Source organism: Aegilops tauschii, chromosome 2 (assembly GCF_002575655.3).
Source record: "Aegilops tauschii subsp. strangulata cultivar AL8/78 chromosome 2, Aet v6.0, whole genome shotgun sequence".
NCBI lineage: Eukaryota > Viridiplantae > Streptophyta > Magnoliopsida > Poales > Poaceae > Aegilops > Aegilops tauschii.
In genome coordinates, this window is record NC_053036.3 from 413,314,597 (window position 1) to 413,386,685 (window position 72,089).

Genomic DNA, 72,089 nt, shown 5'->3' on the forward strand with positions numbered 1-72,089 from the left:
GACTAGTGGGGCCATGCTGGACTGTGTCATCCGTTCGAGCTGACAAGTGGGGCCGCGTTGGGTGGTGTCGTTGTTCGACCGTTGGGCCATGGTTTCGTTGGGCCGTACCTTGCATTAAACGTCTGCGCGCGCCGCCAAGACAGAAGCCTGCTATGCATGCACCCAGCAAACCCTGCCTGCATGCGTCGATCAAGCCTGCATGCGCCGATGCCATGATCCCACGATGCGCCGACCGAGCCTGCATGTGTCGACTGAGCCTGCATGCGCCGATGCGTCCGCCATGATGCACTGACCGAGAAGCTTTCTTGCACGCCAGCCGCCACGGATGCAGCGACGGTCACTGCCGCCGGTTCCTCTCTTCTAGATAGGTGGCTACATATTTGTGGCTTGTGTAAAAAAAGAGCCACTCCCTTGCTTAGTTGTACTCATTCATCCCTACTAACAAAGCTTGCTTGCATGCACTAGGTAGTTACTAACAAGGGAACCCTACTAACAAGCTGAGCTCTCTATGAAAATAATCAACAAATATGTAGTCCCAATATGTAGATAGGGCCAACAAGCCCATAGCACGATCACATAGCTCAAACTAGAAAGAACTTAGTAATAGAATAGATAGAAAACTTAATAATAGAATTTAAGAAAAGGGCCAACAAGCCCAAAGCAACTCCAACATAGTTCAATTACAACTTAACATAAAATACACTAAAAAAGATAGAGGGTTTAGAACCCTAGCCGCCGCCTTCTCCACCTCGCTCCTCCTCCGGGCGCCCTTTTCACTGCTCCTCTGGGGCGTTGTCGATGGGGTACGGAAGAGTGTGCATGCGCATCGTGGTGGGGAAGATGTTGTTGTACTCCGTGAACTTGTTGTGGGTGGTGAAAGCGATGAACTCAGAGCCACACCAAAACACCCGGCCGAGGAGGTAGAAGGCGTCGAATGTGTTGGTGAAGTGGGCAAGGAGAGAAACCACCACCCAGTTTTGGATGACCTCCTTGATGCGGAACATCGTTGGAGATCCCCTCGGGAGGTGGTGGTAGCCGGATGCGAGGAAGAGCTTGGTGAAGTTCCTTGCGGTCCTCAGCCTTGATATCGCCCACACACGTAGTGTGCGATCAACGTACACGCCGGTAGGGTAGAGCCTCTCCGGCACGGTGGGTTGGAAGCGGTAGGTTGGTCCGGTGTACTGCATGGCTGAGGGATGTGCAGAAGACAGAGAAGGGGTCAAAGAGCAAGAAGGGCAGATGGATGAGGGATGGCAGAGGTAGAGGGTGGCTTAAATAGCCGTAGTGCTACGTGTTATTTGGTCGTGGCAATAACGGGGTCAAATGTGAAGTAACCCGTTTTCAAACCCACCGCAACATCGGGAGTGTACATGCGTGAGAAATGGTGGTTTGAAAAAGAAGAAGAAAAATAAGCTAATTGCATGCGTGAGAATCCATGGTCATATATATTATATGAACAAAAAGAGACAATTTTTGAATAGTTTGTGGCCATTTTGCATGATAAAAATAAAATTGGCCCTTAAAAATTGGTCATTTGCTACGCAATGTCAATTGATTTCAAACGATGCAAAAATACAGAGCCAGGACGTTCACAAAAAACAGAGCAAACGATGCAAAAATACAGAGCCAGCACGTTCACAAAAAACAAAGCAAACGATGCAAAAAAATGACGCAATTCGACGGCCCAACCAGAGCTTGGATTCCTTTTGGGCCCAATAACATTTTTTTTCACGGAGTCAGTGGTGGGCGAGCAGCCGAGCACAACGAATAGGATCGCCTCTCGCGGATCGCCCCATGATCCAACGATGTGGAGTCGTCCTTGTGATCCAATGGCGCGGAGCCTGCACACAGCCAGCCCACCTAGTTCCTTCTAGAAGGCCAGATCTAAGGGTTGTTGCTTGGCGCGAGGGTATGATTGGACAACTGACGTTGGGAGCTAGGGTTAGGCAAAACCCCACGGGGTTTAGAGGGGTTTTGAGCTGGTCAACGAGGTTTCGAAGGCTTTGACTGAGCATAACTAATTTTAAAAAAATCAAAAAATATGAAACCTTCGCTGTTCGTCATTTTATAAGACACAGTAACGAGGAAAAATACTAAACTTGGTCTATGGTCATTTTCATGAAAAAAACCTAGCTGGCACAATCGAGGTCAAATGAGCACCATTAATTTAAAAAAAACAAAAATATATAAAACCTGCGCACAATGTTGTCTTATGTGACATGTTACCAACCAAAAATCATAAACTTGGTCTATGGTCATTTTCATGAGAAAACCTTCACACATATGAGCTATCACCTACATGATTTCATAGAGTTCAAGGAGAGGAGATGGTGTTTCCATCTGTTTTTGAAAAATTAAAAAAAATCAAAAAAATCGCTAAACCTTTATTTTAAAGTGAATAAGAAGGATCTGAAGTTAGTTTTCCATTTTCATATTTCAAAACGTGTTTTTAATAGTTTTTATATTAAAGAATATGTTTTCAAAAGAAAATGTAAAAATATGAAGATTAATTCAAAAATAATAAACTTGGCCTATAGTTTTTATATTAATGTTGTCTTATGTGACATGTTACCAACCAAAAATCATAAACTTGTCCTATGGTCATTTTCATGAGAAAACCTAGGAGCTTATTTGGAGCACATTTGGGCTATTTACCCTAGCCTGGGAGCTTATTTGGAGCACATTTCTCAAATTCAAATTTCTTTGACCTCCTCTAAATCACCTCAAATTTTGCACACATGATCTCCTACACAAACATAGATAGTTGATAATACATCTTCATTAAAATGTTGTTTTTTGCTCTGTTATTGGAATATTTGATAAAAGGGAACCCTTGATAAAATGATGGATTGCAGCATATGTGTGATCATTGCAGCACCTGAACTTTCAAAACACTGAAACAAATCATAGCAGATAAATTTAAAAACACAAAAATACCCAACATAGATAGCCACTTGCATATAAAATTCATCCAACCACCAAAAGGTAACCCACATCCTGTTCACAAACATAGTTCACCCACATAGTTCAGCAAACAACCTAAAGTACTTAAAACACATCATAACATCAGGGAAGGGGAGACAGGACTTTGGCTAGGGCAGCATGCTGCCCCATGATCTTGTAGTCCTCACCGTGGATGGCCACATCTTCTGCATGAGCTAGAAGGTGAATGAAGCGGCCAGACTTTGGATTTGGCTTGGTGGTGCAGTAGGGGCAGTGCCAAGTTTTGGTCATGCTCTTGTAGTAGTAATCCACGCCCTTGATCCTGATCTTCTCCTCTTCCTTCTCTTTGAAGGAGGTGAAGTCGCCGCGGTCCACATCCACATCTTCCCCAGAGACATACTGCACACACGAATGAATTACATTAGTACATTATAGATTCATGGGAATACACCATGTCAAACGAACTAAATGAACAATCTAAATTTCAAGTAGGCTTACCTCATACTCTTCGTCGTCACCATACACTGGATCGTACGGATCGTCGAAAGTATAGTCTATCTTCCTCCTCTTCCCCCTACCATCATCCTCCTGAATATACAATTACATTCATCACTAGTAAATACATAAGCCAATTGAAAATTTAGATATGCACAGATGACACATTGATCATAGGCCTAATATACTATGATCCTATTTGCATTTTCCATTGTCATGCACACACATTGAACAACAGAGCTAATATAACTACATATTGAAATTTAGATATGCACACTTGATCATAGGGCTAATATACTACGATCCTATTTGCATTTTCCATTGTCATGCACACACATTGAACAACAGAGCTAATATAACTACATATTGTGGACATATTGTGAAACACGGAGCTAATATAACTTGAATCAAATAACTTGAGTAGCATTAAAAACCCCAATCTGTGAGCACTAAAAACAAATCTAATAAGCATCATAGCATTAAAAACCCCAATCTGTTCACAACATCTAGCATTTTTGCAACGAATTTATCCAAATCTAAAAACCCCAATCATTGCAGCACCTAAAATCATAGTTCACAACATCTAGCTAGCATTTTTGCAACGAATTTATCCAACAAACCCTAGTCCAAAAACCCCCACCCCCAACCCATACAAAAAACCCCCAGCCCATACGTCAAAACAACTACTCTAACCATCTGAACTACTGTATGAATCACAATCGAACTAACTCTACAAGCTAAGCAAGTGCAAATACCTGCTCCTCCACGGCAGGCGGCGCAACGGGGGCATCGGGATGGACTGCGCCGCTCGATGCCGTCACCTTCTGCAGCGATGAGGCGAAGCCCGCCACATCCGCAGCGGTTGCAAGTTTCCTCGCACCGCCGTGGACGCTGCCGACAGCCGCGGTCACCGCGCCCTGACCCTGCAGCTCCACCACATCTCCGGCCGCTCCGCCGGCGTCGCGACGAGCGTCGGCCATCTGACAGATGGAGGCGATGAAGGTGAGGAAGAGGATGCGGTGGGGGAGAGCGAGACGGTGCGGTGGAGGCAGTGGAGGAGAGCGAGACGACGCCGGTGGGGGAGAGGAAGACGATGCGGCAGCGAGGGGATTTGGGGGAAAATGGTAGGGCGATGGAGGTGGTTGCCCTCTTTTTATGATGGGACGTTTCGGGCGTCCATGGACACGTGCTACCCCACGACCGCGGTCTTGCATGCGCCCACGTATACGCGGCCCCACTCGTCAGCTAACGATCAAAGCAATTGACCCGATGGCAACGTCCGTTATAACCAGTTATGAGGGTTTCGGGCAGGGGAGTGGGGAAAAGTGAGCAAAAGTTAACAGAGTGGGGATGAATAAGTAGAGCTAAGGAACCAGGGGCACAGAAATAAAAATCCCTTTTTTTAAACTAGGCACAATAACCATGGGCTACATATTTACTGTAGTTACCATGGGCCTCCTACGGGCCGTAGAAACAATGGGCCTTCTAAGGGCCGTAGAAACAATGGGCCTTCTACGGGCCGTATCATCAATGGGCCTTCTACGGGCCGTATCATCAATGGGCCTTCTACGGGTCGTATGATCGATCGGCCAAACATGGGCCAATAACAGACCGCATTATGGGCCTTAAACATGCTAGAGTTGGAATCATCCATTCATGGGCCGACAATAACGGGCCGTCATTAATCGGCCGTATTTGATGACGCTATGAAAACAGCCCAACAGATTAACGGGCCACAAACGGGCCGATTGTAACCACGGGCTGAATTTGGCCCACAAGCTGAAAAGGCCAGTAACGGGTCATAAGTAACCGAATGCTGGAAATGAGCCCAAGAATAAATGGGCCCTGAGAAGGCCGAAAGATAACACGGGTTGGAAACGGCCCAATGGAATAATGGGCCATTAATGGGTATAAAGCGGTACACTACTCATTGCGGGCCAGATTCACCACTGGCCGTTAATGGGCCAAGAGTTACAAATGGCCTCGTATGGGCCGAAAGACATCATGGGCCATACATGGGCCGAAGTTACAACGGGTTGGAATCATATTGGACGGCCCAGATGAAGCTACTGGGCTTAATTTCGATAGGCCGTAACGGGCTGTGAGTTAGCGGGCCGTAAATGGGCTATATATGAACAGGTCGTTAACAGGCTTTTCGTGGCCGGCCCGTTACCTTTTGACTAAGTCAAACGGGCCGGCCTTTTCACCAGAATGGGCCTCTGTTGGGCCGTGCCACGTGTCGACGTATCATAGGCACCTCCTGTCCAATGAATGGACGACATCTGTCCCAACGGTGAGCCAACACGTGTTTCCTCCGGCCAATGAGAATTTTATGATGGGACGTTTCGGGCGTCCATGGACACGTGCTACCCCACGACCGCGGTCTTGCATGCGCCCACGTATACGCGGCCCCACTCGTCAGCTAACGATCAAAGCAATTGACCTGACGGCAACGTCCGTTATAACCAGTTATGAGGGTTTCGGGCAGGGGAGTGGGGAAAAGTGAGCAAAAGTTAACAGAGTGGGGATGAATAAGTAGAGCTAAGGAACCAGGGGCACAGAAATAAAAATCCCTTTTTTTAAACTAGGCACAATAACCATGGGCTACATATTTACTGTAGTTACCATGGGCCTCCTACGGGCCGTAGAAACAATGAGCCTTCTAAGGGCCGTAGAAACAATGGGCCTTCTACGGGCCATATCATCAATGGGCCTTCTACGGGCCGTATCATCAATGGGCCTTCTACGGGTCGTATGATCGATCGGCCAAACATGGGCCAATAACAGACTGCATTATGGGCCTTAAACATGCTAGAGTTGGAATCATCCGTTCATGGGCCGACAATAACGGGCCGTCATTAATCGGCCGTATTTGATGACGCTATGAAAACAGCCCAACAGATTAACGGGCCACAAACGGGCTGATTGTAACCACGGGCTGAATTTGGCCCACAAGCTGAAAAGGCCAGTAACGGGTCATAAGTAACCGAATGCTGGAAATGAGCCCAAGAATAAATGGGCCCTGAGAAGGCCGAAAGATAACACGGGTTGGAAACGGCCCAATGGAATAATGGGCCATTAATGGGTATAAAGCGGTACACTACTCATTGCGGGCCAGATTCACCACTGGCCGTTAATGGGCCAAGAGTTACAAATGGCCTCGTATGGGCCGAAAGACATCATGGGCCATACATGGGCCGAAGTTACAACGGGTTGGAATCATATTGGACGGCCCAGATGAAGCTACTGGGCTTAATTTCGATAGGCCGTAACGGGCTGTGAGTTAGCGGGCCGTAAATGGGCTATATATGAACAGGTCGTTAACAGGCTTTTCGTGGCCGGCCCGTTACCTTTTGACTAAGTCAAACGGGCCGGCCTTTTCACCAGAATGGGCCTCTGTTGGGCCGTGCCACGTGTCGACGTATCATAGGCACCTCCTGTCCAATGAATGGACGACATCTGTCCCAACGGTGAGCCAACACGTGTTTCCTCCGGCCAATGAGAATTTTACACGTGGAAAATCCTCATTGGTCCGGGCTGTTAGTGGGTTATTGGATCCAAAACCGGACCCGATAGCTTAATGGCGACCCGTTACGGTGGATGCCACGTGTCGGTCACCCTTGACGAAAGCACTTCTATGACGCGCGATTTATCGTCATGGAAGTGGACACTTCCGTGATGATAATTTTTGTAATGTCATGGAACACTTCTACGATAGCACAGGTATGACTATCTTGATTCTGTCATAAAATCGTCATGGATGTACATGCATGACAGAAAACGTGACCTACTGTGACAAACACATATCATCACAGAAGTGTATTTTTTTGTAGTGTATCTAGGAGATGCATAGCAACGAGAGGGGGAGAGTGTGTCCACGTACCCTCGTAGACTGAAAGCGGAAGCGTTTGACAACGCGGTTGATGTAGTCGAACTTCTTCTCGTTCCGACCGATCAAGCACCGAACGTATGGCACCTCTGAGTTCTGCACACGTTCAGCTTGATGACGTCCCTCGAACTCTTGATACAGCAAAGTGTCGAGGGAGAGTTTCGTCAGCACGATGGCGTGGTGACGGTGATGGTGATGTAATCCGCGCAGGGCTTCGCCTAAGTACTACGTGAATATGACCGGAGGCGTAAACTGTGGAGAGGGGCGCCGCACACGGCTAGGAATCAATGGTGTGTCTTCTAGCGGTGCCCCCTCATATATATAGGTTGGGGGAGGAGAGGCAGCCAAGGGGGCGCCCCAAGTAGGAGGAATCCTACTTGGGCGCCTCCCAATTCAGCCTCCCCCCTTCCATATTCATCCGGAGGGGGAAGGAAGGAGGAGGGAGGAGAGAAGGAAGGGGGAGGCCGAATCCCTCCCCTTCCTTTCCCTCTTCTCCTCTTTCCTTCCCCCTTATTTTGGCCTACATGGGGTGCACCAGCCCCCAAGGGGCTGGTCTGTCCCCTTCTTGGCCCATTAGGCCCATGTAGTTGCCGGGGGGATGCCCGGAACACCTTCCGGTGACCCGATATTTACCCGGTACTCCCAGAACACTTCCGGTGTCCGAATATCATCGTCCTATATATGAATATTTACCTCTCGACCATTTTGAGACTCCTCATCATGTCCGTGATCTCATCTGGGACTCTGAACAACATTCGGTCACCAAATCACATAACTCGTATAATACAAAATCGTCATCGAACGTTAAGCGTGCGGACCCTACGGGTTCGAGAACTATGTAGACATGACCGAGACACCTCTCCGGTCAATAACCAACAACGGAACCTGGATGCTCATATTGGTTCCCACATATTCTACGAAGATCTTTATCGGTCATACCGTAATGACGACATACGTTATTCCCTTTGTCATCGGTATGTTACTTGCCCGAGATTCGATCATGGTATCTTCATACCTAGTTCAATCTCGTTACCGGCAAGTCTCTTTACTCGTTTTGTAATGCATCATCCCGCAACTAACTCATTAGTCACATTGCTTGCAAGGCTTATTATGATGTGCATTACCGAGAGGGCCCAGAGATACCTCTCCGATACTCGGAGTGACAAATCCTAATCTCGATCTATGCCAACCCAGCAAACACCTTCGGAGATACCTGTAGAGCATCTTTATAATCACCCAGTTACGTTGTGATGTTTGATAGCACACAAGGTATTCCTCCGGTATCCGGGAGTTGCATAATCTCATAGTCGAATGAATATGTATATGACATGAAGAAAGCAATAGCAATAAAACTTAACGATCATTATGCTAAGTTAACGGATGGGTCATTTCCATCACATCATTCTCCTAATGGTGTGATCCCGTTCATCAAATGACAACACATGTCTATGGTTAGGAAACTTAACCATCTTTGATTAACGAGCTAGTCTAGTAGAGGCTTACTAGGGACACTGTGTTTTGTCTGTGTATCCACACATGTATCAAGTTTCCGGTTAATACAATTCTAGCATGAATAATAAACATTTATCATGATATAAGGAAATATAAATAACAACTTTATTATTGCCTCTAGGGCATATTTCCTTCATGCTTTTCCCTGGTCAAAAAGATCCTATGATATGAAGCTAAAATTTAGTATGAAGGGGCGTCCATAAGTTTGAAATCTCAAGTAGAAGCTCAAATATTATGTATGGTTTTTACCTTGTTCCGAAATTTGGTCAAATTGCTATATTTATGTTGTTGAGCACTTTTCTGCACAATACCAATGCAAAATTCTTCGCAAATTCATTCCTTAAGTCAATATCGAGTTGTCCCTGAAGAAACCATGTGTCCGTGAATGTTCGACATATGCGGTGCACAGTTTAATGAATGTGTTATGGTGGATTGCATTATAGAGATGCATTTTAAATCAGTAAAGAAAATTTACCGTGTAAATAGTTGGGGTCATCCTATTATTTTTTGCAAATAAATATGAAGGCACATATTCATCCATCTCAATACCGTAGACATCAGATGTCTCTCTGAATCCTTATGTAACTCGTCATCTATTGCGCACCACACTGCAAAAAAGAATGTGCTATACAGGTGAAATTTGATGGACGAATGTTACCAGCACAATGTTTCTTCATGTGTGCAAATATTCGAGTAGCATTGTCCTTCATGATTTCTGCCAGTACCTGCTCGTATACTTGTGTTGATTTCACTACTAGCGAAACCCTACTAGTAGCGACCCACGCTACTGCTAGGGCACTACAGCTAACTTTTAGCAGTAGCGCTTGCCTGTCCCCACGCTACTGCTAATTCAATTAGCAGTAGCGTGGGTCTAGATAGGCACTTCTGCTAAGTACTGGTAGCGTGTGTTGTGTTGTAACCCCACGCTACTAATATTCATTTGTATTTCATTTCTTTTGCTTTATACTATATTTGTACACCCGTTATACAAATTTTGATACAGTAGCAATTAAGAGATTGTTATATCATTATGATCATGATGAGTTATTATATTAGTGGGTGAAATAATTCTACTAGTCCAACTTGGTCACTTTGTATCCATCCACTTGAATCTAATCCATTTTCTTCCACCCAATGATATAATAATAATAATAATAATAATAATAATAATAATAATAATAATAACTCATCATCGTCATCATGATAGTCATATAAGAACTCATCATCATAATAACAACTCATCATCATCTATGAGTCATGCATACAACAACTCATCATTCTAACACATTCTAGCACATAAGTCGTCATCATCACAATAACAACTCCTCATCATCATCATAGTCATAACCAACACTAGCTAATTGTTCTCAGCACATGATGAGTAGGACCTACTCCTCTCTCTTAGGTAAAATAGCATAAAACAGGTAAACCGGTCTATCTCCAAAATGGAGAATGGAGATCCACGCGTCTCCAACTTGTGGCTTGTGCACACATTCATGTTGTCTTCAATTGGTTTCCTGCGCGCATTCATTACTTTGCTCCATTATTTGATATTGAGCCTTTCATCTTTTAAAGAAAAGAGTACGCACTGTTGTAAGCCATCGGCGGAGTTGGTTGTAAGCTAACCATATGCATATGACCTTCGGGAGCCTCTGTTGAACAACATAATAGTAACATATATAGTTAGCAATGTAGTTTACTTAAGAAGAATGTATGCAACCACAGTTAACAAAATCATACCACGTTTTTTGCAATGAAGTTACCATCATGCAACTAGTGGACTAGTGGCACGTATCCACTAAAATTTGGGCCGATTTGATAATTGGTCTTAAAAGTCTCAACATCATTTATAAATGAGACAAGAGATCCTTTCTCCTCACAAGTTAGCTCAGAGCCATAAGTGTAGTACGTCTTGTCTACAGCCTTCCGCGTATTGTTTGGAGAAAAGAAATAAGCCGTCAATCATAAATAAACAAGTTTAGTAGGGATGAACACCAACTATTTTTGAATAAAAAATATAAATTACTTAAGAAATTTGTTTGACAAACTCACATAGAGGTAGAACTAGAAGCATATCCACATCCACCCAAATGTCGATATGATCTTCACTATCATCTTCAGGACGAATATCGAAGGTTCTTTGCATATCCTCCTGAAATCCATAGGCCTTGCATGGAGCTCCCCAATTTGAGCAACCAAAATGTGAGTGATTAATTGCATTGTAGAGCTTAACCCGAAAAGCGTAACCATGTTTAGTCCTAAGGTGAGCTCTCCTCATCTCCATATTCTCACTCCCTTGGAAACCGAGCTTCTCCAAGACATGCGGTCTTGCATGGCAGGGGATGCACTAGTCAAATTGAAAAAAACGAAAATTACACATTGAAGCAAAGAAGCACAAGTCATGATTAATTACAAAAAAATACGTGTCGTCGTTGCGTGCGGTAAAAACATCGAAGGTCTCGTCTAGCTTGACGGTGAAGAACCTACCATTTTGTAGGTGAGGCCTGTCGCACATACCCTGGTCGTCACCGCAGTAATCGCACTCGGGGTCCTATCATCGTCTGATATTTCATGTGTTCAAAATTCAAAGATTATAAATCGATGACAATTACCACGAACTCAACACACAGATCACTATTCAGCACGGGTTGACTTTCGGTGTATATGGTGGGCACTCCCTCTCTGATACATTCAACCATCAGTGATGGTCACTCCTCCCTTCGTTCCCGGGTGCATTACACCAAAATGTCTAGCACGCGGGAACGAAGGAGAAGGGACCCCCACGATAATAGTCGGGATTCTTCCTCTCTGATATTTGCGACCGTCGGTGATTGCCGCTCCTCCTTTCATTCGAAAGTGCATTACACCAAAATGTCTAGCACCTGCAAATGAAGAAGAATCGACCCCCATGACAACAGTCGGGATTCTACCTCTCTGATATTTCGACCATATATGGTGGACACTCCCTCACTGATTTTTCGACCGTCGGTGATGGTCGCTCCTCTCTTCCTTCCCGTGCATTACCAAAAAGGTCTATCACGAGAAAGAAGAGGAAAAGCGACCCCCATGACAACAGTCGGCATTCTTATTCTCTCATATATGGTGGACACTCTCACTCGCTGATGTTTTTACCGTCATGTATATGGAGCCCCGACAGACTTAAAGTCAACCTAAAATGTCGTTTAATTATATTTCCGGCAAATCCAGGGCACTCGATATTTCCTTTATATTCTAGCACAAGTCATGTTAAAATTCACGAAAAATTCCGGCATGATCTTTTCTAAAATAGGACATATCAAGCGCCTGAAATTTGTTGGAACGGAAGTGAATCAACACTCCGGCAAAACATAGCCCACTCGGAGGTGTTCCTACAAACATAGGCCACTAGGGTAAGCACATATCCTTCATTTTCGTATTTAAGCAACCACATAGACCATGTTTACTCACTATAGACGCTGGCTGTCGACAATGCGGGTGTCATCAGTGATCTTTTGGGCATCGTCGACCAGCTCGTAGGTGATGTACCCTGCGCTATGCATGAGCATTCACACATGAGCATTTATATAGAAAATTTCAAACTTGGTGCTCATTGCATTTCAATGATTCAATATTGACAAAAACATTTCAATATATCTTATAACTCTAACATTTCATTTGGACAAGCATAACTAAATACCCTAGTTCTTCAAGAAAGTAGGTCTCTCTCTCTCTCTAAATTTGGCAATCTGAGTATGACATAAAAATAATTCGCGATACAATTGGCAACAACATTTTTATATTTTATTTGATGCCTAAAATACTTCAACATGTTTGGTTCAAAAGACCTACATTTAGTGAAAATTTTCTATTCCATTCAAATAATCTACATTCTATTGTATTCAAAAAACATTGCTAAACCTACATCTAGAAGAACGGAGGGAGGAGGTCAGGATGGAGGGACGGAGGAGGGCATCTAGAGGAGGACGACGGACGACGAGAGGAGGGACGAGAGAGGAGGGAGGCGAGAGAGGAGGAGGGAGGAGGGCGGCGAGATGAGGAGGAAGGGAGGTATCTCAGGAGCGACAACGGACGACAGCTCTCTCCGACGTCGTGGTAGTCGATGGTGGTGTGCTCTGCCATCGGTGTTGGTCCTTATGGCGACCACGCCGGCCTGCGGCGACGTACTCATTATTGATTGCGGTGGCCATCGAAAGGTTTTCATGGGGGACCTGGTAGTTGACTACGGTGGGGAGATGCAAACTATATGGTCATTGATATAGTTTGTCGATCGCAGATCTGGTCGCTTTGGATTTTTCTTTTACCTCACCTACGCATGTGTTTGGTCTTATATGACTTTGTTATTTGCCGGCGTGTTTTTTATGTGTGTGTTGGTGTTGGTTGTGTGCACTCTAACTATGCAGAGGCCGGGTGTGTGGTCTTTGTGTTTGTATCCTCTAGATGCTTAATTTTGAGCCAATAAAATCCACCCTCTATCGAAAAAAAATCTTTGCGCCACCCCTTTCCTCCGTATCTTTGTCGGTGAAATATAATTCAAATGTAACATTCAGGAAACTATGTGACGTCCGGTCGGGGCTATACATACTACTTCGACCCGCATGTTTACATACTACATCTATGATGCTCCGTTTGTTTACATAGTGCATGTTTACATACGCGTACGTTTGGTCTTATATAACTTTATTATTTGCCGGCGTGTTTTCTATATGTGTTGGTGTTGGTTGTGTGCACGCTAACTATGCAGAGGCCGGGTGTGTGGTCTTTGTGTTTGTATCCTCTAGATGCTTAATTTTGAGCCAATAAAATCCACCCTTTATCGAAAAAATCTTTGTGCCACCCCTTTCCTCCATACCCTTCGGCGAAATATAATTCAAATGTACATTCAGGAAACTATGTGACGTCCGGTCGGGGCTATACATCTTCGACCCGCATGTTTACATAGTGCATCCTATGATGAACCAATTGTCTGCAAGCCTACGAGCACGAATCTACCTAAACAAGTGCTCTGAGGGACGAGTTAATTGCACAGAAGTACCACAATTGGGGCATCACATGCAGATTGGTATCACGATTCTTAGCTTTTACTCCCTCCGTTCCTAAATACTTGTCTTTCTAGGCATTTCAATAAGTGACTACATACGGAGTAAAATGAGTGAATCTACACTCTAAAATATGTCTACATACATCCGTATGTGATAGTCATTTGAAATGCCTAGAAAGGCAAGTATTTAGGAACGGAGGGAGTACGTGTCAGTACCAACATTGTTTCAGACTTTTGCAAATAAGGCTAAAACTCTGTTTTATACGTATTGACGGTGTATCTGACCAATGGGGCCCGCCCGTCAGGTGCCGACATGGCATGTTTTTTACAAAAACCCCCTTAAGTTGTATGTAATCATAAAAATGCCCAAATATTTTGCGGGAAAAAGGCTTTTTTTTGTTCGCAATTTCCACCACCGAATTTGGACTGGTTTGAAATTTTCCGCCACTTGAACAAATAAGTAAAGTGAAAGAAAAATCAGGCGCCGGCGGGGATCGATCCTGCGACGTGCAGTCCACAGGCGCCACGCGCTAACCAAAACGCCACAACGCAGCACACGTTGCAGTACAGGCGTTCCTTTTCTTATACTATGTCTGAAGCGCTGGGCCGGCCCACCGAGGCCTGCATTTTTTTTTCGTTTCGCACTTAACAGGCGCGCGTGTTGGGCTCGTTCGTTGCCCCAGTTACTATTCGTTTCATTTCTCTTATGCTTTCAGAATGCGCGGTGAACATTTTTTTTAATATACGCTGAACACTTTTTCTGCTTATAGTGAACATTTTTCAATGCACGATGAACTTTTCTTTACAAACGGTGAACATTTTCTTAATATAATAAACTTTGGTAATATCCGTTGAACATATTTGAAATGCAAATTGAACATTTTTGTACTATAGGTTGTTCAATTTTCTTATGGCAAGGAACATTTTACTTAATTCGTGGTAATTTTTTTAATTTATGGTGACATTTTATTAATACACGGTGAGTTTCAAGATTATTATGGTGAATATTTTCTTAATACATGGTGAAATTTTTGTATTTCACAAAATGTTCAGTATATATTAAAACTTATTGTGTAAAATCAATTTGCATTTCCAAAAACACTTGATTATTTTAATAAAAGTTGAAAAGTTTTAATGCATTTCTAAAATTTATTATGATTACACAATTACTTTTAATACATGTTCTACGCCATGTTTCTAAAATTATATGTTCAACTTTTAACGCATTGATTGCAAGAATGATTAAGAAACCGGGGCAAAAAGTTCTTGAAACTCATCGTGTATCAAGAAAATGTTCACCATAAATTACAAAAAGTTCACCACGCATTATGTAAAATGTTCATCATATCTTAAGAAAAAGTTCAAGATATATTACAAAAATTATCGATTTGCATTTAAAATATGTTCAACGTTTATTATAATGGAGAAAATATTAATCGTTTGTAAAGAAAAAGTTGACAACCTGTATTAAAAATAATTGCGTAATCTTAATAAATTTTAGAAATGCATTAAAATTGTTCAACTTTTATAAGAAAAAATCGACGTGTTTCTGGAAACGCAAGAATGATTTTTACACAATAAAGTTTTTAATACATGCTGAACATTTTTTGAAATGCAAAAAATTCACCATGTATTAAGAAAATATTCACTATAAATAAAAAAAATTGTGTAATCATAATATTCTTGAAACTCATCATGTATTAAGAAAATGTTCACCATAAATTACAAAAAGTTCACCGCGCATTCTAGAAGCATAAGAGAAATGAAACGAATAGTTACCGGGGCAACGAACGAGCCCAACAACGCGCGCCAGTTAAGTGCGAACCAAAAAAAAATGCAGGCCTCGGTGGGCCGGCCCAGCGCTTCAGGCATGGTATAAGAAAGGAAACGCCTGTATTTGACCGCTAGCTGCGCTGTGGCGTGGTCGTCAGCGCGTGGCGCCTCTGGACTACAGGTCGCAGGTTCGATTCCCACTGCCGCCTGAATTTTGTTTCCTTTCATTTATTTGTTTAAGTGGCGGAAAATTTCAAACCACTCCAGATTCGGTGGTGGAAATTGCGATAAAAAAAGGCCTCTCACGGAGCCTTTTTTTCGTAAAATTTTTGGGCATTTTTGTGATTACATACAATGTAAGGGGGTTTTCTGCAAAAAATATGTCATGTCGGCACCTGAAAAAAAGGCCTCTCACGGAGCCTTTTTTTCGTAAAATTTTTGGGCATTTTTGTGATTACATACAATGTAAGGGGGTTTTCTGCAAAAAAATATGTCATGTCGGCACCTGACAGGCGGGCCCGTTGGTCAGATACACCGTCAATACGTATAAAACAAAGTTTTAACCTTATTTGTAAAAGTCTGGAACAATGTTGGTACTGACACCAAAAATTAAGAATCGTGGTACCAATCTGCATGTGATGCCCCAATTGTGGTACTTCTGTGCAATTAACTCCTGAGGGACACATCCCTGCCACTCACCGGTCACCACCCCTATACAATACCACACCGATCGGGATTAGCTACCACGCGGTGCCCTGTGTAGTTGTTATAGCTAGTGATCAAGTCCGCGCGTGCGTGCAAGTGAGACTAACCCGGTGGCAGGCTTGCGATGGCTGGTGGAGGGTTCGCCGTGGCCGATGCCCCGTCGGGCGACTACGGCGGCGGCATAACCTTCTCCGTCGTGGTCACCTGCCTCATGGCAGCCTCCGGTGGCCTCATCTTCGGCTATGACATCGGCATCTCAGGTACCGGCCTCACGCGTGTATGCAATTCTGCCGAGATGTGTGTTTCTCTAATCTCTATGCATGTACGTACATCGGTGATAATGTTTGGTCGACCAGGCGGCGTGACGGCGATGGAGTCATTCCTGGAGGAATTCTTCCCGGGCGTGCTCAGACGGATGGCGGCGGCGCGGCGGGACCAGTACTGCGTCTACGACAGCCACGTGCTCACGGCGTTCACGTCGTCGCTGTACCTGGCGGAAAATTATGTTTCCTTTCATTTATTTGTTTAAGTGGCGGAAAATTTCAAACCACTCCAGATTCGGTGGTGGAAATTGCGATAAAAAAAGGCCTCTCACGGAGCCTTTTTTTCGTAAAATTTTTGGGCATTTTTGTGATTACATACAATGTAAGGGGGTTTTCTGCAAAAAATATGTCATGTCGGCACCTGACAGGCGGGCCCGTTGGTCAGATACACCGTCAATACGTATAAAACAAAGTTTTAACCTTATTTGTAAAAGTCTGGAACAATGTTGGTACTGACACCAAAAATTAAGAATCGTGGTACCAATCTGCATGTGATGCCCCAATTGTGGTACTTCTGTGCAATTAACTCCTGAGGGACACATCCCTGCCACTCACCGGTCACCACCCCTATACAATACCACACCGATCGGGATTAGCTACCACGCGGTGCCCTGTGTAGTTGTTATAGCTAGTGATCAAGTCCGCGCGTGCGTGCAAGTGAGACTAACCCGGTGGCAGGCTTGCGATGGCTGGTGGAGGGTTCGCCGTGGCCGATGCCCCGTCGGGCGACTACGGCGGCGGCATAACCTTCTCCGTCGTGGTCACCTGCCTCATGGCAGCCTCCGGTGGCCTCATCTTCGGCTATGACATCGGCATCTCAGGTACCGGCCTCACGCGTGTATGCAATTCTGCCGAGATGTGTGTTTCTCTAATCTCTATGCATGTACGTACATCGGTGATAATGTTTGGTCGACCAGGCGGCGTGACGGCGATGGAGTCATTCCTGGAGGAATTCTTCCCGGGCGTGCTCAGACGGATGGCGGCGGCGCGGCGGGACCAGTACTGCGTCTACGACAGCCACGTGCTCACGGCGTTCACGTCGTCGCTGTACCTGGCGGGGCTGGTCGCGTCGCTCGCGGCTGGCCGGGTCACCAGGGCGGTCGGGAGACAGGCAGTCATGCTAGCTGGCGGCGCGTTCTTCTTCGCCGGCGCCGCCGTGAACGCCGCAGCAGTGAACATTGCCATGCTCATCGTCGGCCGTATGCTGCTCGGCTTCGGCATCGGCTTCACCAACCAGGTATGTTTGGTATTCATGACAGCTGATCTGTATCTGGAACCACCGCTGAATTTTTGAAACTGTACAAGTAGAAACAAGGAGCTGGTTACTGAGTTTCAAGAATTTCACAATCTGTTCGGCCCTTTAAACTGTATAAACTCGACCAAATTGTTTACTCTATTGAAGATTTGGTCTAATTTAAATGTTTTTTTGAACAAGCAACAGTTTATTAGGTGGCTAACTCGGTGCCTAAGTATAGTGTTTCTACTCCATTCGATCCAAATTAATTGTCGCATCTTTAGTAAACTTAACAGTTTGTCTAATTCACATCTAGATGTTTTTTAAGGATGTCACATCTAACCTCCCACAAATAAGGCAGCAACAAAGAACAAAAAAGAAGTTGGGACAAAAAAAATAGACCACAAACATAGTGAAGATCAGGTTAGATGTGACATAACTATCTCACATCTAGATGTGTCCTAGACAAACCCTAAACTTATTTTGATGTGTGGCGAGTGAGACACCCAATAAACTGAAAGAAAACATGGACCTGAAAAACCTGAATGTGACAACAATCTACGCAACGGAAGTGATACATCTCTATATATCGCCGTGGCTCCTGATTTTGATGTGTGGCGAATGATCTACATAGAGTGATAAATAAAGCTTACTCACCCACCTATCAGATAATAAAGCTCCCAATGAGACAATAATAGTTCTCCGTGTATTAATTGCCCTCACTTTCAATGTAATTTCACTGAAGTTTCAGTAATTTCAACAATATTTCAGTCCAAATATTTCAACAGTTTCAGCAGTACACATAATTTCTGAAACTGAAATTCAGAACATACTACGTCCCTAAACAAGCATCCACAATTGCATAGAAAAAAAGGTTTCATAAAGGGGGTGACTATGGTCCCTCAAAAAGAGAAGGGTGGGTTGGCTATGGCTTGGTGGGAATTATCTTGGTAGGAGGCATGATTCCACACGTCATCTATATCTATATCTATATCTATACTTTTATATCTATATCTCTATCTATCTATACTCCCGGTGTATCTCATTAGGTACATCATAAGATGTATTTTTATATTGTACACATACTTGGTATGGTAGGTATAAATAGTTTTTCCTCTAAACTTTATCAATGTTTGTAAAGTTTGACTTAAAAAAAAAGATGCACCACATTATGGAACGAAAGGAGTACTTGCAATTTACTTCTACCACCCTTACATAGAATCGCTGCCTAACAATCCCGGATGGAGGGAGTAATACTGTAATAGTCCGTCATTTCATCTATATAAACTCGAAGCAAATACAAAAGGTTGACTGAAATTCACTCGGATCCTCTAGCAACTACCGCCGGATTGTATTCTTTTTGTGTTGAACTCAGACCTTGTCGAGATGAATGAATAAAACACAGCCCATTCTAAGACAAAACGAAAAAGATTGAAATTCAAGGAATTTTCTGGATGATTGTGCTGTAGCTATGCAGGCATTTAAAGTTGTAAACCCCTTAAATTAAGAGGTCAACATTTTGGATGGTCCAAGGAGAAACCACGTACCATCAAGTCCTACAGCCGTTCACATGTCATGCAGATTAGAAAGGTGGTAGCTGGCTTGGGCCCTTGCTTCGTTTGTCCGCTGCCTCCCCTGGTTAGCTAGGGCGAGTGGCTAGTTTTGACTCAACCCATCGCTCTCGTGTTACTCAAATTGAATAGTGGATAGGGTGTCGCGTTTCATCTTTTGTTCAGTGGTTAGCTGCAACATGCTGCTCGTGCGGGCACGCATGAGTGAGTCAAGCATCTCACTTTCCTTCGTTGGGCGGGCGTTGTGGTAGGTTGGTGATAGCTCCTCCTATGTTCTTGTCGTCCGTGCAGCGCTACCTATGACCTATCCATCGCACGAATGGTCGATCCAATCGTCAACTAGTCGATTACCATCAGGACGCATTGATTAATCATCACGTACCGATCGCCTCTTGTTTAGGTCATGATTAATACTTCCTCCGTACGAAAATACTTGTCATTAAAATGGATAAAAGGGGATGTATCTAGATGTATTTTAGTTATAGATACATCTCTTTTTATTCATTTTAATGACAAGTATTTTTAGACGGAGGGAGTAACTACGTGTACTACCTCCGTCTTTGTTTATTAGTTCTTTTTTAATCTATGCCAAATTTTAACCAAAAAATTTAGCTAACAAAATATTAATGCATGTCAACAAAGATTATATTGTTAGATTCGTATTTGAATATAATTTTTAATGATATAATTTTTTGTGACATACGTGAACATTTTGTTAGTTAAATTTATGATTAAAATTTGACACGAAATACAATACTAAAGACCAATAAACCAGGACGGAGTACTAGCTCCGTTCTGAAATAGATGACTAACTTTAAGTTTAAGTTAGTATAAAGTTGAGTTATCTATTTTTGGACGGAGGGAGTACGTAAGAAATGCACCATGTGATGGCTCTGAGTCTTGTGACCCACCGTGCCGACTGATGACAGGCGGCGCCGGTGTACCTGGCGGAGACGGCGCCGGCCAAGTGGAGGGGCGCCTTCACGACGGGGTTCCAGCTCTTCCTTGGCATCGGCAACCTCGCGGCCAACCTGACGAACTACGGCGCCGCGCGCATACCGCGGTGGGGCTGGCGGCTCTCCCTCGGCCTGGCGGCGGTGCCGGCGGCCGTCATCTTCGTGGGCGCCCTGCTCATCCCGGACACTCCCAGCAGCCTCATCGTGCGCGGGCGGGTGGAGCAGGCGCGCGCCGCGCTCCGGCGTGTCCGCGGCCCCAAGGCCGACGTGGACGCCGAGCTGGAGGACGTGGCCCGCGCGGTCGGGGTGGCGCGGTCCAACGAGCAGGGCGCGTTCCGGAGGATCCTCGGGAGGGAGTACCGCCCGCACCTGGTGATGGCCGTGGCGGTGCCGCTCTTCCAGCAGCTCACCGGGGTCATCGTCATCGCCTTCTTCTCGCCGGTGCTGTTCCAGACGGCCGGGTTCGGGAGCAACGCCGCGCTGATGGGCGCCGTCATTCTCGGCGCCGTCAACCTGGGCTCCGCCCTCGTGTCCGTCGCCACCGTGGACCGCTACGGTCGCAGGCCGCTGTTCTTGGCTGGTGGGCTCGTCATGATCATGTGCCAGGTACAACAAACACGGAAAGGGAACGCATGCTTTCGGTTTCCACGTCGTGATTCTGACAGCTCGTTCGCTGCTTTCATTAGGTTGCGGTTGCGTGGATCATGGGGTCGCAGATCGGCCGTGACGGCGAGTCCGCGATGGCGAGAAAGTACTCCGTCGCGGTGCTGGCTCTGACGTGCGTGTTCTCGGCGTCGTTCGGGTGGTCGTGGGGTCCCCTGACGTGGGTGATCCCCGGCGAGATATTCCCGGTGGAGGTCCGGTCGGCCGGGCAGGGCATCAGCGTGGCCGTCAACCTCGGCGCCACCTTCGTGCTCACGCAGACCTTCCTCTCCATGCTGTGCAGCTTCAAGTACGCCACGTTCATCTACTACGCGGCCTGGGTCGCCGTCATGACGGCCTTCGTGGTGGCATTCCTGCCGGAGACCAAGGGGGTGCCCCTCGAGGCCATGGGCGCGGTCTGGGCGCGGCACTGGTACTGGGGACGCTTCGTCAAGGTGCAGCAGCCAGCCAAGAACACCGACGCGCTCATAAACTGACGACGTTTAGCGCCTTTGTCATCGTGGCAAAGATGGGTATGGGTGTGGCTTTGATCTCCGTACCCGTACGTGTTTGTGTCTGTGTGTTCGTGTGTGGGTATATGGAGCCGCAGTGCTGCTTGTGGAAAGATTCGTGTTTCTTTTTTCTTTTCGTTTTCTTTTCTTTTGTGGAAAAATGATTGTTGTTTCGTGCTGTTGTAGTACGTCCATTCGTCATTCCGGATTGAATCACATTCGTTGTCTGCGCTAGCAAGAAGAAAATGACACATAAGAATTCGCAAGAAAATGGACTCATCAAGACTTGTTTTACAAGAGGAGTGCTTCCGTACAACACCACCCCCCTAAAACGTATAATGGATAGTATGGTCATTTCACATTAGGTATAGGAATACCCACCCGACGCCGTACGTTCGCGCGGGCGGCCCGCGTATGCCGCACCCGTCGCTGTACGTACGCCCGCCCGCGTACCCGCACCCGTCGCCGTACGTCGCTGCCGTACGCCCGCACGTCTTCACGTTGGCGTCGACAGTTATTGGAGAGAAAAAAAAGACACGGTAGCCGCCGACGCCCGCCTCGAAACCCTGAACCCTAACGCATCCACGCCGTCTCCACGCCGGCCCCCGTCTACACGAAGTCGCCGTCGCCCAGGTCGCCGCCCAAACAGGCCGCCGTGCGTGCCCCGGCGCCGTTGCCGCCGCGTTCCATTCCCGTCGCCCAGATGGCCGCCCACCCGTGATCTACGTCGCCGCCTCCCTCCGCGCACTACGCCTGCTACGACCAGCCATCATCCTCACGCCGTCGACACCTGCCTCCGCCGGCCAGCAACGTCACGCCGTCATCACATTCGTCATCGGAGAAAATGGATCCGGCTGAAATCCTCGCCGCCGTGCAAGAGGTTGGTTTGAGACATCGTTGTGCTTGATGAAATAATTGTTTTAGGGATGATGTTACATGGTGTTTGATTGATCTTAGAATTTTTTTTAAACATGTATAGTTAGAGGAGGAGGGCGATTATGATGGCGATGATTACGGCGAGGACAACGAAACCTCGTCACTGAATATGGATGAACCTGCTGAGGAGAACTACATGAGTTTGGATGAATCTTATAGTGGCAATGTAAGTGTGATCAATGTTGATAAGAACAATAAATATGGTAAACCGCACGGACAATTACATGTTTTTTTGCATCATGCAGCGACATGGCGATGATGATGATGATATGGATATAGATGATTCATTTGCTGAAAGTGCACTCCGGGTATGTTTTTAAAAAAATCAGAGAAGAAATGACATAATAACCATATGAGCGCTTACATGTACTTTTTTGCAATGTGCGCAGATGGACGAGGACGGGGACTTTGTGAGGAATATTGTGGACGATGAAAGTGACAAATCACACGTTGATGCATCTCATGATGACAGCTCCAGCAAAGTAAGTTTTGAAACTTACATACATTACATATTAAAATAATAACTGACTGACATAAATGGTTTAATGCATTAATTTACAGGGAGATGTAGATGGTACAAGCGGGAAGGATGAGCATGTTGGTGATGATCTGTTTAATTTCGACATCGGATTTGATGAATATCAGCAAGAATCATTGGACATGCATTGGAAGGTCATGAGGAAGACGTTCAAGTCACTAGGAGAGGCTTACAATTTCTATAACCAGTATGCTTACGAGTGTGGTTTCAGCGTAAGAAAGGACTCACTGAAATATTCGAAAGGTCCTGAGGGAACTAAGCGCTTGAGAAAGTATATGTGTGCGAGAGCTGGGAAACGACAGGCAAAACTTTGTACAATGGAAGGCAGGACCCGCAGGCTGAGAGGGGAGACTCGTTGCTTCTGCAATGCGCATATAACTTTGAAACTTGATAAAGAGCGTGACGTTTGGTATGTCAGCAGTTTCAGTGATGATCACAGTCACGTTCTAGCTAGACCGGATGAAGTCACGTTTCTTCGGTCTCATAATCAGATAAAAGAATATCAGAAAGCTGAGATCTTAACTATGGCAGGTGCTGGAATCAGGAAACATATGATTTATGATCAACTCGTCAGTAGGTACGGGTCATATGCAAAGGCTGGTTTTGGGAGGAAGAAGCTTTATAACATGTGTTATAGAGAAAAAATGAAGTTGCTTGCACAAGGTGATGCAGACACTGCCATTGGGATCATGATGACCAGAAGAGAGAGGGATCCAGATTTCTTCTTTGAGCACACCGTCGATGATGAAGGAAGGCTGAAAAACCTATTCTGGTGTGATTCTCAATCACGTCGAGACTATGTTGACTACGGTGATGTGACCGTCTTCGACAGCACATACAGAATGAATAGGTATGGCATGACATTTATACCTTTTGTCGGTCTGAACAACCACCGTTGCACCACGGTATTCGGTTGTGCTCTTGTGTCTGACGAGACAGAAGATTCATATGTCTGGCTGCTTGAGACGTTTTTGAGGGCTCACTATCAGAAGAGGCCCAGGTCAGTAATTACTGATGGAGATGCAGCTATGATTAAGGCCATCAGAAAGGTACTTTCAGAGGTTTGGCATCGTCTTTGCTCGTGGCATATTGAGAAGAACATGCAGAAACACCTTCATCATAAGTCTCTAAAGGAGTTCAGGTCTCTACTTTATTATGCCACTTCAAAAAAGTATTTGAGGAGAGATGGGCAGCGTTTACCGCCAAATGACAGTCGGAGAAAACAAAGACATGGTTACGTGGGATGTACAAGAAGAAAAGGCTTTGGGCTGCATCATATCTGTCTGGTGGGTTTTTCCTAGGTATGCGAAGTAACCAGCGAAGTGAGAGTCTGAATTCATGTCTTCACTTGCATCTAGACTCCGGTATGACTATTGTTGATATGATTGTGCACTATGAGAACTGCATAGTTCGTCTCCGTGAGAACGAGGCGCATGACGATTACACAAACTCACAGACAGACCCAGTACCAGTATTGGACGAGTGTAAAGATATTGAGAAATCAGCTGCCCGTGAGTTCACTGTGGCAAACTTTTATATCTTACAGGAAGATATGAAGAAGGCACGGGAGCTTGAGGTCCTTGAGAGACTGAGAGGAGCAGACACTCACAGATTCATACTGACATGGAAGGAAAATAGGGATATCAGATTCACTATAGACTACACCCCAGGTAACTCCGAAGAAACCGTGAAGTGCAGTTGCAGAAGCATGTATCGCAAAGGACTTCCTTGCAAACATATTCTTCACGTTCTGATTCAGCTACGCTTACGTGAGATACCTAAGTGTTTAGTACTGCGGAGGTTGAGCCAAGTTGCAAGGGGTGGACTTCCCGTGAAGCGCACTAGCGATCTAATTGCGTGGGGATGGGCAGGTGCAGGGGACAGAGCTAGGTACAACGAGTTGACTATCTTATCTGCCGAAGCAACTCATAAACCATGCCATAAACCATTTTTATTCGACAAGTTGAAGGCGGCTCTGAGGGACATAATAGATAATGATTACACTGAGGAGGATGAGCCTGGTGCGGAGGTAAAGTTTGTGTATGCATTTGAGCCTAATCAAGATCATGGTCTTGTTCGTGATCCCGCAAAAGTTAACACCAAAGACGCACCAAAACAGAATGTTAAAGGCCGCGGTAAGGATGGTCCTGATGTCACTAAAAATGGGTGACCTAAAGCTTTTGATGAGAAAAGCAAACGTCAATGTGGACAGTGCGGTCTTACGGATCATTATAAGTCCACGTGCCCTCAAAATCCTAAGTATGATTTTCGTATGTTATTGTAAATCTTATTGTTCAAACCAAATTTATTTGTTTATTGTGAATTAACACATATCTTACTGTTTTGGTATGTAGGAACTTTGCTTGAATTCTGGAGTATTAAAGATTGCTTCGCCCTTTGATTCAAGACAGTTTTTTGATGGATTGCTATGGAAGATTGCTTCACCCTTTGATTGAAGACAGTTTTTTGATGGATTGCTTCTATCTATGTGATCTTTTATAATTGTTACATTATGTTATATGGGACTTATCGTACTTTGCTGATGTCAGACTATTTGCTACGATACCGACATAAGTATTTGTTTGATGACAGACTATGTAAAGCAAGAAGTATTTTTACTATGTTTATTTTGATTGCTCATTATGCACTGTAGTGCTGTCGCTGTTTACTGTTGATTTTCTGCACTGTACGGTCGCCGTCGCTTACAACCCCGTCGTTTTTATTTTTATTTTAAAAAAAGCCCGACAAGTGCGCCGGCGGCACTGTCCCACAGGGCAGCGTCGGACAGCGGCAGCAGAGCGAGTTAATCAGAGGAGTTCGACTGCCTATGTGCCGCCGTGTATATAAGCCGGTCGTCGCGCGCTCCGTCGGGCGAGGTGGGACTAAACATTTCCCGTCGCCCCGCGTAGTACTTGGGCCGTCGTCGCGCCGCGTGGTACTTGGGCCGTCGTCGCTCCGCGGGCTGTGCAGTGTTATTGGGCCGGCCCACGCGGTCACGCGCTTCGCTGCAGGCACGGCGGCTGCCATAGGAAAGGTTTAGTCCCACCTTGCCCGACGAAGCGCGCGACGACCTGCTTATATACCCGGCGGCGCATATGCAGTCGAACGCCTCCGATTAAATCGCTACGCTACCCGTCGTTCGACGCTGCCCTGTTTGACAGTGCCGTTGGTCAAGTCTGACGTCAGACTGGCCGGCGCACTTGTCGGGCTATTTTTTTTAAAAAGAAAAACTATGAACGTCGGTGTTACAAGCGACGGCGGCAGTGCAGAAAAACAATAGTAAACAACGACAGCACTACAGTGCGTAATGAATACATGGGCATTTTTTTAACATTTACCAGTACAGGAAAACATGGACTGTTATATCCAAACAATTTGACGACGGCAGAACTATGAATATGAATAATTCAAATTTAAAGACAACGGGATGAAGACAAAATAATAATCCAAATGTCATTCTCGACTTAAATATTCAAAATAGTAGTGTCTTCTTCGTCACAAGATATCAAAGTCGAAATAAATGTAAACATTATTTGAGCCTACAAAATTTTCTAGTACATAATTTTCGCCACATTTATTTCTTCTTTGCAAGCCGGGTAACTTTGTCCTTCACATAGTTGAGCGTATTTCTCTCCGAAAAAATAAGCTGCGCAATCATTAAGTCCCTCGATTTATCAACTGACCCCTGTTAGAATTTCATATTAGTACAATCCAAATAGTATTACATAATGAATTCAATTGAATATAAGCATTTGAAATAAAACCAGACCCGGGAAAAATGGCTTGTCCATTTTTCACCGTTCCAATATTGAAAGCATCGAAGAACAAATATTCCACATGAATTGCTGGTCCATACAAACAATGTTTCATAAGTTCGCATTTCAGGTAAGATATTAAAATAATATGAAAGTATTTACTCATACGTCTTCTTGTTGTGGCATCGTATACGTGTTGATAGGCCAGGTAGACACATCCGGATAATTCACAGCACCGCTCGCATTCGCATCACGTATGTCATATCCAAGTTGTTTTCTCTGTTCATATATATAATAGCACAGAAAGAATTTAACATAGTTCAGTACTAAATGATAGTTTCAATATGCTCATGAAAATGTATGCCGTACCAGCTCCTCAACTTTGTCTCTAATTTCACTGTCAAGTTCGGGTCCCATCAAAGAATCAAGAACCTAGAACTCTTCCTTCGGGCGATGCATGACGACCGAAACCCAGTGGGTATTTCCCTTATTAAGAGGAATATAAATCTGCATCACAACGAAAATATGATGTAATCAACACATACTCTCTTATTATTTATATCCCATATATGCATACATTAAGGCAGTTGAACTTACCTTATCTTTTTTTAAATACTCATCGGTGCATCTATTCACGGGTCCATTCTTCTTCGCCACAACTTCGTTGTCATTTTTTCCTGGCTCGGTGTCCAGTCAAAATTCAAGTAACCAATTGACCAGCCAGGTCGGCATTATATGACGATCGTCACCAACAACTCCCAACAGATACGACGAATAAGCATTGATAACCTGGAAATAATTTAAATGATGTATAACAATTCCAATTTGCATTGAATGCTAATAGAAAACACAACAATAACTTACATCATCGGTTAGCCATTGATGGTCAAGAATCTTACAAGCCCTCTCTGCACTGAGACCTTCGCGCATGCCATCATTGAATATTTACTTCTTTCTATGTTTTGCTGACCGCTCATAAGCACGAACAAACTTAACACTAGCTTTAATCACATCGTATTCATCTTGAAAGACTTCTTTCTCGAATAGTTCTGCAATACATGACGGTAATATGTTAATAAGTCAATGATAAGTAGTAAGTTCAGCTCGAAAACAATATGATAAAATTCACTTGCTTTTGCTGAACGTTTTGCACGCTTTGTCGGTATAACTGGCACATAAGGAGACTTTATAAGGTTTGATACCTTCCGCTTCCGTTTCCCTACAACCTCCTCCTGTACCTCATCTTCTCCAATAGAATCTACGGATCCACGTGATGCAATTTCATCTGTTCCTAAAGATGTAACGGATTTCTCATCAGATACCTCAGGAACTTCGATAGGATCTTCTTTATCACCCTTGAAACTATCAAAATATTCAGGTGTGCAATAATAAGGTCTCTTCTCTTCAGAATCATTAATATCATCTTCATCATCCTCTTGCACATTCTTTTTTCCTGGTGTTTTGAAATTGTCCATGTCAGGATTATATACAAATTCTTTACGAGGTTTTCCACCATAGTTTCTAGTCTCACTATTTTCACCATACTCATTCTCTTCTTCTTTTTCAATATCACCAGTGAAAGAACATGCGGTGCCCCCATGTTTGGTTTTGGTAATTGATGACAATCTCTATGGACTAATGGTTGCCTTGAGTTATATTTGAAGGATTTGTCCATAGGCATTTCTTGAAGTTCATGTGTTGGTTTCAAGGAGTTTATGTGGTGACCAAGGTGTTATTAAGGAATTATCCAAAGATTGGTCATGTGAGAGTTGAGCTTATTGCAAGCATGTCTTGGAGAAGAAGATTGTGTGATCATTCATGTATATCTTCAAGACATCATCCAAATGAAGAGAGTTGAAAAGATTTATGGTTGATCAAGACTAAGTCAAGAGTGAATCAACTTGATCAACTCACAAAGCGTAGAAGATGTACCGAGAGGGATCAAGCGATCCCATGGTGTGGTGAGCATTGTCAATTACGCTTTGTGTACTAACCCATGATCTTCATGAGAGTTCTTTGTGGGGTTAGGTTGCGGTGTGCAAGTTCAAGTGAAGCATCATGAAGAGATCAAATGCTTGAAGCTTGCCGTCCATTGTGGTGACAATGGACCTGTGAAGATGTGCGGAAGAGTGGCTCACCCATAGTGGAGCATGGGGAAGCAATCAACTAGTCTTCATCGAGCCAACGCAACCAAGAAAGGTGGTCCAACTTGAGGGAGTCAAGATCGTCATCATCTAGCTCAAGTGGACCATGTGCAAGGCAAAGGTTTGTTCTTGATAGGTTTTCTATTTTACCGGTCTCATAATGGTAGGTGGGAGACCGGGTTATAGGATCGATTGCCGTACTATCAAGGGGGGCTCTCAATGAGTAGCTTGATCGTATCGTTCATAGAGAGCTCAAACCATTGCATCCTTGCATCATCTTTATTGGTTCTTGTTTGGTTCTTCTCTTTGTGAGTTTTGGAGCTTATGGTCATCTTGATGACAAGCTCAAGTTCATCGAAAACGGAGTTCACTCGCATCTTCTATGATGTTTTCGATGTTGGAGGTTATGCCTGTTTTGATGCTACTCGTCTTCCTCAATCCAACAAGCTTGAGTTTGCTCAATTCGGAGCTCATATGCAGAAGTTATGGCAGTTTTGGTTTCCTAGCGGTAGTACCGCGGGCCGGAGCGGTAGTACCGCTTGGGTGCTACAAGCGGTAGTACCGCTCTAGAGCGGTAGTATCGCTCCTGAGCGGTAGTGCCGCTGGTAGCCCCCAATCGTAGTACCGCTGCGGTCTCGTGCTAGTACCGCCTCGATTCGAGAGGTCTTTTTTCGTGTCGGGTTTTACGGTACTGGCCACGGCAGTGGGGGCCGTTGTACCGCTCGTATGCGGTAGTACCGCCCTGCCACCGCGGTAGTACCGCTCTGGGCCCAGCGGCAGTACCGCGAGGGGGAGCGGTAGTAACGCTTATAGGGGCAAGCGGTAGTACCGCTGGCCAAGCAGTAGTACCGCTCTCTGCGGGGCTGAAGTGGGGGTAACGGTTGGATTGTTCCCCCCACTCTATAAGGGGGTCTTCTTCCCCAATGAACTTTATCTCTTGAGCTCGTGTTCTTCCCCCATTGTTGACCTTCTTCGAGCTTGCTAACTCTCAATCCCTCCATGGATTCTTGCTAGTTTTTGAGGGAAAAGAGAGAGGAGATCTAGATCCACATTTCCACCAATCACTTTCTCCTCTATGTGAGGGGAACCCATTGGATCTAGATCTTGGAGTTCTTGGTGTTCTCCTTCTTGTTCTTCCTCTCATTTTTCTCCCTAGCATTAGTTGCTTCGGTGGGATTTGAGAGAGAAGGACTTGGGCACTCCGTGTGCCCTTGCCATTGCATTTGGTGCATCGGTTTGAGTTCTCCACGGTGATACGTGGAAGTTACAAGTTGAGAAGCTTATTACTCTTGGGTGCTTGGTGCCCTTGAGCTTGTTCCTCTTGAGTGCTTGGGTGCCCTAGACGGTTGGTGGTGTTCGGAGCTCAATCATTGTGGTGTAAAGCTCCGGGCAAGCGTCGGGGTCTCCAATTAGGTTGTGGAGATCGCCCCGAGCAATTTGACGGGTACCGGTGACCGCCCCCAAGGGTTGCCAAAGTGTACAGGTTTGGTGACCTCCCCCAAGGGTTGCCATTTGTACGGGTTCGGTGACCGCCCTCAAGGGTCCCTTAGTGGAATCACGGCATCTTGCATTGCGCGAGGGCGTGAGGAGATTACGGTGGCCCTAGTGGCTTCTTGGGGAGCATTGTGCCTCCACACCGCTCCAAACGGAGATTAGCATCCGCAAGGGTGTGAACTTCGGGATACATCGTCATCTCCGCGTGACTCGGTTATCTCTTAACCGAACCCTTTACTTACGCACTTTACTTTGTGATAGCCATATTGTTTCTTGTCATATATCTTGCTATCACTTAGTTGTTTATCTTGCTTAGCATAAGTTGTTGGTGCACATAGGTGAGCCTAATTGTTGTAGGTTTTGTGCTTGTCAAATTAACCGCTAGGTTTATTCCGCATTTGTTCAAGCCTAAACTGTAATTATTTTAAAGCGCCTATTCACCCCCCCTCTAGGCGACATCCACGATCTTTCAACCGGCTTTGTAGAATACAGCGCTTTTGTTCAATTTCTCTATGACCCTCTGTGATTAAAAATTAGTTGTAATTAGTTATGTGACACATCAAAAAACAAAGTGAACGGCAAAATAAGAAAACTTGTACCTGTGCGCATAGCTCCGGCATACGAAGCATGTCCTTACGAATGTGCTTCAGCTCAGTCAAAATCCGATCCATAATAGGGTTCTGGGTAGCTGAAGCCTCAGATGTACTCACACATGTTCCCCTTCCAGTAATGTTAGACTTTCTCGTACTGGATTTCTTGTTATTTTCAGCCTGTTCCATTCTAATTTTGTTTAATCGGTACTCTTCAGTAATGGTGTCATCGATCTACAACATAAATAAGAATCATACAATCATATTTAATTAATAATTAATTGCAGACTTTAAATGAAAAAAATATTTAACGTATTACCATTCCAACACCAAGACCATATTGAAAGTCGTACTTGTCTCTTTTCTCTGCTGCCGCTTCTGTCCAATTCCTCATCAAGGGGCTCAACAGCGCTAAAGGATCATACCGCAGACCAGTGCTTGGCTGCACCTTCTCCCAATATAGATACTGCAAAACAAAAAACTACCATTTAGCATCTGTTACACTATTATTACATAATACAAATATTCAATTTAAAAAATAAATCATACCTGCAGAAGTGCTAGGTTGCCACGTGGCCATTCCCTAACATGGCCGGGCTGCAAGACCATACCAATCTCCGACAAACAAAACCGCAAAGTGAATGCGTTCCAGTTGAACTTTTTTATCTGCCTGACATCTTGCACTAGTGCATAATAATTTTTCGGAATGTATTCATCAGACACTGGTGCAATTATAGTCCCTAACAGGACGAGAAACGCCATCCGAACAAATTCATCGTCCGCGTTTTTATTTCTCTCAATCTTCTCAATAAGATCATCAATCAATATTTTACCATTCTTCTTGTTAACAAAACTAGATGGAATTTTTTTATTGCTTTGCCTTGGTCCATACTCAAAAAACTAGAAACATCCACTCCTTCATTCTTCAAATCAAATATAGCGAACACATCATCAGGCCTCAGTGAAATCAACCCTTTTTTTCCGGCTGCCTCTTGGACCATGAATTTTTTACTACTAGGATTGTAACCATGAATCATAAGCGCAAGCAAATTATCACGCATCTTGACCGAAGGTATTCGTAACATGCCCTCCATCTCCGTTTCGTAAAATGTAAATCGCTGACTTCGCAAGACTAACCCACTTTTCTACGGAACGTGCAATCACACCATCGATGTCCATACTGCATATAATAATATCTATGTGACGTTGCATGCAGCTAATGTGTTATATTATGATGAAAATAATAAAAGAAATACCTACCCGACAGCGACTAGTGCGGGCGACGGCGATCACAACGGCTGACGGCGGCGTCTGACGGCGACAGCTGCGGATGACGGCGGGCGCTGACGGCCGGCGCTGACGGCGGGTGGTGACGTCGACTAGTGCGGGGTGACGACGGGCGTTGACGGCGGGGCGACGCTGTCGGGCGGGGAACGACAGTGTGGGCGGCGGCGGCCGACGCGGATCAGATCGGGTGCGTCGTCGGCACGTACGAGGCAAAAGTGCATGCGCGACGTGATTGGGCGACGTGCGCGATTGTCGGGAATATTCCCTCACCTAGCGACGGCTCGTGCAGATATTTGCGGCGTCGGGCCCGCGGCGATTATTAAGTGGGCGACGGCCCGTTGCTTTTAATAAGCATATGTCTACAGTATCAGTATGGGCGACTGCTAGTTTAGTCCCACCTCGGCCGCTGAACGACGCCCCGACCAGCTTAAATAGCCGCGTCAGTTAACCCATACATGGTCATATTTAATATTGTGATATGGCTCTACATAACTGCCCGGCAGTACAACTGTCCGGGCTGTACTGCCCGGGCAGTTAGGTAAAGTCACATCGCACTATTAAATATGTATTTATTCATTTCTAGAATTTTGTCATTTTGTGTATTTTTTTAAATTTTACACGAAAAACAAACATGTTTGTAACATTTTTTTACTCCGTCAAACGTCACGAAACTTTTTTCACACGTTGGCATCACCATCCATAGCACCTACGCCAATTTACATATTTTTCCGACGCTCTACGGATTTTCTATGATTTTCCGGGCCGAAAACCCCGAAAACACTGCCCCGGACGTGACGCAACGTGCGTTCGTAGTCGGATTTCGTTCATCTTTGGCGTGCGGTACCCGGGCGGGTCCCCACACGCGCTGGCAAAAGTTGGGTGCATTCCGGCAAACCGCACAGGCACTTGCTGTGGAAGTCGGTGGTTTCGGTATGGGTGGAGGGGACCCTCGGTCGTACGTCTCTCCGTCGCATCCGCCAAACTCGCTCATTTTTTTCCACGGGCCACAGTGACCATGCAGGGCACGCATGCCAAAATTTGTCGCGTTTCGACGCTCTACGGATTTTCTATGATTTTCCGGGCCGAAAACCCCGATAACACTGCCCGGACGTGACGCAACGTGCGTTCGTAGTCGGATTTCGTTCATCTCTGGCGTGCGGTACCCGGGCGGGTCCCCACACGCGCTGGCAAAAGTTGGGTGCATTCCGGCAAACCGCAGGGGCACTTGCTGTGGAAGCCGGTGGTTTCAGTATTGGTGGAGGGGACCCTCGGTCGTACGTCTCTCCGTCGCATCCGCCAAACTCGCTCATTTTTTTTCCACGGGCCACATTGACCATGCAGGGCACGCACGCCAAAATTTGTCGCGTTTCGACGCTCTACGGATTTTCTATGATTTTCCGGGCCGAAAACCCCGAAAACACTGCCCGAACGTGACGCAACGTGCGTTCGTAGTCGGATTTCGTTCATCTCTGGCTTGCGGTACCCGGGCGGGTCCCCACACGCGCTGGCAAAAGTTGGGTGCATTCCGGCAAACCGCACAGGCACTTGCTGTGGAAGCCGGTGGTTTCGGTATGGGTGGAGGGGACCCTCGGTCGTACGTCTCTCCGTCGCATCTGCCAAACTCGCTCATTTTTTTCCACAGGCCACAGCGACCATGCAGGGCACGCACGCCAAAATTTGTCGCGTTTCGACGCTCTACGATTTTCTATGATTTTCCGGGCCGAAAACCCCGAAAACACTGCCCGGACGTGACGCAACGTGCGTTCGTAGTCGGATTTCGTTCATCTCTGGCGTGCGGTACCCGGGCGGGTCCCCACACGCGCTGGCAAAAGTTGGGTGCATTCCGGCAAACCGCCCAGGCACTTGTTGTGGAATCCGGTGGTTTCGGTGTGAAAAGATGTGTACGGAACACCTTTTTTCTGTTACCTTCAAATATGCCCAAATTTTTGTATCGCATTGTATCTACATGAGATTCATGCATGCCAATTTTCTGTGCATTTTGGGTCTGTTTGCATTTTGCATTTTCTACGGTTTTTGGCGTCGACAGTCCAAAAACACTGTTATTAATCAAAATTATTTCATACTAATTTTTTTTAAATTACAAATTCCTTCTTCTAATTTCGGTTTTTTCCTTTTCCTTTCTTCCTCTCTTCATCTTTTCTTTTATATAATTTTTATTATTCGTTTAATTTACCAATAAACTATTTAATTTTAATTTCTTTCGGGTCACTTTTATTTTATAAAATGATTCACTTTTTATAATAATTTTCATTCCAACATAACGATAGTTCATTCAACATTACGACAGTTCATTTTACGTTAAAACATAAAAAACTTAATTAAATAGGACTTAACCAAAATTAATTAAACATAACGACCTAATCTACTCGTCGTCGTCGGAGGCGGCGAGGTCGACGATCTCCCCCGCACCGACGTCACCGTCGCCGTCGTCGCTGCTCTTGCCGCCGTCGTCCCAGTAGCCGCCTCCGCCGTCGCCCTCCTCCGGAGCCACCTGTGGCTGCACCGCTTCGATGGCCGCCGCCGCCGCATCCAGTGCGGCCTGCAGCTCGGCGGCCTCTGCTGCCACCGCCATAGCCGCCGCGGCGTCGAGTGCGGCCTGCAGCTCGGCGGCCTCTCTCGCCTCCGCGGCCGCCGCTTCTGCCTGCGACGCCCGCAGTGCGATGAGGTAGCCGGGGAAGTCGTCGGGGTCGCCGTCCTCGCGCGGTGCAAACTCCTCCGGCGGGATCTCGACGACGGGAGGGGAGGCGGGCCGGGCGAGGGCGGGAACCGGACGGCGGGACGAGCTTGGAGACGGCGCGGCCGCCGGAGGGGGACGGCGCGGGGCGGAAGACGAGCCGCGCGGGGCAGACGACGAGCCGCCCAGGCTAGACGACGAGCCGCCGGTCCGCGACTCCCGACGAGCCTACGCGACGACGGCCCAGTAGTATTTGCCCTCCCAAAACCTAGCGCGGCCGACGATGTTCCACCGGCCGCCCTCGTGCCGGCGGAGCTCATCCGGCGACGCGCCGGGCCCCCTCGTCGGGTACCCGTCGGCGGTGATGCAGAAGACGTGCGGCAGACGGCAGCCCGGCGGCACCATCATCCCGAGACGGATGAGCACGTCGGTCTCCGGCGTGCTCAGGCTCGTTGGCCACGAGCCGCCTCTGCCGCCGGACGCCATGGGGGCCGCCGGGAAGGGAGCTCGTCGGCGGTGGAGCGCGTCGGTGGGTGGGGTGAGCGGGGCGAGGCACGCCGAGTGGAGTGGGGGGGAGGCAGACGGGAAAGGAGCGGCGTTTTAAAGACGGGCGTCGGTGGGTGGGGGAGGCAGTCCGATAGGTGACCGACGCCCGGCGTAACGCCGGCATTAATGGCGCATCGGGCCGGCGGCCGCCTCGGGAACCGCCCTTGACCGACGCCTAGACGGCACGCAACTGCCCGTCCCACACGTCGCGTCGTGTTTTTTTTTTTCTTTTTTTTTTTCATCTAGCCGACGCCACGTCGCCACGAGTACGTCGCTCGACAGGTCGCGTCGTGTTTTTTTTTCTTTGGTCGTCGTCGTACGTACGCGGACGGCAGCGTGTACGGGGAGTCGACGTACAGCCCCGTCGCGCGGGCGGCGGCTTTTTAAGTGCTGGGACGATCCTACCCTTTTTAATGAAGGGATACGGAGCGATCTCAGCCGTTGTTGTATTTAGGGGTTGTACCGAAGAAGTGGTTTTACAAATGACTGTAAAACCAAGGTTTATTTCCCATAACAATTGTTTGAGTGTCAAGTTCATGTGACTAGTTTGCTATCCATTGTGCTTGGCTGACTAATGCTCCAAGTTCATGTGACTAGTTTGCTATCCATTCGATTCCTAGCGCAGGGAAGGAGAGTTTGAGGAGGCGGAGCTCCTAGACATAATGGCGAGGCGTGTGCGATAACTGGCCGCGGCGAAGGCGAAGGAGACTAGGGATATAGCCATGGCAGAGGAAGCTTTGAGCGACGATGGTGGTGGCTACTACAGTGGGCCAGTGGGAGAATGACAGGTATGGGAGCGTGTGGGTCGGTCAGGAGTAATCCGTCTAAGTGTAGGGTGGAGTAGGGTGGTGTTGGGAGTTTATCTCCGCATGTACATATTGTAAATCAGTGGATCACTTGGGATTCTTCCTCCCCTTCCTCTATAATAAATGGTACGCATACTCATGCATATTCGAGAGAAAAAAAAAGACAGGTATGGGAGCAGTAGAGGGGCGAGGAGACGCCGAGGAAAGAGGAGACATTCGGGGTGCCAGGTCAGTTATTCTTTTTCTTCTTTTTTTCTTCCTATGACATACAGACCCCACACATCAGCAATAACGGCCATCTAGGTTGGTCGTTACCCAGTGCCACATGACCCTAGCGGATGGGTCTTGCTGTCAGTTTTTGTGTCAAAACACGGTCAATCCATGATTTAGTGTTTTCGGCAACGCGCTTACTGAAAAGGTGTTCTCTACAAATTGTTGTCAAATATTGGCCTTCCTTGTTGGAGTTGCACTCCCTGCAAGGCCGCAAGGGACCAATAGAACACCTCCAGAGTTATGTATGGCTGTGGAGCAGGGTTTTTGTAGTGTTGTCTTCTGGATGGGAGGAAACATCCCTAAGCTGAAGCACCTGCAGCAACAAAACACGAGAAGAGGAAACTCAGCCTCTAGCCTTGGGCCCACCTGTTCCAACGGTATGAAATGTTCTTTAGTCAGCCACAAAGTGTAGCTAAAGGTGATCTCAAAACCATCACCAAGTGTGAGCATAACTTCTCCAAACAACCCTTCAATCTCTCCAGGCATAGAATTGGAAAAAATTGATAGTTTCAGGATCTTCCATAAAACTTGCTTGATGTCAATCCAATGAACATTATCAAAAATCATGATGTTTCTATATTTCTAGATACACCAAAGTTCAGCTGAGCTAACTAAATTAGTTAAAAGACGCTTCTTATTGGCTATCTATAATTTTGCTACGGATTCATAAGAACTACCAACATAAAAAAAAACTAGCTATGACATGCCAGAGCTCTTTAGCAACCACACAATCAAGAACAGGTGTTGGATAGTTTCATGTTCCATACATAATAGACAATATTTAAACTTTTAAAGTTTCCTTTTCTTCAGATTATCCATGTCATGAGCTTATTATTTGCAAGCAATCACAAGAAAATACGAATCCTAGGGATGACACAAACAATAGGGATATATACTGGTTAGACCTTCTAAAATTGATTATGTCATACACAGAGCTAGTAGAGTACTGGCCCTTGTTGTCATACTGCCAAATCAAAGAGTCAGTCTCATCAGACAGAGTAATGCTACTAGCAACCTGCTCTAATTCATTTGGGGGGTGGGGGTGGGTCCTCTTGAAAGTCATTTTCAAAATGGACCATCCCAAACTTTAGAAGTAAGATGGGTTTTTTCATTACAAAGATTGTAGATGTCCCAAAATTGGACAAGTAGAGGGGAAGGCCCAAACCATGTGTTCTCCCAAAACCTAATTTTGTTACCATCTTCACTACCCACCTATAGCCAAATTCAATAGCTTTGGCAACATGCAGCATCCCTTTCCAAAAGAGAGCAGTGTTAGCATAGGAACAAGTGATGAAGTGAACAAATTAGGAGAGGAGGTCTTATATTTAGCATCAATCACTTGTTTCTAGAGTTTACCATCATCATTGATGTATCTCTCGAACCCAAGAGCCTAAGAGACACATATTAATATCTTTGCGTCTAGCAGAGTTTTGTTTATGCATTGTGCGCAACTGTGATGGTTTTTGGCAATTTACACCTCTCGTTCAAACAGGGAATCCCTCTGTAAACTTGAGCTAACAACACGTGTGGAGGTATGACCAACTCCTCTTGCATGATGTTGGCCAGCCCATTCATTGAGCATCCATATATGATTTTGTTGGAAAGAAAACAGCAATGACTCCGTGGCCCAATGGATAAGGCGCTGGTCTACGAAACCAGAGATTCTGGGTTCGATCCCCAGCGGAGTCGATTTTTATTGATAGTTTTATCTTCTCTTTTTTAGTACTCTAGTTTATAGGAGTATATAAATTCCAGCTGCTTTTCCAGTGAGGTATGCACGTTTGTTTCTCCGCATGCCTTTCATCTTAAAACCGGACTCTCCACTTTGATTATTGGCTTTCGAAGTTTCGAACCTATTTTTGGTGCTTCCTACACTTGAATCTACGTTCTATTCCACAAAGCCGGGCCGAACTACCACACGACCCCCATTTCCAATACGGAAATGGAGTCAATCATACTGCGTACATACCAAGTCATACACATTTTTTGAAAAAACACCTACATCCTGAGATACTAAAACTGCACCTAGAGCAGAAGAAGAGAGAAACAGCACAAATACTGCATGCCAGGCCGAACTTGCAATCAGGATCTATGTACCGATCACCAAAGGTCTATTCTTATTTCTTCACCCTTTTTCTTAACATTTCTTCACCTTTTTTCTTAACATTTCTTCACCCTTTTTCTTAACATATTTCTTCACCCTTTATTTGTTGTAATATTTGCAACTCTTTTAACACAAGTACTGATTCACCACAAGAAATGTTAATACAGCGAGAAGGTTTTGTCACAGGTGTTACCACAAGAATTCCGCTGAACATTTCCTGGCATAGCTGATAAAAGAGTTGCAAATTGCCTTCTCAATGATACCGAATGAGTCCATAAAAAGCTTATTGCGCAGGTTCTCAGTACAGAGAGACTAATACATAAGTACCACAAAACAAGGATGAGATCACGCAGAAGCGTACATGATATGAGCCGAGTCAGATCCTGCTGACTCTACACTATATTAGGGCTAAGATATCCAACATAATTCAGATCTCAAAGCATCGTCTAGACCCGGGAACGCCAAGGAGAGCACCTGAAATGAGGAGGATGTACTAGCCAGTCCCGACTATAGCAGTCTACCATAATTAGATGAGTGCAATGCTGCTCTCGCCACCAGGGGGCTTCCGGACACCGCCGAGGTAGTCTCGCGAAGACGCCTTTCCATCAGAGAAGATGTCATTGCCGCTCATCTCCTTAAGCTTTGCTGAGCTCAGAGACTTGTCAGCTGAGCCAGGGGGAGCATCCTCGTTAAAGATGTTATTGCCTGTCAGCTCTTGGAACTTCTGGTTGTGGATTTTCTTTGCTGTCTTCGCTACAGGATCCTCACTGAACGTGATGTTGCTTGGACCTCCAGCAGGCTACAAAAGGAATTTCAAGTCATGCAAATGCAGAGGTAGGATATTTACGCTAACAAGGTTAAGAGCAAATCATCAAATAAAATTGACATGCTTTTCTCTCTATGCAGACATCAGTCACTTATTACGAGTAGAGCAGTAGCTGCCTAGCTGGTGAAATGTACATGAAAAAATTATGCAACCGAATTTGAACATGCTTATAAGGTCAAAGCTAGAAGTGGCTTCCAACGGTTTGTTTGAATTGAAGGCACCAGACAACGGTCGGTGCAACGGTTTCACACTAATCACAGAGGGGGCAGCCTCAAGAGATTAAAAATTAAACACAGAAAACAGTTCATAATTCATGAATTATGCTGTGACGTCTTTGTGTTAGTAAAGCATTGGAGGGTCCATGTCCCCCTTTGGACTACACTAAGCTCCGTCACTGGTTACAGTGTAGCATCTAACATGCAAGAAACAGAAGCATGTAATTAACATAATACCAAAGAATGCAAACCAGCACCATGCAAGCACGTCAAATGGGCAGCAAATAGGCTCTATAAAAGGTCTTACCTTTTGTTGGTTACCTGGCTACTAACTCCAAAAGGAGACATAGTAAAATATATAATCAAAATGTCAACAGGAAGGCAATAGTATCAGGTAACTAACATTGGATACTTTCACTGATGTGTGCACGCTTCTTCGTTGTGGAAGTGCAAAATCTACATTTCCTTGTAGCTCCATATTACGAGCAGCCAGTGGCCTTGCAGGGGTCTCAGGAGGTGGACCAAAGATATTGCTTCCGCTGAGCTCCTTGTTCTTGGCTTCAGAAAGCTGCTTATTAATTTTAGCTTCAGCATCAGTCTCGAATGTGCCACTAAGCTCTCGCTGCTTAGCCACTTCAGGAATTGAGGATGGCTTCTTTGGAGAAACACTTCCATCAGCGCTAAATGAGATCTGACTTACTCCAGTTACAGTTTGCTGTAATGAAAAGGTGCATCAGCGACTGATATTGTCAGAAGAAATCAGAGTTTAAGATTTAGTTCATCTCCACAAAAAAGAAAGAAAAAACAATCAACAGATGTTGAAGGTTCCAAATATGAAGATACAGAGAGTAAAACTTTTTTTTGAGGGGTTACAGAAACTAAAACTTGACATAACAGGATATCTGTGGAGGCCCATTAAGTGCATTTTTCAAGTCTCAGATACCAAATAGCATTTTGTGTTAACAGAAAATGTACAAAGTATGCCTTAACTTGGTACTCTACTACTCTATCAAGGAAAGAGTGTGTTATGACCGGCATATTAGGGGCTTAGCCCAGTTAGTTGTGGCCCAGTTTATCTTATCGTTATTAGGGGCTTAGCCCAATTATCTTATTAGGAGGATTATATAAACTCGTGTAAAGACCCGTTTTGGGATTAAGCAAGAAGCAATCATATTTGCTCGGCTTCCTTAGGGAGCCGGGAGACCTAACCCTAGCCGCCGCCCCTGCTCTCTCTCTCTCTCGCGCGCGCGCCCACGCAACGACGGCGCCCACACCTTCCTCCACGCCATCCCTCCTTCCACCCCTACAACCTGAGAGCACGCCCTGGTAGGGATCCGGTTCCTACCAGAGTGACTGCCGATCAACACATATAAATATTAATAGCGCAAGGAACCATCAAAATAATACCAAGCGGAGAAACACATACTCCCTACATATCACAAATACATGTCATAGGTCAAGGTTTTAAAACTTTGGCTATAAATATTGCCTCAAATATTTCGATTGAGGATCTGTAAATCATATGTTTAGGTTTGCCTTGAAAAGTATATTTATAAAAAAAATTGTATTATACATATAATAGTATAGTAAAAATTAGTGGTCAACGGTAAATCATGAAGACCGTTTCAGTAACCAAAACGACGTGTGTTTGTGATATTGAGTGAGTATTCTCCAACCAAGTTGGGGAGATAACGAGATGTTTGTAAGCATGTTACGTACCTGATACATCCTCACAGAAGTTCTGTTTGCAGGATTTGAAGACTCCGAATCACTATTCTCGTTCTTTTCAGCAAATATCCCACTCCCAGTCATTTCCTTCATCTTTGAACCGGACATCAATCTCCTTTCACTATAACAGATCAACAAGGTTAGACACTTGGCAAGAGTTCAGTATCTTACCTTTGAGCAACTATAACATATATCTTTTCGGAAAAAAAAACTATAACATATATAAATAAGAGTTGCCTGGCTAATTATTTTACCACTGCAAGCAAAGCAGTTGCTTATGAGACTTCATTCTATGGCTTATAAACCAATGAAGCCAAAAAAAGACACACATCAGATACTGCTAACCACAAGAATATTGGTACTTTCAAGTTATCACCCGGACGATGGCAATCAGCCAATCACCACATTAGGAAAATTCATTTCGTCTTCGAAAATTTCAACTAGTATAATATATGTAGGAAACAAAAAAATAACTCTTGTCATGCAATGCAAGTCTAGGTAATTTTGCGCAGAACCTTCAACACATGCAAGTGATAAATTTCGAAAGCAATGCTCACAGGAGTAGGCAAACTTAGAATATCCACTATGGTTTTAATTTGGCTGCCATGGCAAGCACTCCACAGATTCTCGCAAAACTGACAAAATGATAATCGTACGGATTTGCTAATTCTCATCTAGATGAGAATTAACAAAGTCACATCTAACTCCTAAATCATTTGGTTAATTAAAAAAATCCCCACGAATCTCCGCTTAAAATCAAATGGTGTGGGAGTCAGTGGCGGCGCTATGTGCTGTATATGATGTCAGGCGACATCACAAAAGTTGGATTAGCAGCAATAATACACCTGCATTTTACTGTAGTTTGTCTACATATATAGCTTCGACATCACTTGCTCTTACTCCTAGCACCGCCACTGGTGGGAGTTAGATGTGACTTTGTTGAGTCTCATCTACATGAGAGCTAGCCACACCCATAGAGAACCCACACTCCAGAGAATTGACGGCATTGAACTTTTCAAAAATTACCAGTACCAATAACAGAGAAAATAGACGGTGACCTAGCCACGACCACATGTAGCAAGCCAGTACGCACAATCGAGCGCGGCATGACTCCGCAAATTCAGCAAATTTCTAGGTTTTTACTTTTCTTCCTCGTGGTGCGCCAGAATTTCAAATTTTGAATCACATATTTGTCATTTGCATCACTCAAATAACTTTAAGGCATCATTGCGAGCATGGGTGCGATTTGGACCCTCGCACAATCGCAAATCCAGTGTACTAAACGGTAAAGCTACAAATTTGGAAAGAATCAGCATCGCATGTTTACAGAGTGCGTCCACTAATGAACCAATCGTCTGCGAGCGACTGCTCTGGCCGTTGCTAAACCCAGAGCAGTCCAGCAAATCGTTGTAAGCTCGCGACATCGATGGGTCAAACAGCACATACAAGCAGAGCATACATTACAACTAGATCAGATCAGGGCAATCAAATAAAATACGCAGCAGGGAACCACAGATCGAGCAGATCAGGGCGGAATGCGGCATGGGGAGGCCCCAGATCTCACCTGTTGCTCAGATCCTCGGCCTCGTGCTCGCTCACCGGCGCGCCGAACATGGCCGGCGTGATCCCCCCAGCCGGCTGCACAAACAAGCACAGCAGCAGTGAAGCCCCAGGTCAGCCGCATCGCACAGGGGACAGCAGAAGGAGTCTGTGCATACGCAGTAGCACGGCGAGGCGGAGCCCCGGGCGCACGCTGCTTACCTTGAGGCTGGGGCGGGACGGGGCGGCCGGCGAGGCGGCGGAGGCGTCGGCGCCCGTGGCCGACCAGGTGAGCAGGTCGGCCGTCGAGGTGTGCGGGCTCCGCACCGGCGTCGCCCTCTCCATTGCTCCCGAGCGGTGCTGCCTCCCGGGCTCTATCGTCACAGCTCGCTCGCTCGGGTAAGCCGGGTTTGGGTCCTCGCGGTGCTGCTGCGTGGCGTGGGGTACGACGGTACTAGTAGTAGGGGTAACACCCATCCATTTCCCGTCCGCGTCACGGAACAGTCACATCACGGCCACCGACATGTGGGCCACGAAATCTATGGAGCCACTTGTCGGTGGGCTGTGGGTCAGAGTTGAACGGGAGGCTAGGGGAGCAGGAGATCCGGGGATCTGTGTGCCGCACGGCTGTGAGCCTGGTTGGGTACGTGCTGGACGGTGGGTTGTTGGGCGCTGGGAGGTGACCGGTGTGCCGGTGTAGGGGATCCTCTGCCTTGGCGAGGGCCGGTGGGCACGTGCCTTGCCATTCCGTCCAAAGTCACCGTCCCACCGTGCAAAGTTACGCTCATCCACCGAGAGCAGAGTGACCAGGTGAAAACGAGAGGTGATTTTATTTTATTTTTTGCGGGGGGAAAGCGAGAGGTGATTGACGCTCGCTCAAGCAAAGCCACCACGCTGATGCTAACCAGGGCCCCACAAACTGTACAAAACTTCTACGAGACATGTATGACTAAGAATAAAGGCTTATTCAAAATCAAAAAAATAAATGAATAAAGGCTTATTCGGCGAGGGATACAACATATAGAAATAGAAGGGAAAACATACAAGAACATGAAAAGAACGCATCGGCATGAGTAAAACAGAAGATTGGAAGGCATAATTTTTGACCCGCAAACCGTAGAACAATTATTTTAAGGCAATTTTCATATAATTATAAACAGTATGTTACAAAGTGGGATGAATAAAAAGAAGAGAATAAAAGAATGGAAACCAAAATAAAGGTTAACCAATGCCTGGAAAGGAAAACATGCTTATAATCATAGGTATTGACTATCCATCGGTGAAAAGAGTCTGCATGCTTCTCTTTTATTTTGATTTGAAGCAGCTTGAGGTCTACTTTGAGGAAATATCTCCAAGCCTGAACGGTTGGTTGTATGGCTCTAAAAACTTTCACATTCCTTTGAATCCAAATATTCCAGCATCCTAGTATCACAATTTTCATGTTGAAAGATTTTGGCAAATGATCAGCAGCTAGCATGGTATCTTCAGACGTGCCTCTCTTTTTATAGGGATCAATAATGCCAATATTCTTGCGCAAAATCACAGTCCCATAACAGATGCATGGTAGTTTCTTCAGTATTTTTATTGCAGTTTGGGCAGAAGGGATTGTCCATATGCATACCTTTTCTTTGCAGTAAAGTAAAGATCTAATGTTAATTATGCACTGAGCAACCAACTAAGAGATCTTATGTCTAAGTCTGCTAGAGTTGCTCCACATGAGTTTGAATGTCTGATCTCTCTCTCTCACACACACACATATCAGTCCGGCCCAACAGATAATAAGCCGGACGCCCGACGACCCCTTAGTCCAGGACTCCCTCAGTAACCCCTGAACCAGGCTTCAATGACGAGGTGTCCGGCGCGCAGATTGTCTTCGGCATTGCAAGGCGGGTTCCCCTTTCCGAATACTCGAAGATAGTCTTCGGACGCAACGAACGTGTCCGGATCTGCAACACAAGTACCACACACACAGCCGTAGAGAGTACAGTATTTCACGAGTCCCATCCACTGACAACTTTTTGCAAGATGACACACGTCTACCCGGTCATCATTTCAAACCGTTTTCGTCAGCCGTTCCGCGTTTCGAGATACAGTTTCTATTGGCACGTCTTGTCAAAGCAGAGATCGTGTCCCCTTATTGCGGGATTCTCATCAATACGGGCGTGGGTAATCCAACCGTGCCGTTTACACAGCCCTTGGGAATAGGCGAGTTTTAAGGCGAGTGGGGAGGCGTTCGATATTCACTGCCTTTATAAGGGGATAAGGATTCCCTTTCTTCACCCACGCCTTCTCTCTGCCCTTCCATTCTCGAGCTCCAACATCCAAGTTCTCATCTTCTCCACCTCAAGCAAGCACTCCACCATGTCCGAGACTAGAGGGCAAGGCAAGTGGATGGCCTCCTCTATTAAGGAGAAGGACATCGTCGAGCTCCGGGAGGCCGGGTATCTGGCGAAGGAAATCGCCCACCGGCTTCCGGCCAAGGGGCAAGTCGTCCCTACACCGAAGCCCAACGAGAGGGTGGTGTTCATCCCTCACTTCGTCCGTGGGTTAGGGTTTCCACTCCACCCTTTCGTCCGCGGACTGATGTTTTATTACGGGTTAGATTCCCATGATCTAGCCCCGAACTCTTTCCTCAACATCTCGGCATTCATTGTCGTGTGTGAGGCTTTCCTCCGCATCCAGCCTCACTTCGGACTGTGGCTCAAGATCTTCAACGTGAAGCCGAAGGTGGTGGATGGCCAACACGCGGAGTGCGGAGGAGCCATGGTGAGCAAGATGCCCAACGTCACATGGCCCAAGGGCACGTTTGTGGAGACTGTCAAGGAGTGGCAGAAGTTATGGTTCTACATCACAGAACCCCGCGACTCCACCTGGGCCGCGGCCTCCGAATTCAAGTCCGGAGCTCCTATGCGGCTTACCTCCTGGATGGAGAAGGGCCCAAATTGGTCTTCGTTGGACAAGCTGATAGCGCTGCAGACGCGCATCCAAAGCATGGTGGACAAAAACATCAAGCTCGTCGACGTGATCCAGGTGATGCTAGTTCGCCAGATCCTCCCCTACCAAAGCCGAACTTCCCCTTATGGGAATTCGATCCGGAGAAGCACCAATCGTTGGTGAGGCTCTTCGAAACTACTCACGAAGATGCCTGGAAGTTACTCTTCAAGGGCAACGAGAAGCCGCCGGCCATAGACTCGGACCGCGGGCACGATCTTGCCCATCCCGCCAATGCGGTAAGTTCTTCACGTCTCAAGGCGTACCCTCTACTTGCTTGTTCAAGGAGGATAACTAAACTTTACTAATTTATTCTTTCAGGTATGGGCGGAGAAAGCGGAGCGGATTCACTGTCTGGCTCTGCTTCCTGAGGAACCAGTCATCCCACTCTTGGCGAAGATGCTGGTTCCGGCGCCCTACAAGGCGCCGAATAAGAAGGCCAAGAAGAAGGCCAAGGGGGACAAAGGTGGCCCTCGCCGCAAGGGCGCTTCGGACGTGATGTCCAAAGACAAGACTCACTCCTCTGCCGCCGAAGATGACGAGGAGGAGGAGGAGGAAAGCAACTCTCCCCCTGATGGGGGGAGGAAGAAGAGGGCGGCCTCCACAAATCTGGAGGCGGAGGCGCCCAAGAGGGGGAAGGGCCCCCTCGTGGATCACTCCGTGTGGGACGTCGACAGCAGCCTAGAGCGACCCCCCCCCCCCCCCGAAGCAAGCCCCTGGATGCATCGTAAGTACTAAAAAAGCCCAGATGCATCCATGTATCCGGCCTCTCCTTTTTATGGTATTAATATGGTTAATCATGTTTATTGCAGTCCGGCACATGACAGCTCCCAGCGATCCTCATCAAGAGGTTCGTTGAATTCAAAGGCGATGGCCAGTGAGTCACCGCCGTCCGCTTACTCTCCCACGGCCCAGGGCGACACCGAGGTGCTGTCGCGAAGGACCTTCCCAGGCCAGGAAGAGTCTCAGGAGGCCGTCAGGGTGGCGCCAGAGGGCGAAACCTCGGCCGCCGGACACACGGGGGGCAGATCCCCATGGAGACTGGCGATGGGAGCCATGTTCAGTTCGGCCCCCATCCAGATACGGTTTCAGAGACCTCTACAGCTCCGGAATCCGGCGTGCAGCCTCCTCCAAAAGAAGGAGGTGTGCCTATCCCGCCGGTGACCTCTGTCCAACCAGAGGCACCGGATTATCTGAAGGAAGCACTACGAGGCGCTTCCATTGTGGATGAACACCGTATCCTTATGGGTACAGTGATTGAGAAGGTTCAGTCCGTCAAGAGCGGATTGACTGAAGCCTGCCGCAGCCTGCTGACAGGTTTTGAGGTAAGCGACACAAAAGAGAAAAGTCCTAATATAGACAGTAACCCCTGAGACTCCGTCCGGTGTTCGGAAAGAAAGGCCGGACAGAGGATCAATTAATTTTCGCAGGAAGCTAACTAAATGTGTCTTATATGAATAAGCAGGCGTCGTTGCTGGCCGTGACCTCACATACTGCCGAAGTCTCCGGACTAAAGCAGAGACTGGAGCGGGCCGAGGGCGAGCTCGGCCAAGCGAGGAGGCAACTAGAAGACCAGCAGGGTATGCAATGACTAACTATATATTCGAAAAGAATAAATGATGTGTATTGACTGTAGTGTCATGATATGTGTAGGAGCGACGACCGAGGTCGAGGCCCTTAAAAAGGCCCTGGCCGAAGCCGAGGAGAAGGCTGCCAAGGAGCAAGCCACCCGCAAGAAGCTCAAGGCCAGGCTTAACGAGGTCCAGCAAGAGCTCCAGGACGCTGTGAAAAAGTGCGATGCCTTGGAGTGCGATGTTTCGACTCGAGAGACCGAACTCGCCAAGGCTCGCCAAAGCGCGGAAGAGGCCCGGGTTGAAGCCCAGGGCGCCCTCCAGGAGATCCAGGAGGCCAAGAAGATCGCGGCGGGTAAGGCGTTTAGTATGCAAAGCAAGTATGTGAAGAAGAAGTATTTCTTACTAACCAGGATTCGGAGTTCTCCAGGGGTGTTTGCGGACCTGCCGCGCAGTGTGTCTGACGCTGCGGAGTTCTTCTAAGCGGAAGAAGGGAGCTCGACAGAGAAGTTGTTCTGGTCGCAATATCTTGCGCCAGAACATCCAGTGCCCTTTAGCGATCATCTAAAACAGCTGGTCGAGCTGCATAGGGTGGCCGAGCTAGCCATGAAGGATTTGATAATCCGGCTGTGGCCTACCGAAGCTATACCCAACAGCTACTTCGGGCTCGTGAAGCGGCTGGTCAGCGCCTGTCCTCGGCTGGCAGTCGTCAAGCGGTCGGCCTGCATCGAGGGCGCGCGCATGGCCTTCGCCCGCGTCAAGGTGTGGTGGGCGAAGATGGATGCCGTCAAGCTTGTGACCGAGGGGCTGCCCGAAGGCAAGGAGCACCGCACGCCCGAGCGGTATTTTGGAGACGTCCTGGAGGGGTCTCGCATTGTGGCGACGCAATGTGCGCAGGACATTATCTTTGAATGAATACATTCATATTGTCCTTGTCTTGTATGATGAAACAAAGTTGTTATGTAATATAATGTTTGTTTTTGAAAAAAAAATCACCTCCTGTGCGACCGTGTTGTATGAAATCTGAGAGTTGGCCAGTCGTCGGCTTCTGCCCCCACGTAGGTAGTACGAGGGTGTTCGGGATGTAATCTAAACACTCTTGATCCAATTATTTGATCCTTGAGGGAGGTGTTTAGCGCAACGAACCAGGCAATCAGACTATTCGGCTTGAACACCCTCACTTAGCCATAGGAGTTTGACGATAAAAATTTAGGCGCAACCCCTGGTATCCGAACCAGGAGGCTGTAAACACCTGAGCAGGCAAGTACCGATCCCTCGCGTAATGCGGAAAAAATCTCTAAGGATTTGAGACCTCCGAAGAGCTGACCGGCTCTCGCCGCATCATGACAGTCAGTTTTCGGCTTTCTCTACTGAGGTGCTCCATCGGATAAACTAGGGTACAATCGCAGTAGTTCTCCCTTTACTACCTTAGCCGATATAGCAAAACGTAAGGTAGCAAGCACAGGAGCCGGGCAACCCAACTATTGACCAAAGACCTGATTCGGAGCCAATGCATATACTGCTAAATTCGGGGTGTCGAACTATACTGTAAGAAGTGTTCGGACTTTGTTGCCATAGTGCGGGGCGCTATGAAGCCCCTGGCAAATATAAAACGTACCAAAGTGTACGGGTGCTATCTGATAAGGTTATCAATAGAAAAAGGAAAACAGGAAGGGAGCAAAGGTAATGAGCTGGGGCCCTAAAATTTGGGCCGCGAACTGTTTCCATTATAATTTGATTAATACGTCAAAGCGCATTGATACAAGTAGTGCGATAACCAGCAGGCTATTTGACATGCCACAACCAAGGGAGAGCTGCGTGTGGGTCCTGAAAACAGGTAGAGTGATCGTTAAAGAAACCACCTAGAAATTCCCCTGTACGTCTGTGCTTCTTGCCATCTTGGTGTATTTATCCTTTGAAAGGACCGCGGGTCAGGTCGTCAGAGGAGGCCTGGGGAAAGAAACCTGAAAAGGAAAAAAGGAAATAGTGAAAGTATATATGTCCGGGAGCGGTCGAGCCGTATTGTGGATCACAAGATAGGTATGCCTCCGTCTATGCCCATGGTATTTTGAGTGCGTAGTTATGTACGCGCGGTGCGAATGCCGCCACTTGATCGGGACTGGGACGGAGGCCAAATTGCTAATCGATCTCTCGATGAGCCGAGCTATCCTGCTGCAGAATAGTCCGGACTCTCTTGACAGTGTCCGGGAGTTCGGCCGCTGAATTGAGGTTCTGCTTGAGAAGGCCGCTCTGTACTTCTGCTGCTAAGGCAGCGGTGTGCTCCTCGGTACGGAGGGAGCGTTCTGTGTTTCCATTAACTGTTATGACGCCGCGTGGTCCGGGCATCTTGAGCTTGAGATAAGCATAATGTGGCACCGCGTTAAATCAAGCGAATGACGTTCGTCCCAGCAGTGCGTGATAGCCGCTGCAAAAGGGGATGATATCAAAGATTAACTCTTCGCTTCGGAAGTTATCCGGAGATCCGAATACCACTTCGAGTGTGATTGAGCCCGTACAGCGGGCCTCTACACCTGGTATGACTCCTTTGAAGGTAGTCTTTGTGGGCTTGATCCGTGATGGGTTAATGCCCATTTTGCGCACTGTATCCTGATAGAGCAGATTGAGGCTGCTGCCACCATCCATGAGTACTCGCGTCAGGTGGAATCCATCAATGATTGGGTCGAGGACCAGTGCGGCTGAACCGCCATGACGGATACTGGTCGGATGATCCCGTCGATCAAAAGTGATCGGGCATGAAGACCATGGATTGAATTTTGGGGCGACTGGCTCCATCGCATAGACGTCCCTGAGCGCGCGCTTGCGCTCCATCTTGGGGATGTGTGTAGCATATATCATGTTCACCGTTTTGACCTGAGGGGGAAACTTCTTCTGTCCCCCTGTGTTCGGTTGCCGGGGCTCCTCGTCATCGTCCTCGCTTTGCGATCCCTTTTCCTTGCTCTCGGCGTTTAACTTGTCGGCCTGTTTAAAAACCCAACAATCTCTGTTGGTATGATTGGCTGGTATGTCTGGGGTGCCATGGATCTGGCACGGACGATCGAGTATGCGGTCCAAGCTAGATTGCCCCGAGTTGTTTCTTTTATATGGCTTCTTCCACTGACCGGACTTGGAGTCACGGAATCCGCGGTGACTGTCGTGTCATCGGTGTTGTCACCATTGTTTCGGCGTTTGTGTCTGTTGCGTCGGAGCTTGCCGTTGCTATTTTTGACCTCGGAGGTGCCCGTTTCACTTGCTGTTTTTACTACGGGCCAGCCAACTATCCTCACCCACGCAAAAGCGGGTCATGAGTGCCGCGAGGGCTGCCATGGACTTCGACTTTTCCTGACTAAGGTGGCGGGCGAGCCATTCGTCGCGGATGCTATGTTTAAAGGCCGCTAGGGCTTCGGCATCCGGGCAGTCGACGATCTGGTTCTTTTTAGTTAGGAACCTAGTCCAGAATTTCCTGGTTGACTCTCCAGGCTGTTGAACTTGTGTGACTTAAGTCATCGGCATCTGGTGGCCAGACATATGTACCTTGGACGTTGTCAAGGAAGGCTTCTTCCGAGTCCTCCCAGCTACCAATAGAATTTTCTGGCAAACTGTTTAACTAGTGCCGAGCTGGCCCTTTGAGTTTGAGTGGGAGGTATTTGATGGCGTGAAGGTCATCTCCGCGGGATGTGGAGAATAAAATCCTCGATCCAAACCGCGGGGTCAGTTGTTCCATCGTATGATTCGATATTTACGGGTTTGAACCCTTCTGGGAATTCATGATCCATTACTTCGTCAGTGAAGCAAAGAGGGTGTGCAACACCTCTATATCGGGCCACATCGCGACGTAGCTCCGATGGAGTCCGTCTGCGGTTTTCAGCCCGGGCGTGACTAGGCTTGTTACGTCCGAATAGATAGTCGTCGTCACATGTCAGGGCACGTCCTCGCGATCTGTAGATCGATCTGGTGTTTCCTGCTCTACTATCCAGGTCCTGCCGAAGGTCATATGTATAACCCCGAGCTACTTTATCTTTGCCTTTACGGCGAGGTGGGACGGGCTGGTGTTCGGCTTGAGTTGCCGCTTTATCCCGACCGCGTGGTGGTCGGTCAGCCGCATTGTCCGATGATGGTACGGGCTCTGGTGCCTCATCATTGAACTGAGGTAGCAATTTGCGCTTCGGGTAACTTTTGGCTGGGCGCTTAAGGTCATATTCTTTGGCTGCTAGGACATCAGTCCATCTGTCGTTGAGCAGATCTTGATCAGCTTGAAGCTATTGCTGCTTCTTTTTCAGGCTCCTTTCGGTGGCTATTAGCTAGCGCTTGAAGTGCTCCTGCTCGAGAGGTTCCTCAGGAACGATAAAATCCTCGTTGCTGAGGCTCACCTCCTCCTCGGAGAGCGGATGATAACTGCCGTCCTCCGAGTCTTTGTCTATGGCCTGTTCATCGGGGCTAACTTGCCCATCTTCCCGATTGTCCTGTTTGGCAATTTGTTCGTCGGGGTCTTCTATGTCTTCGGCGCCGTCCGGAGTGTTATTGTCTCGTGTGCCGGTGTTGTTGTCTTTGCTGCAGCGCGATTTAGAGCGATGCCGCTGACGCCGGCGCTTTGGTTGTGTCTTGGGAGGGTCATCCTCAACTAGTTTTTCCTTGTCATCGCCGCTATTATCTTTTGGTGCATCCACCATGTATACGTCATATGAGGAAGTGGCCGTCCATCGTCCGGTGAACGGCGGGTTTTGGACCTCCTCTTCTCCGGCATCGTCGTCCATACCGTCGATGTCTTCAGAGTCATAATCAAGCGTGTTGGTTAGCTCTTCGACAGTGGCTATGAAGTGGGCGGTGGGTGGGAAACGAAATTCTCCATCATCAGCCTCCAGCTCAAACCGGATATATTTCGGCCGAGAGTCCCCCGCTAGGGATAGATTCTTTAACGAGTTCAGCACATCGCCTAAAGGTGAGTGCCGGAAGATGACCGCGGCGCTGAATTCAGCGATCGATGACCGATCCTACTCGACAAACGCGGACGCACATGGTCCGAAACTTATAGCCGGAAACGAGTCCGAGGTTCCGGTGGCACAGACATCACCCAGCATTAGGTCTCTGTGTGGCTCCAACGTCGCGGAATCTGCGGCTTCCGTGGCAGGGTTGAGCTTCCCGTCCTCAGATGGCGCGATCTGCTCTGGATCTAAGGCCAGAGCGGTTGCAGGTGCAATTTCCTGGGCATGGCCCGATGATAGATTTAAGTCATGTTCATCGTGGCGACGGGGAGCGACTGCCGTGGTCTCAAATCCGTAGAAGATCAAGTCTCCGCGGATATCCGCGATGTAGTTCAAGCTCCCGAATCTGACCAAATGGCCAGGGGCGTAACTATCGATCTGCTCCAGATGGCCAAGCGAGTTGGCCCGCAGTGCGAAGCCGCCGAACACGATGATCTGTCCCGGGAGGAAAGTTTCCCCATGGACACCATCGTTGTTGACGATGGAAGGAGCCATCAAACCCTTTGAGGATGACACAGTGGAACTCTCAATGAAAGCACCAACGTCGATGTCAAAACCGGCGGATCTTGGGTAGGGGGTCCCGAACTGTGCATATAAGGTCGATGGTAACAGGAGACAGGGGACACAATGTTGACCCAGGTTCGGGCCCTCTCTATGGAGGTAATACCCTACTTCCTGCTTGATTGATCTTGATGAATATGAGTATTACAAGAGTTGATCTACCACGATATCATAATGGCTAGAACCCTAGAAGTCTAGCCTGTATGACTATATATCTTTCCGGACTAAACCCTCCGGTTTATATAGACACCGGAGGGGGCTAAGGTTGCACAAAGTCGGTTACAGAGAAGGGAATCTTCATATTTGATCGCCAAGCTTGCCTTCCACGCCAAGGAGAGTCCCATCCGGACACGGGTAAAGTCTTCGGTCTTTGTATCTTCACAGCCCATTAGTCCGGCCCATGTCCAATAGGCCGGACGCCCGAGGACCCCTTAGTCCAAGACTCCCTCAGTAGCCCCTTTCTATAAGTATGAGTGTCGAACCCAACGAGTAGCAAGAGAATTTTGTTATGGAAACTGGTAAGGAATCACTATAAAAGTTGCAAAGATTTTTGATAGTTTGTTCGATCGTAGAAATAAATGCAAGAACGTAAATTCGAACAAAAGTGCAATGGTGTAGCAAGTGGCCAAATCCCTAATTGTGTTAAGGACAAGCCACTTACTTATAGGAATCAAATCGCTCTCAAGGAAACATGAGAATTTCAACAAGTTACTTTCATTTAGTTAGAGAAAAGGCATCGGTCGAGCCCGAGAGAGGGCTCGAGCCTAGCTCGACTTTGAATTAACAAAGCCATCAACCGACAAGGATTAAAGAGAACCACATTATAGAGAAAAGCAAACAAGGCGGGGCAGAGATACATAGTGCTAAGAGGAACGGCTCAAAGGCAACAATAGACATTGTTGCCAACGAACCACCGCACTGCCAAACTAGCTAACCTAACTAAGGCTTCAGGGGGAGGGCAACACCGGGCTTGTATTGTGCCGCTGACTGTAACCACGTGGCCAGACAAGAGCAACACAAGGTCAGTCTCTGCCGCCGCAAATGGCCACAACCCTTTCACCCGGGCTCGACGGTTGTCGCTGCTACTTGTGAGCTGCGTTGGGATTTCCCCGAAGAGGAGAGGATGATGCAGTACAATAGAGATAAACATTTCCCTCAGTTGAGAACCAAGGTTATCAATCTAGTAGGAGAACCAAGCAACAAATCGTTAGCAGCACCTGCACACAAACAACAAATACTTGCAACCAAACGCGAACAAGGGGTTGTCAATCCCTTGATGGTTACGAGCAAGATTAAATAGTTTTTGGTAGATAGATCATACAAAAAATACAAAATAAATAAATAAAATAAAAATGCAGGAAGGTATTTTTGGTTTTACTATGTAATAAAATATAGACCCAGGGGCCATAGTTTTCACTAGAGGCTTCTCTCTTGAAACTAGCATACGGTGGGTAAACAAATTACTGTTAGGCAATTGATACAAAAGCAAACAATTATGACGATATCCAAGGCAATGATCATGTATATAGGCATCACGTTTGAGACAAGGAGACCGAAATGATTCTGCTATTACTCCATACATCGACCGCTATCCAGCATGCATCTAGTGTATTAAGTTCATGAAAAAATGGAGTAACGCCTTAAGCAAGATGACATGTAGACAAGATAAACTCACGTATGAAATAAAACCCATATTTTTACCCTTAATAGCAATGATATATACATGTCATGTCCCCTTCTGTCACTGGATGGGATTGAGCGCCATAAGATCGAAACCATTACAAAGCACCTCTTCCCATGGCAAGATAAATCAATCTAGATGGCCAAACCTAATCAATAGATCGGAGAAGAAATATGAGGCTATAACAATCATGCATAAAAGAGTTCGGAGAAAACTCAAATAATATTCATGGATAGATCTGATCATAAACTCATAATTCATCAGATCCCAACAAACACATCGCAAAAACTCATTACGTCAAATAAATCTCCAAGAACATCGAGGAGAATATTGTATTGAAGATCAAATGGAGAGAAGAAGCCATCTAGCTACTAACTATGGACCCGTAGGTCCGTGGTAAACTACTCACGCATCATCGAAGGGGCAGCAAGGATGATGTAGAGCCCTTCCGTCATCGAATCCCCCTCCGGCAGAGTGACGAAAAAGGCCTCCAGATGGGAGCTCGATGTTTTGGAACTTGCGGCGACGGAAAAAGTATTTCGTGGACTACTTTTTTGGTTTCATGATTTTAGAGAATTTATAGAGGTGGAGTAAGGTCAAACGGAGCCACGTCGGCCCCACAAGCCACCGGGGCGCACCTACCCCCCTGGGCGCGCCCTGGTGCCTCGTGAGCCCATGCTTCATCATCTGGTCTTCTCCCGAAGCTTCTAGTGTCTATTTTTTCTAGAAGAAAATCTCCAAAACATTTCGTGGCATTTGGACTTCGTTTCGTACCGATATTCTATGAAACCAAAAACAAGCAAAAAAACAGCAACTGGCACCGGGCACTAAGTTAATATGTTAGTCCCAAAAAATGATATATAATTGCCTGAAAGTGTATATAGAACATCCAAGATTGATAATAAAACAACATGGAACAATAGAAAATTAGAGATACGTTGGACACGTATCAAGTATCCCCAAGCTTAATTCCTGCTCGTCCTTGAGTAGGTAAATGATAAAAAAATTGATATGGAATGCTACCTAACATATTCATAATAAATTTTATTCTTTTGTACCCTGGATATTTGGACTTGAATGATTCAAAGCAATAGTCTATAATTTGACATAAAAACATCAATACTCAAGCATACTAACAAACAACCATGTCTTTCAAAATATCAACGCTAAATAAAGTTATCCCTAGCCATTATGCTCAATCATTGATCTATTCATGGAACACACTCAACATTAGCTACATCCAATGCAAAAGTATGACAATAGTGCTCTCTAGTTGGTGCTTTATAAGAGAAGATAGAGACTCAAATTAAAAATAAAAATTGCATAAAAGTAAATAGATAGGGCCTTCATAGAGGGAAGCAGAGATTTGCAGAGGTGCAAGAGCTCAAGGCTTGAATTAGAGATAAAATTATTTTGAGAGGCATGCTTTTTCCTGTCAATGAAAATGACCGAGAATTCTCATTATCTTCCATGCTAGACAAATTATAGGCGGTTCCCAAACAGAAAACAAAGTTTATTTCCTTTCCACCATTCTTTCACAATCCATGGCTAGCCGTATCCACGGGTGCCTTCCATACCAACACTTACCAAGGAATTTAGTATTATCATCATATTTTTTTTTCATTTCGGGACTGGGCATCCCTATTACCTGCCACACTCGTGCAATGACAAGTGAATAAACACTCACTAGTACAGCGAGCTCCTAAACAAACGGGTTTTAACCCCTTTCCGCGACGGCATTTGGAACCGTCGCCAAGTGAGTGTGGGCGATAGGGGGGTCCTTCCCACACGACCCAGAAACCGTCAGGGTTATGCCCTACTGGCACACACGTTCGGCAAAATGAGGTCGTGTGCGACCAGCGAGCGCTCAAATACGGAAATACGTACAGTAGAGCTAAAAAATACAATTATACGGCGAAATTGTTTCCGGTCGCAAGTACATCCCACACAGTCAGTCCCCGCTAAACGTTTTCGTTCGTATGCATCCCACATAATCGCTCGAAGGAAAACGTTTCTGTTCACAGGTACATCACACACAATTTTTCCCGTTAAATCGCTTGCGTTATTCAATATATCACACACGGTCCGTGAAAGAAACTGTGTGGCAAAGGCTGTCCATCACACACAGTTTTCATGTGGTAAACGTTTGCGCAAGGTGGCCTAACGCAAACAGTTTTCAAGAGAAAGTCGCGTGTGATTGTTCATTGATCCAACACGGTTTATTCCTAGAAACTGTGTGCGTTGCCTGAGGTCATCGCCCACTGTATTTTTTCAACAACCGTTTGCAATAGCAAAACCCAATTAGCAGGCTAAGTCGCCACTAGCAGGATAATTATCCGATTATTCATAATCCATTTATTAATCTAATTGATAGTTCATATTAAGCACACAATATATTTCATTTTCATAATTGAAATACATCAGAGTACAACATCATATAGCTTCAGCACTCAGCTACCTCATTACACAACTACACCAGGACCAAGTTTCACATGCAACATCTATAACCTTTCAAAATTAGCATCATAGATGGTACATAGACAGATGTATCTCATCTGGAAAACTGCTGAAGCAGAAGGCGAATATTGAGCCTTCATTGATGTTGAAGGTCTTTGTAACTTTAGGCCAGTGCCTGTGGATGATTGACCGTCCATCCTTCGTCCTCTTTAGGAACACTTCAATATTGAACCGTGGGTGTTGTATGAATACCTTTCTCGCCTCCTGACCATACAGGTGGTTTGAGAGGTAATCATCAGTGAACTGCTCTGGAAAGGCCTGAAAACAAGGATGTGCATAAATATCTTCTCTATATTGGAAATGGGGAAAAGGAATTAAAACGGCAAGGTATAATAGTTAGTACCATCCTGTAGTGAACTGATGTCTTCTTCATTGTGCAGACAAAGATCTTGTTGTTTTTTGTCGCTAATTTCTTTATCCTAACAATCTTTCTGAGTTTCTTGACTTGACTGATATTCATGGACAACTCATTTCCCCATATGCAAAAACGGTCGAACAGTGGGTCAAAACCTCTGACAGCGGGACCTACATGTGCAAGACCAAATTGTTAAAAACCTAAATATTAGAATGGTTCCTGTAACTGCACAATAATGTGCTATTAGACGACGGACCATGCACGTGCTAACCTTGATTGTAAACCTCAGTTCTTCCCATTGTTTCCCTTCAACACATATAAGGTAGTTAGTCATCAGGTTAAGTAAGGGTTTCGCATGCTATCAGTAAAATATGTTGATGAAAAATAATCACATTGCAAATTCATCAGATTAATTAAGCCACAGGGAAAACCCATTTATCCAAACCAAGCATAATTAATAACTAGGAAATATAGCACTTGTATATGTTTCTCATGTATTAAGTGCAGCCAAATTCAATTTATTCCTCACATGCACAACAATACAAAATTCTACCCACGACAATTGGACATCGCATTGCAGAATTGAACCAAGCAGTTAACTAAACACCACAACAAATGAACCAAACATTAACTGAGCACCACATTGCACAATATAACATTGAACCAAGCAGTTAACTAAACACCACAACAAATGAACCAAACATTAACTGAGCACCACATTGCACAATATAACATACTCCTAATAGAAGATCAGATAGTTAACCAAACAGTTAACTACAGCCAATTGTAGCAATTGTATTTGTTTCTCATGTATTTACTACAGCCAAATTCAATTTATTCCTCACATGGTATACAATAACAGAATGCACCCACAATTTTGTAAAGATAAATTCGATTTATTTCTCACATGAAAGACAATACAAAATTGCAGCCTGAAGAATTGAACATCACAATTGCAGAATTGAACCAAACAGTTAACTGAAGACGACAACTAATTAACAAAACAGTGAGCATCACACTACACGACATATAGAACATATACACTAGAGCAACAAATTGCATGGTAAAATTAGATAGCACAATTCACTAGAATTTGTGAAGGAAAGGCAGGAGCAGCACACGCAATGGGTAAACTGAGCATGCTTAACCGGCGTAGCTAGCAAATGGCAAGGTGCTCCTTCAAGATCTGGGGGTCGGCACGAATGGCAGCCATCGCGACCTCATCCGCGCGTGCGGCCGCGATTTGCTTCTCCGCTGCCAAATGCTCCTTGAGGCCCTGGCTATACTGCGTGCACCATGGCTTAGGCCAGCGCTTATTTGGTGGAGGGGTCGGTGATTTGGGTGGAAGGTGTCATGCTCGCGCCGGCGGTAGGGGCATGTGGGATGTGGAAGGAGGAGGAGGATGGGGGTCGGGTGTGGATTACCTGCCTGGATAGGCGAGGCTGAGGAGCGTGAAGGAGGGTCGCCGGCGAGGAGGCGGCGGCGCTGCAAGCATGGAGTGAAGGTTTCAACTTGGAAAGGAACGCAGAAAGAGGGGAAATGTGGCTTTCGGTAAGGGGGAGGGGGAGGGGAGGTAGATATTTCCGCGGAAGCCGAAAATTTGGAATCGCTTCAGCAAAAAAACTGGCGCGCAAAGTGTCAACAGACACGGTCCCTTATTCAGAACTGTGTACGATATGTGAACATCACAAACGATTCAGATAGCTTAACCCGTGTGTGTTGAGTTTGAACGTCAAAAATTTTGGTTCGAATTTCCCTGGTTACAGTGGTCATCCACGTCATTGCATAATTTGGGTACACAAAGGAGACTTAACTTCTTAATCGAGCAAGTTCAGTAATTAAACAGAGCTAGCTGACCTAAACATTACTCTAACAAATTAAAGACCGGCGCTCTTAATTAAACAAAACAAAGAGTACTACTACGGCTAGTGCTCGTTGATCTCCGCCGCTGCCTCCATGTCTAGCTCGCGCCCGACGGTCTCCTGGGGAAGGGGCTCCATGGCATCAATTGCACCATATTCGGCAAGCATCTCACCATCCGCGTCCGCCATATCTTTGGAATAGGCTGCCACGAGCTGGGCGTGGGCGGACGCCATCTGGGCTCTGGCGGGCTCCGTCGTGGCAAGGTATGCCGCGCAGGAACGGATGGCTGATCGAACTCTCCCGGCGATTGCCAGCTCTTCGGCCGTGGGTTGCCGACCGTTGTCGGAGAAGCTTCGTTCGATTTGTGCGGTGACCGCCACGAGCTGGGCGTGGACGGTCTCGACATGGTAGTGGGCGGCCTCCAGTAGGGCTAAGGCCGTCGCTGCGGAATGGACAGCTGCTGTGCTGCTCTCGCTAGTTGCTATCCCCGAGGCAGATGCTGCTGCTGCCGCCTGAGAAGCAACAATGGCCGTTTGGGCTGCCTTGGCCGCCCGGATGCAGACTGCGGTCGCCCTCATGAAGCTTATTAGCACGCGCCTGGCGGCTGTAGCCGCGCTCTCGCCGGAGTGGGCCGCCGAAGTTGCCCTCATGACGTGGGTCCACGTCCCCATCTTTCACCGGCGACGAATGAACAGTGGAATGATATTTGGGGAGTGAGCTAGTGTGCTTGACACGCCGGCTGTGGACTGTAGCCGACGCACCTTCTCTTGTAAGGCATGGGACTACTATACACCGACGGTGCTCCAGGATATTTTGTGCTGCATCTCACACGGTTGGTGATAATAAACTGTGTGCGATCTACTTGATTTATCGTCTTGATCATTTGAATTACATAATGGGTTCCCAACTACAAAGGATGGTGTTTGAATTGTTAGAACTTTTATCTGCAGTGAACATGCAACTATAGGTGTGTCGTCAAAAAATTGGAATTATTCAGGGTTCGTTTGTACATTTTTATACATTAACTGGGTTTTCCAGGCATTTTATGCTCATAATTCAAATTTGAACTACATGCACATGCTCAAGTGCATATAAACTTATTGAAAAATCAAATATGTTTCCTTCGTTGCATGCTTAGGTCCCATGCAAGAAATGGGAATGAATTTCAAACACCCTACCACCGTCACTCGGCCGCAAACATTGAGATACCTGGTTTTTAAATTCTAGTAAATCCAAAACTTGTCTGAAATTCATCAACATGCCGTGGTAAAATTGTTGTCCCATTTGGGGCAGGTTTGGGTATAAGCTTCTCACAAACCAGAGCTTCTCACAACAAGCGTGATGGTTTCGGTAGGGAACGTGCCACCTTTGGGGACGAAACGATACCCGTTGCCTCTTATTGCTTTCAAAAAATTTCGAGTGTCAACATAGAACAACAAGAGTGTTGTGTTCAATTTTGGAATTTTTCGGGGTTCGTTTGGACATTTTTATGCATTAGCTGAGTTTTCAATGCATTTATGTGCATAATTCAAATTTCAACTACATGCACATGCTCCCGTGCATGTAAATTGGTTGAAAAATCAAATCTGTGTCCTTGGGTGCATGCTTAGGTCCCATGCAAGAAATGGGAATATTTCGAACAACAGGGCACCATTGATTGCTTTTTAAATTCTAGTAAATCCAAAACTCATTTGAAATTCATGAAACTTGGCATGCTATCATGGAGCGGCATCAACATTCCGTGGTACAAATTTTGTCCCATTTGGGGCAGGTTTGGGTATATGCTTCTCATAAACCGGAGCTTCTCACAACAAGCATGATGGTTTTTGGTAGGGAACATCCCACCTTTGGGGATGAAACGATATCCATTGCCTCTTATTGCTTTCAATTTTTTCCCGTGTCAACATAGAACAACAGGAGTGTTGTGTGAATTTTTGTGATTTTTTGGGTTCGTTTGGACATTTTTATGCATTAACTGAGTTTTCAATGCATTTATGTGCATAATTCAAATTTGAACTACATGCACATGCTCCGGTGCATATAAATTGGTTAAAAAAATCAAATCTGTGTCCTTGGGTGCATGCTTAGGTCCCATGCAAGAAATGGGAATGAATTTCAAACACCAGGGCACCGTTGATTGCCGGGAAAACATTGAGATGCCTGGTTTTTAAATTCTAGTAAATCCAAAATTTCGTTAACCATTCACGTGACGCCACGTGTCTTGGTTTTAATGGTTGTAGGAGGTGCCGTATGCAAACCAACAGCTTCCCCAGGAAGCCAAGAGAAAATGTGCCGAGCAGGATTTCTGCAGCTCTTGATTGCAAACGATTTAGATAGAACACACGTATGCAAAGTGAGAGCAGCGCAGGATTTGTGCATCCCTTCAACGCAAATAGTTGTTCGGGATGACCCGTGTGCAACCATGTACAAACAATTTGGTAAGATTTGCATCTGTCATATTGGCTATGTTGCCATTTGTCAAACTGGAAAGATTTACATTTGTTGATCTAGTAACGTTGCCATTTGTCAACCCTTGTAACACTGCGATTTGTCAAAATATGCAGCTAGAAATCATTAGCACTATGTAATTTTTGCAACTAAAATTCAGTAATTAAGCATAGATTTCATTCATAGATTAAGCAGTCGTTCTTAATTTATACAAAAAGTTCAGCTCGACAGCTGAACCGACCAAACTTCTCCCCAATTGTTGCCAACTGATACGTCTCCAACGTATCTATAATTTTTGATTGTTCCATGCTATATTATATTCTGTTTTGGATGTTTAATGGGCTTTATTATACACTTTTATATTATTTTTGGGACTAACCTATTAACCGGAGGCCCAGCCCAAATTGCTGTTTTTGCCTATTTCAATGTTTCGCAGAAAAAGAATATCAAACGGAGTCCAAACGGAATGAAACCTTCGGGAACATGATTTTGGGAACAAACGTGATCCAGAGGACTTGGAGTCTACGTCAAGAAATCAACCAGGAGAGCACGAGGCAGGGGGGCGCGCCCTCCACCCTCGTGGGGCCCACGTTGCTCCAACGACGTACTTCTTCCTCCTATATATACCTACGTACCCCCAAACTATCAGATACGGAGCCAAAAACCTATTTCCACCGCCGCAACCTTCTGTACCCGTGAGATCCCATCTTGGGGCCTTTTCCGGCACTCCGTCGGAGGGGGCATTGATCACGGAGGGCTTCTACATCAACACCATAGCCTCTCCGATGATGTGTGAGTAGTTTACCTCGGACCTTCGGGTCCATAGTTATTAGCTAGATGGCTTCTTCTCTCTCTTTGGATCTCAATACAAAGTTCTCCACGATTCTCGTGGAGATCTATTCGATGTAATCTTCTTTTGCGGTGTGTTTGTTGAGACCGATGAATTGTGGGTTTATGATCAAGATTATCTATGAACAATATCTGAATCTCCTTTGAATTCTTTTATGTATGATTGGTTATCTTATGCACGATAGCTCCTTGAATAAAAAGCATGGTTGCAATGATTTTACTATAAATTCTAAGCTTGGGGATGCTAGTTTTGCTATGTCTACTACTTGTTGCAATGATCATGATTGGGGTGATTCTTCTTTTGATCTTGAAAATTTATTTAAGTCCCATGATGAATATGAGATTGATAATAATTTTTGCAATAATATTGAAAGTGGGTTTGGAAGAGTGTCAACTTTAGATCCCACATATTTGGAGAATGTTCAATCTTATGGTATTTTTGATAAAAGTGGGTTTGGAGAGGTCATGACTTTAGTTAATGTTAATCCCACTATTTTGGACGAGTGTCAATTTCGCATGCATGTGGATCGTGTTGAGAATATGTTAGATGATAGCTATTTTGTTGAATTTGAATATGATCCCACATGTAATTATTATGAGAGAGGAAAATATGGTTGGAGAAATTTTCATGTTACTAAATTACCTCTCGTTATGTTGAGATTGCTATTGTTTCTCACTTCTTCCTTGCGTATGCTAGTATTTGCTTGCCTTGATAATTTGTTTGCCTATAATATGCCTATGAATAGGAAGTATGTTAGACTTAAATATGTTTGTCACATGTTTTATGATGCTCTCTTTGTGCTTCAATTCTTGTCTTTCATGTGAGCATCATTAAATTTATCAATGCCTAGCTAAAAGGCTTTAAAGAATAGCGCTTGTTGGGAGGCAACCCAATTTTATTTTAGTTTTTTGCTTTTTGCTTATGTTTAGGAATAAATATTTTATCTAGACTCTGGTTAGATTTGTTTTTATGTTTTAATTAGTGTTTGTGCCAAGGTAAACCTATAGGATCTTCTTTGATGATAGTTATTTGATCTTGTTGAAAATTCCAGAAACTTTCTGTTCACGAAAACAATTGTTAAAAATCACCAGAACGTGATAAAATACTGATTCAAATTGCATCAGGTCAATAAACAAATTGTCTAGGTCGTCCTTTTTTGGTAGATGTTTTGGAGTTCCAGAAGTTTGCGTTAGTTACAGATTACTACAGACTGTTCTGTTTTTGACAGATTCTGTTTTTCGTGTGTTGTTTGCATATTTTGATGAATCTATGGCTAGTAAAAGAGTTTATAAACCATAGAGAAGTTGGAATACAGTAGGTTTAACACCCATATAAATAAATAATGAGTTCATTACAGTACCTTGAAGTGGTGTTTTGTTTTCTTTCGCTAACGGAGCTCACGAGATTTTCTGCTAAGTTTTGTGTTGTGAAGTTTTCAAGTTTTGGGTAAAAGATTTGATGGATTATGGAACAAGGAGTGGCAAGAGCCTAAGCTTGGTGATGCCCATGGCACCCCAAGATAATCTAAGGAACCAAAAAGCCAAAGCTTGGGGATGCCCCGGAAGGCATCCCCTCTTTCGTCTACTTCCATCGGTAACTTTACTTGGAGCTATATTTTTATTCACCACATGATATGTGTTTTGCTTGGAGCGTCTTATATGATTTGAGTCTTTTCTTTTTAGTTTACCACAATCATCCTTGCTGTACACACCTTTTGAGAGAGACACACATGATTCGTAATTTATTAGAATACTCTATGTGCTTCACTTATATCTTTTGAGCTATATAGTTTTTTGCTCTAGTGCTTCACTTATATTTTTTAGAGCACGGTGGTGTATTTGTTTTATAGAAACTATTGTTCTCTCATGCTTCACTTATATTATTTTGAAAGTCCTACAAAACAGCATGGTAATTTGCTTAAATTGAGAAATTAGTCCTAAAGTAATAGGCATCCAAGATTAGTAAAAATTATCTTATGAGTGTGTTGAATACTATGAGAAGTTTGATGCATAATTGTTTTGAGATATGAAGATGGTGATATTAGAGTCATGCTAGTTGAGTGGTTGTGGATTTCAGGAATACTTGTGTTAAAGTTTGTGATTCCCGTAGCATGCACGTATGGTGAACCGTTATGTGATGAAGTCGGAGCATGATTTATTTATTGATTATCTTCCTTATGAGTGGCGGTCGGGGACGAGCGATGGTCTTTTCCTACCAATCTATACCCCTAGGAGCATGCGCGTAATACTTTGCTTTGATAACTTGTAGACTTTTGCAATAAATATATGAGTTCTTTATGACTAATGTTGAGTCCATGGATTATACGCACTCTCTTCCTTCCAGCATTGCTAGCCTCTCTAATACCACGCACTTTTCGCCGGTATCATACACCCACCATATACCTTCCTCAAAACAGCCACCATACCTACCTATTATGGCATTTCCATAGCCATTCTGAGATATATTGCCATGCAACTTACCACCGTTCCGTTTACTATGACACGCTCCATCATTGTCATATTGCTTTGCATGATCATGTAGTTCACATCGTATTTGTGGCAAAGCCACCGCTCATAATTCTTCCATACATGTCACTCTTGATTCATTGCATATCCCGGTACACCGCCGGAGGCATTCACATAGAGTCATATTTTGTTCTAAGTATTGAGTTGTAATTGTTGAGTTGTAATTAAATAAAAGTGTGATGATCATTATTTTTAGAGCATTGTCCCAAGTGAGGAAAGGATGATGGAGACTATGATTCCCCCACAAGTCGGGATGAGACTCCGGACGAAAAAAGAGGCCATAAAAAAAGAGAAGGCCCAAATAAAAAAAAAGAGAGAAAAAGAGAGAAGGGACAATGTTACTATCCTTTTACAACACTTGTGCTTCAAAATAGCACCATGATCTTCATGATAGAGGGTCTCCTATGATATCACTTTCATATACTAGTGGGAATTTTTCATTATAGAACTTGGCATGTATATTCCAATGATGGGCTTCCTCAAAATGCCCTAGGTCTTCGTGAGCAAGCGAGTTGGATGCACACCCACTTAGTTTCTTTTGTTGAGCTTTCATATACTTATAGCCCTAGTGCATCCGTTGCATGGCAATCCCTACACACTCACATTGATATCTATTAATGGGCATCTCCATAGCCAGTTGATACGCCTAGTTGATGTGAGACTATCTTCTCCTTTTTTGTCTTCTCCACTACCACCATTATATTCCACATATAGTGCTATGTCCATGGCTCACGCTCATGTATTGCGTGAAGATTGAAAAAGTTTGAGAACACCAAAAGTATGAAACAATTGCTTGGCTTGTCATCGGGGTTGTGCATGATTTAAATACTTTGTGTGGTGAAGATAGAGCATAGCTAGACTATATGATTTTGTAGGGATAACTTTCTTTGGCCATGTTATTTTATGAAGACATAATTGCTTAGTTAGTATGCTTGAAGTATTGTTATTTTTATGTCAATATTAAACTTTTGTCTTGAATCTTTCGGATCTGAATATTCGTACCACAATTAAGAGAATTACATTGAAAATTATGATAAGTAGCATTCCACATCAAAAATTCTGTTTTTATCATTTACCTACTCGAGGACGAGCAGGAATTGAGCTTGGGATACTTGATACGTCTCCAACGTATCTATAATTTTTGATTGTTCCATGCTATATTATATTCTATTTTGGATGTTTAATGGGCTTTATTATACACTTTTATATTATTTTTGGGACTAACCTATTAACCGGAGGCCCAACCCAAATTGCTGTTTTTTTTGCCTATTTCAGTGTTTCGCAGAAAAAGAATATCAAACGGAGTCCAAACGGAATGAAACCTTCGGGAATGTGATTTTTGGAACAAACGTGATCCAGAGGACTTGGAGTCTACGTCAAGAAATCAACCAGGAGAGAACGAGGCACGGGGGCGCGCCTACCCCCCTGGGCGCGCCCTCCACCCTCGTGGGGCCCATGTTGCTCAACCGACGTACTTCTTCCTCCTATATATACCTACGTACCCCCAAACTATCAGATACGGATCCAAAAACCTATTTCCACCGCCGCAACCTTCTGTACCCGTGAGATCCCATGTTGGGGCCTTTTCCGGCGCTCCGCCGGAGGGGGCATTGATTACGGAGGGCTTCTACATCAACACCATAGCCTCTCCAATGATGTGTGAGTAGTTTACCTCAGACCTTCGGGTCCATAGTTATTAGCTAGATGGCTTCTTCTCTCTCTTTGGATCTCAATACAAAGTTCTCCACGATTCTCGTGGAGATCTATTCGATGTAATCTTCTTTTGCGGTGTGTTTGTTGAGACCGATGAATTGTGGGTTTATGATCAAGATTATCTATGAACAATATTTTAATCTCCTTTGAATTCTTTTATGTATGATTGGTTATCTTTGCAAGTCTCTTCGAATTATCAGTTTGGTTTGGCCTACTAGATTGATCTTTCTTGCAATGGGAGAAGTGCTTAGCTTTGGGTTCAATCTTGCGGTGTCCTTTCCCAGTGACAACAGGGGCAGCAAGGCACGTATTGTATTGTTGCCATCGAGGATAAAAAGATGGGGTATATATCATATTGCATGAGTTTATCCCTCTACATCATGTCATCTTACTTAAAGCATTACTCTGTTCTTATGAACTTAATACTCTAGATGCATGCTGGATAGCGGTCAATGTGTGGAGTAATAGTAGTAGATGCAGGTAGGAGTCGGTCTACTTGTCACGGACGTGATGCCTATATACATGATCATACCTAGATATTTTCATAACTATGCTCAATTTTATCAATTGATCGACATTAATTTGTTCACCCACCGTAATACTTATGCTCTTGAGAGAAGACACTAGTGAAACCTATGGCCCCCGGGTCTATTTTCCATCATATTAATCTTCCAACACTTAGTTATTTCTTTTGCCTTTTATTTTACTTTGCATCTTTATTTCTCTTTATCATAAAAATACCAAAAATATTATCTTATCATATCTATAAGATCTCACTCTCGTAAGTGACAGTTGAGGGATTGACAACCCCTTTATGGCGTTGGTTGCAAGGTTCTTATTTGTTTGTGTAGGTGCAAGGGACTCGTGCGTGATCTCCTACTGGGTTGATACCCTGGTTCTCAAAAACTGAGGGAAATACTTACGCTACTTTACTGCATCACCCTTTGCTCTTCAAGGGAAAACCAACGCAGTGCTCAAGAGGTAGCACCAACCACGTACTGAAATAGCTAGTTCAACTATATATACTAGCTAATTTTAAGTACGTTGTACAGTTCGACCACACATCTATAGTCATATGAACTGAACAAAATATCCCCTAAATACTACTACTACTACTACTACCACGGAGGGGCTTTGTGCTACTTCCGGCAGCCTCTCCTCTGCCGAGCGCGCTCAGTAAGAGGCAGAGGAGGAGCCTACCGACGAGCTGGACAAATGCAATACGGTGCCTGCCGCTGCTGCACGTTCAGCGACGCTCCCCAGCTCGAACGCCCACTGCCGCTCCAGACGATCCCTCTCAAAGTGGCCGGACTGCTCGTAGATCTCCTGATTCCTCACCTCTGCGTAGGCGTGTGCTGCGGCCATGGCTGCGGTAAGGCTCTTTGCGTGCTCGAGGAGGCACTCCTCCTCCTCCCGTAGGAACTTGATGTAGCGTGCAAGGTCCCTGACACACATGCGGGCCTCCACCTCCGCCTCCCTCCTTCGGGCGGCGGTGGTGGAGCGGGTGATGATCCCGGCGGTCGACGGTGGGCTGGCGGCCACGACCACCACCTGCCGCCTTCGGGCCGTGGTGGCGGAGCGCGTGATGGCCACGATGGCCGGCAGTGGGGTGGCGGCCACGACGGCCACCTCCTGCCTTCGGGGCGCGGCGGCGGAGCGAGAGATGGCCCTGGCTTTCGACGGTGGTGTGGTGGCAACGGCGGCCGGCAACAGCTGCCGACGGGCAGCGGCGGCGGAGCGTGTGGTGGGTGTTCCGCGCACACCCAACAAGGACACCACGCGCTCTACACTACGCCGGGGACTGCATCGCCGCCGCGGTGTAGCCTCCCAGCTAGAGCTGTCCTCTGATGACGGCGGAGTGGCTGAGCGACGACGACGGACCGGTGCCATTGGCGATTGTGGGAGAAGCAGACGAGATAAGATACAGGGAGGGAGGGGAAAATGCGATGCAGGACTCGCCGGCCGTGAGGGTTTTTTATAGCAGGCCGGTAAGCATTGGGATTTTGGGGGATTTCACTGACTCGGGCGGGAAGCTTGTGCGGGAACCTGCGAGGTTGCGTGGGAACGGGATCACCGACGATTCATTGGCGCCACCGTTTGGCCAAAAGAACGCCCCCGCGCGCTGCGCAAGCTTGCGCTGTAAGCCGTCTGCGGCAGCGGGGTGACAAGACGTGCGAGAGGAGGACGAGAGGACACGTACACATACAGTTAATAAAAAAAACGTTTGCGATTTAATTACCTACTATACCCCCGTCCTGGTTTATAAGTAGGATTTAACTAATAAAATAGGAATGCATGTCGCCATAGATTATATCGTTGGAGTCGTATTTGAACATAGTTTCGAGCTATACAATTTTTGTAACATGCATTAACATTTTTTGGGTTAAATTTAAGGTTATTCACCAGCTAGCGTTTGCCCGCAACACACACGGCTTATTCCATCACAAATAGCTCTGATGGATCGACTATCTGCCACGTATCGCACACGCAACTCTAATCTGATTCGTGCTTGATGTCTCCTACATGGCTCGCACAATTTGTCTTATTTGCCACGTATCACTATGCCGTCCTCTGCTCACGTCCCTCGGCAAGCTCTGCTCGCCGTTAGGCGCCACAGCGCGCTCTGTCGCGTCCGTTGGCGCGCTCTGCTCGCGTCCGTCGGCGCGCTCGGCTTGTGGACAACTTTTCCTTGAGGCGACCGCGGAGCCCTCTGCTCGCGTCCCTCCGTGCGCGCTCTGCTAGCGGTTGGGCGTGCGCACGATCACGTCGGGGGCCCCATATGCATGTGGTTGTGCCGCGCGCGTTGCCACACGATGCAGTTACGTGCGGCACGATGGAGTTACGCGCTGCAAATTAGAACTGCCATCAGGGCCTGCCGATATTCCTGGCCGTCCGGCTTCCCCTTTAATTCCCGTGGCCATTATAACCTTAGTCTCTTCAACCTTTCGATTGTGCCCCACAACACAACAAGCACACCCACGATGACACATAGAGAGGGGATGTCCAGCGGCGCTCCAATGGAGTTCGGCGAGCATAGAGTGGAGACCCACGTGAGGGAGACGGATCTCTCGGTGGTGTACACCATCGACCCGACCGTGGTGGACGACTACATCAACAGCGTTGAGTAGTTGCTTGCTCGAGACAAGTACAAGGTGGTCGGCATCGACCTCCAATACACCGCCGATCGTCCCGGCATAGATCAGAAGGTTGCCGTCGTCCTCATCTACCACTACTGCATGGCCATAGAGCCTTGCGACCATTTCAACAGGTTTGTCAACAGCACTGACTACAAGTTCGCCACGGTGGAAACCAAAGACGATGTAAAAGTGCTCAGTGTTACGGGCTTGGCCTGCAAGAACCTTGTCGAAATCCGTGACCACTACAGGGCTAGGGCAGCACGAAGCAGGACTCCCTGGTCGAACTCGCCTCGGCCATCATCGACCCCTACTACGAAAAGATGAAGCAGGATGCCTAGAGAACAAGTCATGTATCCTGGCACGGGGCCTGGATGCGGCAACTGGATGAACCTCACCTCAGGTTTGCGGCCAAGAGCGTGTACACATGCTACGAGATGCACATGCGGATCGTTGACATGAGGAAGTGCCTCGTTACCAAATCGACGAGCCCGGATCAAGCCACAAGCAGAGCAAGCGTCACAAGAAGTAGATGATGATCAGATGATCATTTATGCTAGTTAATCATGCATGTAATATATAGTTTACTTTATTGGTGTGTGGAAATGTCAGGTGTGTCATAGCCACCTATGTAATTATGCATGTAATAGTTTACTTTGGTGTGTGCAAATGCCATGGTTGTAGTAGCCATCTATGTAAGTGGATGTTTAATTTGGTTATGCAAGCATGTCCTTATAAGTGTGTATATATGTATGTTGTTGTTATGTATGCAATCCCATCGCACAACACACACGTCTTATTAGTAGCAACCGTCTGTGTTATTATCGGTCTTCACACACATTTCTGATTACAGACCTATTTGTCGCGTATCACACACATCTTGTTAAGTTGAACCGTTTCTGTTCTCATGTCTTAACGCAAACAGTTCATCCGAGTGAACCACATGCCGTATATCGCACACACACCTTGATTTGGCTGACCGTTTCTTTTGTGTTGCCTAATCACAAACAGTTCATCCGAATGAACCGTATGCTGTGAATCGCACACGCCTTCGTGTGGCTGCCCGTTTCTTTTGTTCCTCCTCATCGCAAACAGTTAATTGAACTGAACCATATGCCCTTCATCGCACATGCAACTAAAACCTGAACTGTGTTTGATGCATCCGTCATTGCAACGTTTTATACATTTCTGACGGTTTTCATACAGCACCGTTTGCGATTATTGCATCACACACAGTTTCTCGAAGGGTCTGTGATCATAGTGTCGCGTTAGCAGCATCCTGCAGTAGTGACTCATCGTGAGAATAAAATACCTAGGATGGAAAATATTGGCCATCCCCTGCCGCTTCATGAGCAGTACGGGCACACAAAACGGATATTCATTTTGAAAAATTAGAGTTTGGCACATGCAAATTTACTTGGAACGACATGGAAATACTGCATATACGTAGGTATGGTGGACTCATTTGGCACAACTTTGGGTTTAAGGAGTTGGATGCAAAACTAGCATTCCCGTTTAGTACAAATGAAGGCTAACAAATAGATTGAGAAGCGACCAACCAAAAAGCGAAAATGGTCATAAGCATGCATCGAAAATAACTAACACTGGGTAATGCACCATAAGTAGGATGCATAACTATTGACTTTATGTGCATGCATAATGAATCACAAACCTTAACACCAATATTCTTACTAAAGCATAATTACTCACCAACATGACTCACATATTACTATCTCCATATCGCAAAACTATTGCAAGGAATCAAGTTTATCATATCCAATGGTCTATATGAAAGTTTTTATTATATCCCTCTTGGATATCCATCACTTTGG

At 45.8% G+C, this 72,089-nt stretch overlaps 3 protein-coding genes, 1 non-coding gene and 2 pseudogenes across 4 annotated transcripts; 4 read left to right on the forward strand and 2 right to left on the reverse strand.

The window, feature by feature from the left end:
* The first annotated feature begins 16,329 nt into the window (after positions 1-16,329).
* Positions 16,330-16,899, forward strand: LOC109761247 (sugar transport protein MST1-like). Its single transcript, XM_020320055.3, has 2 exons — positions 16,330-16,615; positions 16,712-16,899. Exons 1-2 carry the CDS (start codon positions 16,480-16,482, stop codon positions 16,882-16,884), a joined length of 309 nt encoding a protein of 102 aa, XP_020175644.1. The 5' UTR covers positions 16,330-16,479; the 3' UTR covers positions 16,885-16,899.
* A 209-nt stretch (positions 16,900-17,108) lies between these two features.
* LOC109761251 (sugar transport protein MST1) lies at positions 17,109-21,864 on the forward strand. Its single transcript, XM_020320058.4, has 4 exons — positions 17,109-17,499; positions 17,596-17,915; positions 20,413-21,045; positions 21,126-21,864. Exons 1-4 carry the CDS (start codon positions 17,364-17,366, stop codon positions 21,576-21,578), a joined length of 1,542 nt encoding a protein of 513 aa, XP_020175647.1. The 5' UTR covers positions 17,109-17,363; the 3' UTR covers positions 21,579-21,864.
* Positions 21,865-22,007: 143 nt separating this feature from the next.
* Positions 22,008-26,347, forward strand: LOC141041076 (uncharacterized; annotated as a pseudogene).
* Positions 26,348-26,641: 294 nt separating this feature from the next.
* On the reverse strand, positions 26,642-31,972 carry LOC141041077 (uncharacterized; annotated as a pseudogene).
* Positions 31,973-38,273: 6,301 nt separating this feature from the next.
* Positions 38,274-38,346, forward strand: TRNAR-ACG (transfer RNA arginine (anticodon ACG)). The gene has a single exon. It is a non-coding gene; the product is annotated as a tRNA-Arg (tRNA).
* Positions 38,347-38,962: 616 nt separating this feature from the next.
* On the reverse strand, positions 38,963-43,695 carry LOC109761249 (uncharacterized). The gene is made up of 5 exons (XM_020320056.3): positions 43,292-43,695; positions 43,095-43,168; positions 41,522-41,651; positions 40,206-40,517; positions 38,963-39,560 (listed from the first exon to the last, which is right to left on the reverse strand). Exons 1-5 carry the CDS (start codon positions 43,544-43,546, stop codon positions 39,288-39,290), a joined length of 1,044 nt encoding a protein of 347 aa, XP_020175645.2. The 5' UTR covers positions 43,547-43,695; the 3' UTR covers positions 38,963-39,287.
* Between the last annotated feature and the right edge of the window lie 28,394 nt (positions 43,696-72,089).

Excerpts from the sequence above, each read along its gene's own strand:
- LOC109761247 (XM_020320055.3), top strand. The coding sequence starts at position 16,480 with ATGGCTGGTGGAGGGTTCGCCGTGGCCGATGCCCCGTCGGGCGACTAC. Across the intron at positions 16,616-16,711 it reads CTATGACATCGGCATCTCAG|GCGGCGTGACGGCGATGGAG; the intron begins GTACCGGCCTCA and ends TTGGTCGACCAG.
- LOC109761251 (XM_020320058.4), top strand. The coding sequence starts at position 17,364 with ATGGCTGGTGGAGGGTTCGCCGTGGCCGATGCCCCGTCGGGCGACTAC. Across the intron at positions 17,500-17,595 it reads CTATGACATCGGCATCTCAG|GCGGCGTGACGGCGATGGAG; the intron begins GTACCGGCCTCA and ends TTGGTCGACCAG. Across the intron at positions 21,046-21,125 it reads TCGTCATGATCATGTGCCAG|GTTGCGGTTGCGTGGATCAT; the intron begins GTACAACAAACA and ends TGCTTTCATTAG.
- LOC109761249 (XM_020320056.3), bottom strand. The coding sequence starts at position 43,546 with ATGGGTGTTACCCCTACTACTAGTACCGTCGTACCCCACGCCACGCAG. Across the intron at positions 43,169-43,291 it reads CGTCCCGCCCCAGCCTCAAG|CCGGCTGGGGGGATCACGCC; the intron begins GTAAGCAGCGTG and ends TTGTTTGTGCAG. Across the intron at positions 39,561-40,205 it reads CATCAGTGAAAGTATCCAAT|CCTGCTGGAGGTCCAAGCAA; the intron begins GTTAGTTACCTG and ends TTCCTTTTGTAG.